Source organism: Cynocephalus volans, chromosome 4 (genome assembly GCF_027409185.1).
Source record: "Cynocephalus volans isolate mCynVol1 chromosome 4, mCynVol1.pri, whole genome shotgun sequence".
Lineage (NCBI taxonomy): Eukaryota > Metazoa > Chordata > Mammalia > Dermoptera > Cynocephalidae > Cynocephalus > Cynocephalus volans.
This window is the reverse complement of record NC_084463.1, coordinates 38,049,204-38,121,292: the sequence shown is the minus strand read 5'-3', so window position 1 is coordinate 38,121,292 and position 72,089 is coordinate 38,049,204. Positions and strand designations below refer to the sequence as shown.

Below are 72,089 nucleotides of genomic sequence, written 5' to 3'. Positions count from 1 at the left end.
TCCATCTGGTGGTGGCAACAGTGATCCACGGCTCTCACATTGCAAGACAGTAGAAGCAGAGAGAGCAGAGAGAGTGAAAGACAGATTCTCCTCTTCTTTAAAAGCCTCAGATCCATGACCCTGACCATCATTTTTACTCTATTCACTACTGCACAGTTCCACAATCCAATCACCTCTTCTGTTATACTTCTTGCTGTGTAACAGAGATGCAAAAATGGATTACTCAAAGAAATATGAATGCAATGCAAAGGCCAAAGGGACTGCACCTCAGCAACTCTTCTGTTAGAAGGAGAAAACTGGGTACAGCCCCAATTCAAAGTTAGCTTCTGTTTTTTATTGTAAAGACAAGCAAGTTTCACAAGAAAAATCAGTTGATTCAATCATTTCAAAAGGACATAAAGACACAAGCAATGTGACAAAAGTTATCTGTGGCTAAGTATAGCTTAAACAATGGAAACTAGTAAGATCATTTAAATCTAAGTATAATTGTCTCTAAAATTTCTATCAACAAACAGCTTGCCCATAGCAAATATTTTTTCACATTTTTCCCTACAACAATTCTTTAAAATCTCTTAACAGGATTGGTATGTTAACCATCTGTTAGCTCTAAAATCATTAAAATATACAATCCCATACCTAAACAGTGATTAGAGTTGATTAGATGGACTCTTGCCTGCTAGCTGTGGGCTTTTGCCCCCTGTCCAAGGACTTTTGTCCCATACATGCATCACTTAAAAACCGTATACTAAAAATCAAATGAGAATCAACATATACTTGACTGGAATTGATTAGATAGGCTTTTGGCCACTGGCTGTGAACTTTTATCCCTTAATTGAGGACTTTTGTCCCATACATGCATTACCAAAAATCCTATTCTAAAAATCAAATGAGAATCAAGATTTCTAAACTTCTACACTCTTCGAGGCTCCACCTTTCGATTACCAAAATAGTATTTCCCACCCTCTTAACAGTCACAGTGGGGGCTAAGTTGCTAATACATAAAACTTGGGGGACACAATTCAAGCTTCAATAAGTTTTAACAATTCAATCCACTACACATGGTGAAGAAAAAAAATATATATACATAATACCCAGTGTATTCCTCCCTGAGCAAGAATTGCAGTTATATAAGCACCTTTCTCCACCCTCTTTTCCCCATATCAACTAGAAGAGAAATGTCTAATTGGGATCCTCTCTTAGTCCCACTTATGCTGAATGTGAGCACATACTTACGAAGGCATATAAGCCAGCCCTTTATACCTTAATTTTCCCCTGTTTTAGACAACCAATGTTTTAATTACCTCTCTGTTTCTCTATTACACTGCTACTTTGAGGAGGATCTCTGTTATTGTTGAACATTATGGGCTGTATGGTGTGTTTTTTGGTCTGAAGAAAGGATGGTTGGCTGTCCAAATTCATGTAATATTTCCTTTTCTGTTTTCTTTTTTTTTTTATAGCACTCTGAGAATTTGCATGTTTCAACAGTTAAGCAAAGCTCAGTCAAGAATTAGTGTCTATTGCTGTCAAGGCCTATTTATAGCTACCCAGTGCTACCAGCATCAGTCTTACTTGCCAGCTATGTTCAGGGCTTTCCCACCAGGGAATCTGTCCCATTGCCATCCACAGTCTCTGTCTCATTTGCTGGCAGACAGAGCAGTTCCTATTGGCATTATGTGCCTCAGAGAGTGCAAAAGGAATGTGTGTAGATGCAGCCCATCTCTGCATTGCTGCAGTACCCCCATATTTACATATACTATGTGTAGAGCTAGGGCTGGGTCTGGAGCTCACAGACCCCTCGAACCCATTCAGAAACCCTTCACACACAGGTCTAGGAGCTAGGTAACAGGAAAAGGTCCTTGGAACCTTGGTTGAAGAAAGAATAGTCTTTATTCAGCACACACACATCTAAGAGCTAGGCAGTCCAAACAGAAACTGAACAGCTGCCAGCAAAGTCCAAAGAAAAAACTGAACAGCTGCCAGAAAAGTAAACATGCTCTATTTTTAGACGTGAGCTCTGCCCAGCAGCTGCTCCACACACTGAAGAACACACAAGAATAGCAACGAGCTAAAAGTATGCATGCATACTAAGCCCACCCCACACAACTTATTCACAAAGAATGTGCTGAACCACCCGCAACTGGACCTGAGGATAGGGGTCCTGACTAAACTATTCTATTTTCCTCAAACCGTGGGGCTCAGATAGTCACTTTAAGTAAGCACATGGGAATATCTGTCAATTCCAAACACCTTCCAGTCCTGGAAGGGGGATCTTCTGATGGGCATCGATGTGTTCTACTTTAATGCATCCTTCAAAGTTTCATAGGGCTGTGCTCCCCATGGGCATCCCTTTAACAGGCCAGATTTCCATTGCATATCTTCCTGACTGTGTTGCCAGGACATTGGCCAGTGTCTGTGAGTCAGTAATAATCTAAACATAGGGGCTTTTACCACTGTTCAATTCTTCAGCATGGCAGCATGCAACTTAGCCCACTGAGCTGATTTGGTTTTACCTTTTTTGATCAGAGTGGCATATTTCCAAATAGGATGTTGTCTATTCACTTTGGAACTGAGCTCACAAACCAAGCAGCTCCTTGTTGGTTGGTTGAGAGCTGTTTATAGGGCACAATAGAACCCAGCAACTTCTCACACAGTTCCAGAGTCAAGCCTAGGGAAAGAGATTTCCTGCTTGTGAGTGTCTTCTCCTTTCATTTTCCAGCTAGGATAATCCTTTATAGATAATTTCCATTTTGTTATGGAACTCTTTTGGGCTCTGACTTCCCCGTTAGAGTGTTTCTGGGGTATCACTCAAGACAAAATGAATATTTCAGGCTTCCAGATTAGTTTATGTTGTAGCTTTAATTAATGTCTCATAGCAAGTAAATGTCCCTCAAGTGGAGATTCTCTAGTCCAAAGTCCCAGCAGTTGTCATTGGGAGGCATTCACAAGCTTTTGCCACAAGCCCCAGTCTAGGCTCCACAAAGGGCTATCACTCAGAGAATTTATCCACACCAACACTCCAGCTTCTAGTTTACACTCTGTGGACTTGTGCAATCTCACTGGTTCTCATTTAGCATGTTCAATTAATATTGCTAGAAGGGCAAATTTACATGTCTTCTGTTTTATAGTACTAGGTAGGGGAAATATTCCCCAGTCAGATACAATGGCCATCCCCATAATACAATAATGTGAAAGAGTTGCAACCACTTCATATGAAGCCTGTTCAAACATACTAACTCTCCTATTCTAAGATCTGTGCACCGTGCACAAACCCCACACGTCGGGATGGCTCACCTCACAAAGACCATGAGACAGAGACTGATGCAATCAAGCAACAGGAGTTTATTTCCAGCATGCGAAATAAACAAAAGCGACCCTGAGCCTTTAACACAAGAGCTTTTTATACAGTTTTTTAGACAGACTTTCACAATAGGATGGGTTGTTTACTGTTTACAGGTTATCAGAGGTGACCTTTGGACTTATTGTTGGGCTTTAGCGGGCTGGCACACCGATAAGGAATAGTGTATTTCCCAATTGTTTATCTTCCAGGTGGCTTTTAGATAAGGAACTGGTCAATCAGTTCCTGGAACCAGGTGGTGTTTTACTCCCTTCCTGGAATTTAATGTGTCTGGGACTGCCTTACTTAAAATGGTGTTAGTTATGTTTTCCCATCTTTAGCAAGTATTAAATACAGAAGCAGATTAAGCATATTAAAGTTATATTTTTTTCTACACTATGAACCTTTCTCTTAATACTACTATCCCTTAATTTTCTAAATGTAGCCTCCACGAGGACTTTATCAACAGATTTTGCAATTACAGTGCTTTGGGCTTCTGTGTTAAGGAGCCCCAGAGAAATTTCTTCTCATCTCCTAACCCTCTTACCCATTCTGTTGTGAAAGGTTTTGGGTCTCCAACAAGGGGTGGAGCCAAGGGACCTTTGCCAGTTTGCCAATGTTGATCTTGATTAATCTGCTTGAACATTGTTACAGGCAATAGTTGGTCAGCTTTTGCATTGTAATCTCTGCTTTTCTGCCCTTCAAACTCCTTCAAAATGGGGTAAATACAGCCAACTTGTTTGGAACCTCTTAATATTGGGAGACCAACCCAAACTTTGCTAGTGTTGTATTAAGACCTTTGTTTTAACCCCATCAATAACCATCTAAAGATTTCCACCCTGCTGGGATGAGTCCTTGACTCCCTCCTTTCTTTTTCCTCTTATATTCATCCCTATTCATGTTTTTGTTATTGTTCTTATTTCTTAACAACCATTTAAACATTTCTACCTCGCTGGGATGAGTCCTCTAACTCTCACCTCTGACTTTCCTCATTTTCTTTTTGGTTAACCTAATGGATTTATTAGCATCTGTAAGACACATAAGGGGAAGCTGAGACAGCAAACTTGATAAGGCTTCTCTGAGTGTAGCTCTATTTTGCATCAGTAAAGTTACATGGGGTGACCATGCAAAAGGGGACCCTTTAACCACTATATGTACCATAACCTGGATAATGGACATATTGAGTGGGTGTAGAAACATGATTGGGAAAAAAGGGGTATGATCTAACACTAACAGACAGAGTGGGGAAGCCCAACAAGGCCTGTTTGTTCAGATTTTTCTTGGCCTGTCTGTGTAGCATTCCTTGCTCTCAGGTAGAGGGCAATACCCCTCCTGAAACTGGGTCTTATGAGCTACAATCAGCTAAGGTAAGTCAGAGAATTTCCTGTCTCAAGGTGAAAAAGGGGCAGGTAAAAGAAGGTCAGGAGAAGGCCAGAGAGTAGCCTAAGCCAGGAACCATGCACACAAACCAATATATAAATTTCATAATATCATAATTAATAATACATTTTTATTGAGAATTAGCCAAAAAGTCTCTGCATAACAAGTGAAATGCCTTTTTATTTTTCTTAGGAGCAAGAATTCAGGCAGAATAAATCCATTTAATTGCCAATAGTAAATACTCTTTGATAGCAGATCAAATACTGTCTGATAAAACAGGGAACACAGTGGAAGTTCTTAGGAAGACCTATAATCATGTTATTGAATCTCTGAATATCACTTGTTGCTACTTCTGTTACTTAACCAAAGTCCAGCTACTTGCCACAGAACATGCCAATAAGTCGAGGGACAAGGTGTTGAGGCAAGGAAGGAGACTTTTATTTGAGAAAGCTGGCTTACCAAGAAGATGGTGGTCTAATATCTTCAAAGGCCATCTTCTCAGCACAAACTGTAATATTTAAAGGAGAGGGAGCTGGATGTGAAAACAAATGCAGAGTAATGATTCAGTTATGTGTGCATGCAAGGGAGCTTGAGTCATCTTCTCAAGGAAAACCTATCATCTGCAACCAACATTCTGTTCTTCTTTTTATTAGCATTTTCAATCAGTTCCTCAGACTCAGCAACTCAGCCTTGAAGTTTCCTGCAAGTTCAAGCTTAAGCTAAGATTAAATATTCACTTACAGAAGAATGACATGTTTACTATATTGTATTGAGAGTTAGACGGCCAAGGCTCAAAATAATTCCAAAATGGAGTCACTGTTGTTCCCTTTCACTTTCTGAACAGATGAGCACCATGCCAATACCTATTTAAGGATTTTTCTTTTTGCTTTCTCATTTGTATTGTGTTTTACCAATGGGTTTTGTTCTTTCTTGTGTGCTCATTGCAGTGATTATTGATTTACAGATTCCAGATTCAGGACTCTTTGGGTAATTCATTACAGTGCTGACTATGTGGTGATGAACTCTACAGTTTTTGTTTGTCTGGGAAATGCACTACTTCTTCCGCATTTCTGAAGGATAATCTTGCTGGGTATAGTATTCTTGATTGGTAGTTTTTTTCTTCAGTATTTTGAATATGTTATCCCATTTTTTTCTTGCCTGTAGAGTTTCAAATGAGAAATCTGCTGTTAGTTTGATGGGGGCTCACTTATAAGTGATTGGATCCTTTTCTCTTGGTGCTTTTTGGATTCTCTCTTTGTCTTTGAGCTTTGCCAGTTTGATTATAATGTGTCTTGGAGAGGATCTTTTTTGAATTGAATCTGCTTTGAGATCTTTGAGCTTCCTGGATCTGAAGGCCAATTTATTTCCCTATACCTGGGAAGTTTTCTATTATTGTTTCATTTAGTACATTTTCAATGCCTTTACCTTTCTCCTTCTATTACTGGAACACTCATGATTCAGATTTGTGTGCTTAAGGTTGTCTGCTAGCTCTTTTAGACTTTCTTCATTTTTTAAAATTATTTTTTTTCCTTTTTTTTTGTCTGCCTGTGTTAGTTCATAAATACTATCTTCAAGATCAGAAATTCCTTCTTCTGCTTGCTGTAATCTGCTGCTTAAGCTCTCTGTTGCGTTTTTTATTTCATTGAATGAGTCTTTCAGTTCCAGGAGTTCAGCTACATTCTTTTTTAAGGGATTAATCTCTTTGTAAATTTCCTCCTTCATACTCTTGATTTTCTTTCTCATTTTATTGTGTTGTCTGAGTCTGCTCTTATCTCAGTGAGTTTCCTTAAGACAGTTATTTGGAGTTCTTTTTCAGTCATTTCAAGGGTTTCCTGTTCTGTACAGTCAGGTACTTGAGAGTTAATATATTCCTTTGATGGTGACATTTCCTTTTTTTTTCATATTTCTAGTATCTCTACATTGATTTCTTGTCATCTGGTAGATCAGATGCTTCTTCTATTACTTTGGAGTGGACTTAGAGGAGAAAGACTTCCTATTCAACATAGTGTTGTAAGTACTAGCCAGAGCAATCAGAGAAGAGAAGGAAATAAAGAGCATCCAGATTGGAAAAGATGAAGTCAAACGGTCCCTGTTTGCAGATGACATGATCCTATATATCGGACAGCCTAAAACCTCTACAAAAAAACTGCTGGAATTGATAAATAATTTCAGTACAGTAGCAGGATACAAAATCAACACACAAAAATCAGTAGCATTTCTTTTCTCCAATAGTGAACATGCAGAACGAGAAATCAAGAAAGCCTGCCCATTTACAATAGCCACCAAAGAAATAAAATACTAAGGAATTGAGTTAACCAGGGATGTGAAAAATTTCTCTAATGAGAACTACAAACCACTGCTGAGAGAAATTAGAGAGGATACAAGAAGATGGAAAGATATCCCATGCTCTTGGATTGGAAGAATCAACATAGTGAAAATGTCCATACTACCCAAAGTGATATACAAATTCAATGCAATCCTCATCAAAATTCCAAAGACATTTTTCTCAGAAATGGAAAGAACTATCCAGACATTTATATGGAATAATAAAAGACCACGCGTAGCCAAAGCAATGCTGAGTAAAAAAAAAAAATAAAGCTGGAGGCATAACACTACCTGACTTTAAGCTATACTACAAAGCTATAATAACCAAAACAGTATGGTACTGGCATAAAAACAGACACACTGACCAATGGAATAGAATAGAGAATCCAGAAATCAACCCACACACTTACTGCCAGCTGATCTTTGACAAAAGCACCAAGCCTATTCACTGGCGAAGGGACTGCCTCTTCAGCAAGTGGTGCTGGGATAACTGGATATCCATATGCAGGAGAATGAAACTAGACCCTTACCTCTCACCGTATACTAAAATCAACTCAAAATGGATTAAGGATTTAAATATACACCCTGAAACAATAAAACTTCTTAAAGAAAACATAGGAGAAAAACTTCAGGAAATAGGACTGGACACAGACTTCATGAATACGACCCCAAAAGCATGGGCAACCAAAGGAAAAATAAACAAATGGGATTATATCAAACTAAAAAGCTCTGCACAGCAAAAGAAACAATTAACACAGTTAAAAGACAGCCAGTAGAGTGGGAGAAAATATTTGCAAAATGTACATCTGACAAAGGATTAATATCCAGAATATACAAGGAACTCAAACAACTTTACAAGAAAAAAACAAGCAACTCAATTAAAAAATGGGCAAAAGAGCTAAGTAGGCATTTCTCTAAGGAAGATATACAAATGGCCAACAGACATATGAAAAAATACTAACATCACTCAGCATCCGGGAAATGCAAATGAAAACCACACTGAGATACCATCTCACCCCAGTTAGGATGGCTAATATCCAAAATACTCTGAACGATAAATGCTGGCGAGGTTGCGGAGAAAAAGGAACTCTCATACATTGTTGGTGGGACTGCAAAATGTTGCAGCCTCTATGGAAAATGGTATGGAGGTTCCTCAAACAATTGCAGATAGATCTACCATATGACCCAGCTATCCCACTGCTGGGAATATACCCAGAGGAATGGAAATCATCAAGTCGAAGGTATACCTGTTCCCCAATGTTCATCGCAGCACTCTTTACAATAGCCAAGAGTTGGAACCAGCCCAAATGTCCATCATCAGATGAGTTGATATGGAAAATGTGGTACATCTACACAATGGAATACTACTCAGCTATAAAAACGAATGAAATACTGCCATTTGCAACAACATGGATGGACCTTGAGAGGATTATATTAAGTGAAACAAGTCAGGCACAGAAAGAGAAATACCACATGTTCTCACTTATTGGTGGGAGCTAAAAATTAATATATAAATTCACACACACACACACACACACACACACACACACACACACACACACACAAAAAAAAAAACCCGGGGTGGGGAGAATAAATAACAACTACAATTCCTTGAAGTTGATACGACAAGCAAACAGAAAGGACATTTTTGGGGGGAGGGAGGAGAGGGAGGAGGGAGGGAGGTTTTTGGTAAGGGGCAAGAAAAATCAACCACAATGTATATCAACAAAATAAAATTTTAAAAAAATTTTTAAACATTTTGGGCAAAAAAAATAAATAAATAAAACTGTCCCTCAAAATGATAAAAAGAAAAAAAAAACTTCCTGCTCTTTTTCTGGCTCCTCTAATGACTCTCCTTGGGTCAATGCACTCTCATATGTGGTGGGCCACATGCAGGGTGGTCATGGCTGTTACTGTGGTGGCAAGCTGTTCTTGCAGCAGTAGAAGCTGTGGTAGTGGCTGTTGTGGGCCACTTCTGTGGGCAGAAGTGGTGTGGGGCCTCCCTTGTCACAGCAGCATGGGTTACTGCCTTCTGTGTGGGTGGGGTGGGGGAGTGGTGTTGCTCCCCAGGTTTTCTGCCTGCCTGGGCCTCCCCAGTCATGGTGGTGTGGGCTCCTCATGATTGACCACTTCTGTTACTTCCTGCAAGCAAATATATCTCTAAAGAAGAAAGTTAGTGCAAATAAGCATATTTCAAAAGAGAAAAGCCACAGCTATATTTACATAGTAAACAAAATATTCTAAATAGCTAAAACAATATTGAGCAAGAATAACAGAGAATTACTTGAGTATAACTCTTAGTATAAAGCCACGCAATCAATAGACTGTGCTGCTGGTGAGAGAATAGACAGGTAAATGGAAACAGAACGGAGAACTGGAGAGCCCTACTCAAATAAAGCCAACAGACCTTTGACAAAGAATCAATTGAGATTCAATGGAGAAAGAATGTCTTTCAACAAAAGTTAGAAGTCTGTGGTATAGCTCTTAGTACAAGGCCAAAGTCCTAAGAATTTGGGAGGCCACTGTTGCAAGTCATTGAGTCCAAAGGCCAGAGAATCTGAAGTTGTGATGTTCAATGTCCCAGTTCCATGAGGGTGGGTGGAGGAGAGAGAGAGAGAGAAAGAGAGAGAGAGAGAGAGAGAGAGAGAGAGAGAGAGAGAGAGAGAGTATTCACCTTTTCTCTGCCTTTTTGTTTTATCCAAGCCCTCAGCCAATTGAATGGTGCTTGCTCACATTCAGCGAGGACAGATCTCCCTTACTCAGTAAACTGTATCAAATGCCAGTCTGTTCTGAAAACACCCCCACATACATATCCAGAAATAATGCTTTGCCAGCTATGTGGATATCTCTTAATTCAGTCAGGTTGAGACCTGAAATTAACCATCATTTGTATATTTTGTTAGATTCATATGCAAACACTTAATATTTTGATGCTGATATAGATAATGTTGTATTTCTAATTTCTAATACCAGTTGTCATTGTTGGTATACAGGAAATCAAATTGATGTTGTGTGATAAATTTGTAACCTACAAGCTAGCTATATATGCTTATTAATCCAAAAGGTTTTAGGAATTAATTCTTAGCATTTTATAAGACATGAGAATTAGAATTTTTGTCCTAGACAAAAATATCGTCTATGAACAGAGACAGTTTTATTTCTTCTTTCCCAATCTGTGTAATATTTATTCTTTTCTTTTATTGTTTGTTAGCTAGAAAGTTCAGTAGGATGTTGAATAGAATAATTTTAGGGAAGTTTTTCTGACTTTTTCATGAGCTTAGGAGGGAAAAACCCTCTGTTTCTATGTTCTGGAAAAGATTGTAGAGAATTGGTATCATTTCCTTGTTGAAATTTAGTAGAAATCACAAGTAAAACCATCTAGACCTGGTGCTTCTTGTTTAGAAAAGTCATTAATTATTGATTATGTTTCCTTAATAGATACAGTTCTATTCATATGATTTATTTATCCTGGTATGAATTTTGGTAGATTGTGTCTTTCAAAGAATTGGTCCATTTCGTTCAAGTTATTAAATCTATGGGCATAGAATTTTTTACAATATTTGTATATTTTCTTTTAATGTATATGGAGTAAGTAGTGCTGGCTCTTCTTTTATGTCTGAGACTAGTAATATGTCTTCTCTATTTCTTCATTCACTTTGGCTACAGTTTTATAAATATTTTTAATACATATTTTTTATAAATTTTTTAATAAATATTTTTACGTTCAATTTCTTTGAATTATTTTTAACTTTTATATATTTTTTTCTGCTTAATTTGGATTTAATTTGCTCTTTTTTCTATGGTTTCCCAAGGTTGAAACTTAGACTATTAATTTTAGAATTTTTTTCTTTTTTTTCTAATTAATGTTGAAATCTCCAACTATAAGGAATTAACCTATTTTTTTCTTGTGGTTTGGTCAGTATTACCCTCAAGTATTTTCATGCAATATAGTTAGAAACATACAGATTAAAGATTGCATAATTTCTTGAAAAATTGATTCTTTTATCATACGTAATGTCCCTATTTATCCCTGCTGGTTTTCTTTTAAGTCAACTGCCTGAAATTAATATAATTACTCAAGATTTTATTTGATGAGGGTTAGCATAAAATCTTTTCCTTAAATAGCTATTGCAATATCATTGTCATAAAAATTGTATATATATATGGTGTATAACTTGATGTCTTGATATATGTATACCTTGTAAAATAATCACCACAATCCAGCCAATTAATTTATCTACCACCTGTACTATAAGCACATGTGTATGTGTGTGTGTGTATGTTGAGAGGATTTAACTTGGGATCTATCCTCTGCACAAATTTCAAGTATACCGAACATTATTGTTAACTGTTATGAGCATGGTATATGTTAGATCTTCAGATATTATTCATCTTGGTAAACCGACTCTTTAGCCAACATCACCCCATTTTCCCCTCCCCAGAGACCCTGGCAACTACCATTTTACTCTATGCCTCTTTAAGTTTACTATTTTAGATTCCACATGTAAACGAGAGTCTGTAGTATTTCTCTTTCTTTATTATTTTGCTTAGCACAATGTCCTCTAGAGGGTTAGTGCTATTAACTTTCCTGTTACTGTTGTTTTTGCTGTATCTCATGAGTTTTGGTAAGTTGCATTTTCATTTTCATTTGTCTTCAGGTATTTTTAAAATTCCTTTTCAATTTTCTCTTTAACCCAATGATTGTTTAAAAATGTGTTATTTACTTTCCAGGAGTTTGTAAATTTTCTTGTTTTATTTCTGTTGATTTCTAGTTTTATTGCACTGTGAACTGAGGAGATACTTGATGTGATGTCAGTCTTCTTAAATTTGTTAAACCTTGTTTTGTGACCTTTTCTGTAATATACTGGAAAGTGTTCTGGGTGCCTGTGAGAAGGTTATGTATTGTGCTGCATTTGGGCAGCATGTTCTGTGTATGTCTATTAGGTTAATTTGCACAGTATTGTCCATGTTGGCTGTTCCTTTATTGCTTTTTTGCTATATTATTCTATACATTATTAAAAAAGAGGTACTAAAGTTCTTATTTTTATTGTATTGTTGCCTGTTTCTTCCTTCACATCTCTCAGTATTTCCTTTCTATATTTAGGCATTTTTAATCATGAGGTTATACACACACTTGTACATATACACACACATATATATTCATGATTAGAGCATATATATGTATATGCATGCATATTCCTTTGTAATTGACAATTTTATCATTATACAGCTTCTTTGTCTCTAGCAAAAGTTTTTGACTTTAAGTCTATTTTTCCTATATATGGATGACCAAATTTGCTCTCTTTGGGTTTTCATTTGTATAGAATTTATTTTACCATCCTTTCACTTTCAGTTTACATGTTTCCTTATTTCTAAAGTGAGTCTCTTATAGATAGCAAATCATTAGATGATTGATTTTTTTTCATTCAGCCACTTTTGATTTGAGAGTTTAATCTGTTTACATTTAATGTGAGTAGTGACTAAATTGATGCTTCTGTGGGAGGATAACTACAGAAAGCTTGTCTTTCATCATCTTACTCACATCACTTAGCAATACTGTTATTTAGAAATAAAAAACAATCAGTAATGTTCACAAAATACAAAAGCTAAGGGAATTCATCACCACTATAGATTTCTCTTACAAGAAATACTAAAGGGATTTTTTTCAAGCTGAAATAAAAGAAATCTAATTAGTAACATAAAAACATATGAATGTAAAAACTCACTGGTAAAGAAGAGCATAATCAAATTTATAATGTTCTAATACCATAATGGTGGTGTACTCCAGTATACAGGTTAAAAGCCAATGATATTAAAAATAAGTACAACTACAGTGATTTGGTAAGAAATACACATTATAAAAGTATGTAAATTCTGACATCAAAAACACAAAATGTGGGGTTTAGAGTAAATGTGCAGGATTTTTGTATACAAAGTTGAGTTATCAGCTAAAATTGAGAATTATGTCTATAAGATGTTTTATGTAATCTTCACAATAACTGCAAAGCCAAAAACTGTAGTATACACCAAAAAAAGTTTATTCTTAAGTATTTTATTCTTTTCGATGCTATTGTAAATGCATTATTAATTTTTTATATGAATAGTTCATTTTCGTGTATAGTAATGCAACTGACTTTTGCATGTTGGTTTTGTATCCTAAAACTTTACTAAATTATTTCATTAGTTCTTACATTGTTTTGGTTGTGTCTTTAGGGTTTTCTAAATATAAGATCATGCCATCTTCAAACAAAGATCACTTTACTTCTTCATTCTGATGTGGGTGTCTCTTGTTTCTTTTATTTGCCTACTTGCTATAGTTAGTAAAAGTACTATTTTAAATAGAAGTGGCAAGAGTGGATATCCTTGTCTTGTTCCTGATCTTAGAGAAAGGGCATGCACAATCTTCTCTCACCAGCCAGTGCAAGGCTGCCCCAGCACGCTGCTGCATACAGGATAGATAAGTTGATGCTTCCGTGAGGAGAAAATAAAGAGGATTAATAGGAAAACCTTACAAGAAAACAGTATGCCTGAGGTGAGGAATGATACTTGCTCTCAAATTCAAAGGAACAATATAGGTACTGCACTGGGTGAAAAAAAAAATCACAAAATTTTAAAAACTTCAAAATATGAATATCAGTTTAACATTAATGAACACAAAAAGTACACTCCTAGGGAAGGAACACAAAATCTACCTATAAACAAACTAGACTGAAATCCAAAATTTTGTCAGGCACACTAGATTCTAAAGGATAGAGTATTAATTTTCTACATCCATTTAATGTGGCAGTAAGTAAAAAAGAAAGTATGTAAATTTGGAAGTATATATAAGATTACCACACAGATAATTCCTCTAAAATAATTACATAAAACAAATAGTACATTGTTTCATAAAGGTAATTTTCTGTATCAGAAACTATATCAATAAAACTTCTTAAAGAAAACATAGGAGAAACACTTCAGGAAATAGGACTGGACACAGACTTCATGGATACGACTCCAAACGCACGGGCAACCAAAGGAAAAATAAACAAATGGGATTATATCAAACTAAAAAGCTCTGCACAGCAAAAGAAACAATTAACACAGTTAAAAGACAGCCAGTAGAGTGGGAGAAAATATTTGCAAAATGTACATCTGACAAAGGATTAATATCCAGAATATACAAGGAACTCAAACAACTTTACAAGAAAAAAACAAGCAACTCAATTAAAAAATGGGCAAAAGAGCTAAGTAGGCATTTCTCTAAGGAAGATATACAAATGGCCAACAGACATATGAAAAAATACTAACATCACTCAGCATCCGGGAAATGCAAATGAAAACCACACTGAGATACCATCTCATCCCAGTTAGGATGGCTAAAATCCAAAAGACTCTGAACGATAAATGCTGGCGAGTTTGCAGAGGAAAAGGAACTCTCATACATTGTTGGTGGGACTGCAAAATGGTGCAGCCTCTATGGAAAATTGTATGGAGGTTCCTCAAACAATTGCAGATAGATCTACCATACGACCCAGCTATCCCACTGTTGGGAATATACCCAGAGGAATGGAAATCATCAAGGTGAAGGTATACCTGTTCCCCAATGTTCATCGCAGCACTCTTTACAATAGCCAAGAATTGGAACCAGCCCAAATGTCCATCATCAGATGAGTGGATGTGGAAGATGTGGTACATCTACACAATGGAATACTACTCAGCTATAAAAACGAATGAAATACTGCCATTTGCAACAACATGGATGGACCTACAGAGAATTGTATTAAGTGAAATAAGTCAGGCACAGAAAGAGAAATACCACATGTTCTCACTTATTTGTGGGAGCTAAAAATAAATAAATAAATACACATACACACAAAAAAAACGAGGGTGGGAGAAGACACAACAATTACAATTCCTTGAAATTGATATGACAAGCAAACAGGACATTGTTGGGAGGGAGGGAGGAGAGGGAGGAGGGAGGGAGGTTTCGGTAATTGGCCACAATAATCAACCACATTGTATATCAACAAAATAAAATAAAATAAAATAAAATATTTTAAAAAAACAAACTTAGTTACCAAACATAAAACAAAAAAAAAGGAAACTATATCAAACAAACCAATGAGTAAAACTACTGGTCACATCTAAACAACATCTGATATAAATTTTGATATGTAGTATTTTTGTACAATCTGGGGCTGAAATTTCCATAATCAACATAAAAAAGTGGATGAAGGATAGAAAACAAAAGTAAAGTGTATTTACTTTTGGGGAAAAGAAGTGTGTGTGTGTATATACCAAAACTATGTTTACAGAAAGCATAGGTTTAATACACATGTTTTTATTACTGTCATGTCAAAAAAAATGATAAGTAATGTGGGCATATCCAAACTACTAAAAAAAATAGATGGTAGGCAATAAAAACTCAATCACAAAAACAAGAAGAATCTTGAATAGAAAAAAGAGCAAACGAACAAGGACACAGACTAAATGAAAATAAAAAAGCAAAAGCTTCTATAAGTAAGTTAAAATATTTCTGCATCCATGATAAAAGTAACTGGATTAAATTTGGTTATTTGTCACCTCCCACAGTGTCACAGAAATGCAAAAGATTACTCAGAGCCCATGTTTCAGAGCAATGAGGACCGAGGAAAACTCTGTCAAGAGAGGTGAGCCCAGGCACAGCTCCGAGTCAGTTTTTGCTTCAGTTGTTATTGTAAAGACAAGAAAGGTACAGAAGAAAAACAGATGGTTAATCAATCATAGTGGAAACATAAACAAACTGGCTATGTGACAATCTTCATTAAAGCATGTGTAACCTAAAATAGTTCAAGCAATTTACCATCAAAAGGAGTCATAAAATTAAGCTATGTGACATACAAAAGGAAACGATGAAATAAATAATCACCAAAGCGCCTAACTCCCTGAGAAACTCAAAGAAACAGCTTAGGGCAAGATGTGGAACATCCCCCAAGCACTAATTAATTTAACAGCATATCCCTGAAGATTTTAACTTATATATTTTCCCATCATTTAGGTTTAGCTGAACTAAGGGCAACTGCCCCCAAAACAATCCCTTTTCCTTGTGCTTCAATTCTCTTATCTACATCAAAGCTTTAGTCCTGTGAAAGTTTTCCGGTCTTTCTCAAATCTTAGTATTCCTATGTGTTTTCCTAAAGGTTGGGCTTTGGCCTCCTAAACTACAGGCTTTGGGCTTCTATACTAAGGACTTTGGTCCTCTAAACTACATGTGTTTTATTTCTATCTTATTAATAACTTCTTAGTCAATACCTCTACAGTTATTAAAAGATATCAGCAGTTATACTGAGAAAATAAATATACAAATCTAAATATAGTCGGCCCTTTGCATCTGAGGATGTAGAACCTGTGGATATGGATAGCTGACTGTACTAAGCCATTTTATACAAGGGACTTAAGCACCCATGGATTTTGGTATCCATGGGGGTCCTGGAACCAATCCCCAGGGAATACCTAGGGACAATTGTATGTGTTATTTATTTATAGAAGACACACTTAATACTAAATATCCGAGAAAATGTGGAAATAAAAGAATGAAACATGTAGCTTTTAATTGAATATAAAACAAAATAATGGAATAGAAATATGTTGGAAGGTAAGTTGGCTTGAGAAGTCTTCTCTGAGAAGGTATTATTTTTGTGGAGATACAAAGAGTAGACTTGTAAATATTGGTGAGGAAAGGTATCCCAGAAGAAAAAGTGACATTTGCTAGGATTCTAAATAATAATTATAATAATAGTAATAATGTTAGAATGGTCCCCCAAAAGGAGGAGATCCAATATGCCTGGAAGTCTAGAGAGTGAGATGGAGAAAGTCAAAGATGTTTGGAGAAACAGGCTAGGGCAGACCCTAGAGGGGTCAGTAGGGACAATAATCATTTTCACTACACAGGGTTTTTAAGAGGACTAAATGAGAAATTTGTAAAACATCACAGCAGGAGCCATGTGTAATAATATATCGATAAAAAAGCAACCCAGTAAAATGTAAGTGAGGAGGCTACTGATTAAAGTAGATCAGTAGGTTCCCTCTAAGTCAAGAACAACCAACTACAAAATAGAGTGAAAAGAAACCCATTCTAAAAAGCAAACATCACAAAAGAAATAGAAATAAATGTCCATACCGTGTGCAATATCTATGTTGAAGCATTATCACACTCCAGGAATGGGCATAAAAGAAGACACAGGGCTGTCCCGACATAGTACACATGTGGATTTCACTTAAAATAATTGTCAGGTTTAAAGCAATCTCAGTAAGCCTTTTGTTGATTTATTGCTCTTGTTATGATGATTTTATTGTTCCTGTCATTCAATTCTATGAAAAATGAAATTTTGCTATAGGAAAAAATAAAATGTTTCTATACTAACAGAAAAAAAAAAGCCAAGAAACAAGGTGGCCTCCACCACACTTCTAAATCTCCTCACATGCACCTCAATAACAGGACCTAAATTACAGGTGAAATCTCAGATACAGTAGTGTTCATATGTGTACCTATTTAGATTTTAGCCTTAAGAGTGAAAAAAGAGCATAGTAAAAGGAGGTAGAAATGATGACAGACAAGCTAACCTCAATATCCGCTAGAAATGCATTTATTATCACAATATTAATTTAGGTTTTGCTTTTAATTCTATTTAATATCATTTCTCTCTTAATAGGTGTGTCTATTCCATTTCATAAATAGGTGTGGTTTCTTTTCTTTTTTTTTTTCTTTTTTAAATCTGTTTTTCATTTATTTTTTAAATTTTTATTATTTATTATTGGAATATTCATTATTAAAATTGTGATTTTTCTTCATGACTTTTACCTAACCTATCACTCCCCAAACCCCATCCTTCCCTTCCCCCGTCTTTAGTATCCTTGGGTTTGTTCTCTTCTTCTGAAAGTTTAACGTAGTGTTGTGGTCTTTTCCTTCCTTCCTTCCTTCCTTCCTTCCTAGCACCCAGTTATGAGTGAGAATATGCAGTATTTTTCTTTCCTTGTCTGGCTTATTTCACTTAATGTAATTTTCTCCAGACTCATCCATGTTGCTGCAAATGGCAGAATTGCATTATTTTTTTATGGAAGAGTAATATTCCATTGTGTGTATATATCACATTTTCCTTATCTAGTCATCTGTCAATAGATACTTAGGTTGGTTCCATGTTTTGGCTACTGTAAATAGAGCTTTGATGAATGTGGGAGTGCAGGTGTCACTTTAACATGGTGATTCCCATTCCTTTGGATATGTACCCAGTAGTGGGATTGCTGGATCATAGGGAAGTTATCTGTAGTTGTTTGAGGAACCTCCATACTGTTTTTTTATAATGGCTGTGCTAATTTACAGTCCCACCAGCAGTGTAGAAGAGTTCCCATTTCCCTGCATCCTCACCAGCACTTGTTATTCTCAGTCTTTTTAATAATGACCAGTCTAACTGGGATGAGATGATATCTCAGTGTGGTTTTGATTTGCATTTCTCTGACGATTAGTGATGCTGAGCATTTTTTCATTTATCTGTTTGGTTTCTTTTCTGACATGCTATTTTTGTTATGCTTCTATTTAAAATAACCTCCTTTTTTTCACTTCTCTCTCTATAGTTAATTATGTTTGTGTGTTTATGTGTTCAAGTGCTCATAGTGTTTCAGATCTTTGATTGTCTACTCTATTTAGTATCTTTTTAAAAAAAGGTACATATACACATTCTATCACCCTCCCCACAATGCTCCCAATTTTAGTTATGTTCTTCATCTTAAAAACTTATAGAATTTTCTCATACATAATTACTTTAGTGATATACTGATAATTTTATCTCTATAAAATAATTTATTGGCTTTAAATTAAGAATGGTTTCTCTCAAAATAGGTATTAATTTTGTGAATATATAATAGAAATAAATAAATAAATATTTGTGGGAAGAATTGTCTTTATTAATTCTATCAACATTCATCTCACCAATATGTGGTTCTTGCTTTCCAAATTATTTCCACATTGTGCTAGTTTGTGACATTTCTATTTTATTTTGGTCATACCTTCATTTAGTCTTACATAGTCATATTTTCTCATGTGTTTTTACTAAATATTTCTAAGTCTCATTAGAAACCTTTTATACATAGTTTTTGTAAGGGACTTTGCATAGTTTCTCCATGCATCACTTGGTGGGCTATGGTTTGTCCTGAACGTGCTTTATTGTGAAGTATGTATGGGTATGAAGCAGGGAACCCTGAGCATTTTCTGATTGTTAAACCTGCCCCCTTCTGCTGGAGAAACTGTTTTAAAAATTTTATGGTTGGCTGTCTTAATCACAAACTCTGGCTTCTGTAACCAAGCTTGCTTCCTGCACCAGCGTGCTAATGAAAGGTAACAGCGGTTTTGTGCCGCCCTAAGGGTCAAGTGCAAATTTGGCTCCAGAACTGACCAATGAGCTATGTCTCTTAGCCAACCAATCTGAATTAACAGACTTGCAGACCTCATTTGCATGAGAGGACCTAAATGGGAACTTGGGCAGGAATTTTTTGGCTATATAAGGCTACCCCTTTCCTTCATTTAGGGAGACACTAGCCTGATGCTTGTGCTCTCCTTGCTTGCAAGCAATACAGCACTGTAACACCAAAAAGAGCTGTAAACTGATAAGGATCTATAATACCAACATTGGTCTTGGATTCCTCTGTGCGAGCACTTCCCAACAGGTACACTTGTTTCTTATAGCTTCAGAGTTTGAATGCCTTTCCTTTTTCTTAAATCCTAAAGAATGGTTTCAGTTTTATAAAAGATATTTCACTAAAATGTTGATAAATATTGCTCTATTTTTTTCTATTATTTAATATTATAAAGAAAATCCAAGGATTAACCTGCCATTTGCCTTTATAAAGGTGGTGATATTTTAGCCTAGATTTCCTAGGAATTCTCAATTTAGGTATAGACCCCATATTTTTGCCAGATATAGGAAATGCAATATACACATTATCACATTTTGAAAAAATGTATCTGCACATATATTTTTATTGTTTGTTGAGATATATTTTTCAACCACAGTAATTATATTTTATGTTTGACACATTTTTTGTTGGTTTTCAAATCTATCATTGGTTTTATAATCTTCTAACTTTTTAAATTTTATTTTCATCAGGATTTTTAAGCCTATTTTTCAGGTCCTTAATCATTTTTAATTGTTTCTTTTCTTTTGTTCTTAACATGATTTTCTTTTTAATTTTATTATTCTCCTCTATTTATTACCTGAGATTTGTCAGCTCAGTGTTGGCCTCTATGTCTGCCTTAAACTTAGTCCTTTTACAGCTTTTGTGTAGTATTTGAAGTCCACTGCAAAGAATATGATATTTTATTTCAAGAGAAACAACTTTTTATAATTTTTGTAGATATCACGTTGTAACTTGTTTATTGTGCTTCGTCTTCCTTTTTACTTTTGATACACGATGTTGCTTAAAGTGAAATATGTTATCCTTTAAAGAAATATGTTTCTATTCCTGGTTATCCATGTATTTTATTCAGATATTGGTTTTGAAATGTTTTGTGCCCTTTTAGATCTTTTATATATGTGACACAGCTTTCATAGGACAGGTAATGAAATGTTTTACAGTCTCGTATGTTCTTGTCTTATCCATCATTGCATGTCTGTCATAAAATTTGGTTGTTTTTATCTTCTTTTTATATTTAAGCATCAAAAATTATTTTTCATAATTTCTTTCTCTTTTGTAAATATTACTTTAAATTCTTCATGTCCTCTGACAATATATACTTAGTTTTATAATAACACATGCGATTTAATTCAGACCGATTTAGAATATTGTCTTAATTCTCTCTTTCTTCTCTGTTGTGTCTCCAGTGACCTATCACAGAGACGGGCACAAAACAAGCACTCAATCAACATGTGTGGAGTGAATAAATACACCAATGACTGGTGAAACTTATAACATATGTAATCAATCAATCAATCGCTTAATTATGTTAATAGGGGATCAACTTAAAACAGCCAACTGAAAACAGTTATAGTGTCAGCTCAGTTTATTTACTAAAAATAAGTGAAGCATTTTTCATTCTTTAGGCCTTTGCAATCTTTTGGGACTGGCAGCTAATTACCTGCAAGGATAGAAGACCCCAGGGACTTTCTGAGAAGCCCAGTTTCCTCTGTGCTCCTGTGTTCCTTCCCTCATGGTGGGGGGTGCGGTGAATGGGTTGCACTATTTCTTCCCATCTCCTAATAGCTACACAATGTTGTATATTTAACTGGAGAGTGATTCAGAGTGGGGAAACCTGAGATAAGACCTCAAGAGAAGGAAAGTCTGCAGGTAGCTCTTGGCAGGCAGGCTTGTGTTTGTTTACTCCAGCCACTGGGCTGCTTTTCTATCAGGTAAGCTACTTACATTTCTGAGATGGAACTGTTAGAAAATGAAGAAAGAAAAGACCAGGCTTGCATGAATTTAGTAGGTGTAATATTTTCCTCGACTTGAACAGAACTTATACTAAGTTCTGTGGAACTTTGTGGAACAAGATGTACGTTAAGATTCACAAATGATCGTTGTGTTGTATTCAGCCTCAAGGATCCTACACTACAAATTGATTGTAGAATTTGCATGTTAAAATATGCATACACACGAAAAAAATTCATAATTGTTTTTGTGACTTTTGCTGAAGATATTTTACTGCATACTATTTCATTTCTCATTTCACGGCTGTGAATTTAAAACACCCCTCATATTGAAAGGCATGAAGAGTTAAGTAGTGGATTGTTTACATGTACTAAAGTACTGTTTTAAAATTCACTCAAGAGTTTAATTCTTTCACAAGTTTGGATATTTTATATATACTAATCAAAAGTTTTGACCTATTTAGAACTAAAATCTACACATGAAGCTCTTTATTTAATACTACTTAATGACATTGCTGACAATTTCTAGTGCCATAATCTGATGAAAACGAGAGAGAGAGAGAGAGAGAGAGAGAGAGAGAGAGAGAGAGAGAGAGAGAGAGAGAGATGTTTTCCATCAATAGATTGGTTAATCTTTGGCCATAACCATGAGAATGCAATGTGTGGCTCCCTGGCATGATTGTAGCAGAATTCTGAGAAAATTCAAGCATCAAAATTTTTATTATGATTCAGTGAATTGAGGTAAGATTCTTCAGTAAAATATTCTAACAATTTAGCAAAATGTTAAGTGAAATCAGATCCTGTTTTCACTTTTCAAATATCAAATTGATTAAAGGTTTACATGTACAAAATGATATAAAATAACTAGACAAAATGTACGAGTAAAGATTTGCCTCAACTATGAAAAAAGTCAATGAAGAAAACAACTTGGTAAATAAGATTAGGATTTGAAAAATTTTTGAAAAACCCTCAGAATAAAAAGTGATAAACCATATTAAAATATTTTTTAATTAGGAAATTTATGTGGCTCATATGACAAATCAAAGGCTAAAAATCAGTAATGTATAACAATCTCACATATTAGAAGAAGATAGACACACCGATTTAAAAATTGGCACAAACAAACATTTTAATGCAGAAGAATTTGTAAAATAACACATTAACAGTAAAATGCACAGTAGTACTCCACTCTTTTACTTATTGAACTAGAGAGGGAAAACATATGATTTTCAGTGAATAAAATAAAATAACCAGATACTGCCCTCTGTGGTATGTCAAGGTAGATGTTTCATGGGAAGCAACCTAAATATATGAATATAAATGAACCACTATTTTTTAAATAAAAATGCAGTCACAGATAAAATAAAATGTTTTTTACATAGGTATGCATTTCAATTTTGTTTTAGATTAGCAAAAATTTGGAATAAGTCTACATTTAAAATAAGGGGAAAATTGTTATACAAATCCTGTTAATAAAATAAAATATTATGAAGCTATAAGTTATATATTTTTTTCAAGACAGTGAAATTTCTAAAAATATATATAGACATGAAAATATGTACACATTTATAAGATTTACACAAATATAGAGATATACATAGATAGCATGATTCTATTCTAAATCTGGTATTCCTTATATATCTGTATGTATGCATCTATCTACATTATTTATTAAAACTATAACGTCACCACAAAGAGCTGGTAAGTATTTGAGACGACGGAGAAATTAATTAGCATGATTTGGTCATTCCACAATGTATACGTGTATTGACACATCACATTGTACCATATAAATATATACAATTATTATTCATGAATTAAAAATAAAATTTTTTTATATAAACTAAAATTTTATGGTAGATATTATATTTGATGGTGAGATTAGAGATGTCTTTATTTCTTTTAGTTTTATCTGTTTTAAATTATCTATAGTGCTCACAAAACGCATTTGTAGAGTAAAAAAGATAAACTTTGAAAAAGATAATTGTATGTAATTTTAATCCCCCAACAACACATAATACCACTGATTTCAATTTATTTTCTTCTTTATGTAAGGAGAAAGGGAACACATGTTATTATTTCAAAAACAAGGGCCAGCAGGACAATTTGAACATTCTTGTCCAAATGCCATAATCTCATGCAGTGTTGCATTCTGAGCCAGAGCAAGGTAAGTACATAATATAAAATGTGAAAACTGAGAGAGAGAAATAAATGATACAGTCTGTTGGGACAGTGAATATTCTGCAGCTAATTCATGGTACTTTTCAGAGAATAAAATGAATCCAGTTCAGGAGTGTACTCAGGAAAATTAAGAACAGGGAAGCTGAGTTCAACTAAAGTGTCTGACCACTTCATCATCATAAGACTGGTTTTTTTTCTTCTGTTTTCTCTGCATGAAATGGTCTTCCCCGATTCTTGCATCCTTCATTGTTATTCTAAAGTATTATTTTTGTTGTTGTTGTTTATAGAACTTATCACCTGAAAGAGTTGGAACTTTATGATTTATTTTCTCATTTCTTTAGTTTCTGTCTCTTTCTCCCATCGATCTGTGAGCACATTAAAAGCTGGGGTTTTTCTCTCTCTTCTTCACAGTATATCCCAACGTCATAACACATGCCAGACACGTGGCAGGCAGTAAATAAAGACCTATAACGTCGTTATTAAATTCAAGCTCCTCAAATTTTTGCATTTTACCTACTTTTAAAATCTAATTTTCACAGTCAACATCTCAGTTTCCTTCCACCTAACAGCACTTAGTGTGTTCTGTGCCTCTTTCTTTTTTTTTTTCTTTTGATAGTTTTTTTTATTGAAACATAAGTGATTATATATATTTGTAGGGTACAGAATTGAATGTCAATACATGTGTACAATGTGTGATGATCAAATTAGGATAATTAGTATACTTAAGTTTACAAACCATAATCAATCTTTGTGACCATTAACTAGTTCCTTTCCAATCCCTCTCCCTCTCCCCCTTTCCCAACTCTAATAACCACAGTTCTGTTCTTTTTTGGCAAGTTCAATGTATTATTGTAATATTTTCTCTTTCTTCTTTCTTTCTTTTCTTTTCTTTCTTTCTTTTCTTTCTTTCTTTCTTTCTTTCTTTCTTTCTTTCTTTCTTTCTTTCTTTCTTTCTTTCTTTCTTTTTCTTTCTTTCTTTCTTTCTTTCTCCCTTTCTTTCTTTCTCTCTTTCTCTCTTTCTTTCTCTCTTTCTTTCTTTCTTTCTTTTTCTTTCTTTCTTTTTCTTTCTTTCTTTCAGCTCCCACTTATAAGTGAGGACATGTGGTATTTCTCTTTCTGTGCCCGGTTTATTTCACTTAATGTAATTTTCTCTAAGTTCATCCATGTTGCTGTGAATGGCAGAATTTCATTCTTTTTTATGGCAGAGTAGTATTCCATGGAGTATATATACTACATTTTCCTTATTCAGTCATCTGTTGATGGACATTTAAGTTGATTCTGACTCTTGGCTACTATAAACAGAACTGCAGTAAACATGGGAATGCAGGTGTCCCATTGACATGATGATTTCCATTCCTTTGGGTACATATCCAGCAGTGAGTTTGCTGGATCCTGTGGCACTTTTACCTGTAATTGTTTGAGGAATCTCCATACTGTTTTCCACAATCACTGCACTAATTCACAGTGGAGGAGGATTCTCCTTTCTCAATATCCTCGCCAGCATTTGTTGTTCTCTGTCTTTTTTATAATAGTCTGGCTGACTGAGACAATATCTCAATATGGCTTTGATTTGCATTTTCCTGATGCTGAGTGGTGTTGAGAATTTTTTTAAATCTGTGTTTTGGCCATTTGTATATCTTCAGATGAGAAATATCTATTCAGCTCCTATGCCAACTTTTTAATTGGGTTGCTTGCTTTCTTATTGTTGAGTTATTTGAGTTCTTCGTATATTCTGGATATTAATCCCTTATTGGATGCATAATCCACAGATATTTTCTCCCATTCTGTAGGTTTTCTTTTCACTCTGTTATACTCCCTTATTTCAAACTATACTACAAAGCTATAGTAACCAAAACAGCATAATATTGACATAAAAACAGACACTTGGACCAATGGGACAGAATAGAAAACTAAGAAATCAACCCACTTACTTACAGCCTACTGATCTTTGACAAAGGCAACAAAAAACATACATTGGGGAAAAGATTTCCTCTTCCATAAATGGTGCTGGAAAAATTGAACATCCATAATGCAGGAGAATGAAACTAGACCCATTCCTCTTACCATATATCAAGATCAACTCAAAATGGATTAAAGACTTAAATATAAGACCTGAAACTATCAAACTCCTAAAAGAAAACATAGTGGAGACACTTCAGGATACAAGACTGGGCAAAGACTTTATAAATAAGACCCCAAAACATAGGTAACAAAAAAATAAATAAATAAACAAACGGGATTATATCAAACTGAAAATCTTGTGCCTCTTTTATTCTTGATATCTTCTTAAATATTGTGCAATTCCTGAAAATCAATATTCAAGGAAAAAGTTCCCCAAATCCATTGCCACAGGTTAATATTATTTAGCCAGTGCTTCTGTGTATTCTCTTCTTCCCATTCATGAAGAAAAGTTTTAAAATAATCACGTAATTCATAATTTTGTCACTTTAAATAATTTCTATTTTTAATTATGGCTTTTGTTAAAATTTATTATAACTAATTGATTACTGAGGATTACAATACTGGATATTCACTGGGTGAAAATTAGACAGTAATTATAGTACTTTCTTTTCAGTATTTTTATTATACTTAGTGATTTTTGACAAAAGATAGCAGGAATTATTGTAGTTATTCCTTAAATTTGGACCTAAATCTTCTGTGGTGGGAGTTACTATAGCCATTTTGCAGATAAGAATGATAACTCATTATTTTTCAGTTATATACTTATAGGAATTTAATTTACTTTTCTTAAGGAAAAAGAACCAAGTATCCATTCTGTGTTACCCTTATTCAAAAACTGGAATGTCCCCTATGCAAAAATACTTCTTCAGATAACTCAGAAACTAATACTATGTTCACTGTTTGGAATCTACACTGAGAGCAGAAGGGTCTATTTTCTGGGATAGTCTCCATTTCATGTGTTCCTATTAATATCACCAAACAATAGAAAATAATACCTTGCTACTTTGGTAGACAAAAAAATGCAATAAATGAAATATAAAGCTTTTTGTTCAGTATTTCACTCCAAATAATTTAGAGAGCTACTGCATACATCACTGAAAGAACAATCTCGGAGAAACATGCAAAAATGACCTAAGGTGATTGTATGAGGTTAACCACTGAAGATGTTGTGATTACAGATTTTAGAAGTGAATTACAATGGGCAGTACCTTACAAATACCCTTTGGCCTAAACAACCCAGCCATATGGAAGAGAGATTGTATCTTATTGGCCCAATGTAACTGAAAACCCCCACATGTTCCACACCAAGAACACTTGGAAAACTAATAATTATTCTTGCCTTCTCTATATAAATGGCAGGAGAACCTTTGTACAACATCTGTTTACACAATTTTACTTACCATTAGTTCCAAACTCCAGTGCAAAAGCAACAGGAATGAACAAGAGCTTCCCAGTAGGCTTCATCCTTCTTGGCTTTTCCAAGTGTCCCCAGATGGAAAAGGCTCTCTTTTGGATCGTGGTCATCTTCTACACTATGACCATCCTCAGTAACTTGACCATCATCCTGCTTTCTTGCACGGACTCTCGTCTCTACACACCCATGTACTTTTTCCTTAGCCATCTTTCCTTCATGGATCTCTGCTTCACTACAACCGCTGTGCCCCAGATGTTGTCAAACTTGTGGGGGCCAGACAAGAGCATCAGCTATGCAGGCTGTGTCACCCAACTCTATGTGTCTCTTTGTATCGGTGCTACAGAAGGCATCTTGCTGGTGGTGATGGCCTTTGACCGCTACATTGCTGTCTGCCAGCCACTGCGCTACACCATCACCATGCACCGTCCACTCTGTTGGAAGCTGATACTCACAGCCTGGGTGGCTGGCCTGATAGAATCTTTGACGGAAACTCTTACCACATTCCAGCTTCCCTTCTGCAGCCACCACCACCTGAATGACTTTTTGTGTGAGGTTCCTTCCCTCATACGCCTGGTCTGTGCAGACACTTCTGCCAATGAGTGGCAGATGACCATTTCTGCTGTCATCTTCACCATGGTGCCTGTGGGGTTGATTCTGACTTCTTATGGCTACATTGCTCAAGCTGTGGGGAAAATTAAATCAGAGGAGGGGAGGAAGAAAGCCATGGCCACCTGCTCCTCCCACCTTCTCGTGGTCTTCATGTTTTATGGGACAGTGGCAGTGGTGCATATAGACCCTAAGAACAACTTATCTTCAAAACATGGAAAGTCTTTCACCTTCTTCTACACTGTGGTTACACCTTTGTTGAACCCTCTCATTTATACAGTGAGGAACAAAGAGGTAAAGGATGCTCTGCAAAGACTGCTGAGAAAGGGTATCAGCATACAAAAAAAGTAAATAACTGACTGTTTGAACCAGAAAGGAAGTTGAAAATCATGACATCCATCCACTCCCTGTAAAAAAGCCTTTCAAAAATTTCTAAATAAAGGGTGGTTTTAGTATAGATGCAATTTATGACTTTTTTATTCATGTGATTTTATATGTTATTTATTTACAACAACAACAACAAAAAAGCAAAGTACAAATGTAATACCAGTTTTTGGAAAACATATTTTCAAAGTATGTTGCACTAGAGAAGAATTCTAGTCACGGAGTTAACTTTTGATGAGCATAATTTATTATTCCTTAAATAACATAACCTAAATGGGCTGAGCATTCAAGAATTAGCAAATATATACCTAATAAATTATCATTTGAGTTTTAAAATAAAGAACTGAAGAGAACTGTACTTCACAGATTCTTTTATACAAACCTGAAGGAAGGGGAAATTCCCTGGAGTTTCCTTAAGTGCTTACTACATCTTCACTCATTCTACTTAATTTGCTTATGAGTACGAAAACTTAGATACCAAAAAGAAATTCTACTTGTGTTTGTTGTGTGATAATTTTCTTTTGCTTGTGATTTTCAGGAGATGAGTCCACCACACTGAGGTGCCTCTGAGGGATTAGAATGCAGAAGAGATGTTGGTCCTCTTATTCCATGAGACAGACAGAATTCTAAATTTAAACTAAATTTAATTTAATCTCCTTGTGATTATAAATATGTTAAATATTTAGTCAAGTCTATTTGTCTATCTACATAAAATAAAAGACATTTTAAATTTAGTACAACATATGTATATAAAAACTAGGTGCCTCATGGGTTTTCTGTATTATTTCCTTTGTCATAAAATTGTTAAATCACAACTATGCTCAAATTTAAGTCAGTTTTTGCAAATGGGGCTCTGATATTAAAGGGTGCTCCCAGAAATTTAGTACAGTAAACTGAGTTGGAAGTTTCCAGTAAGATTTAGTTAACTGGTGAATAGTGGAATGCATATCACAGGAACAAAAGATAAAAGGACTCAGATTAACTTATTTCCAGAAGATGGAAAGAAAGAATTATGTGGGGTTTTTTGTGTATTAAGCTGAGGATCAAGTAGGAATTCCTTTGTCAAAGTAGATGCATGGAAAAGATATTTTTTGTAGGAGACTAAGAAAACTTCACAGAAGAAAGAGTTGCAAGAAACACTGCTTGTTGTACTATCAGCTGACCCACTGTAGAGGCAGAAATATGTTCATTTTTGTTTGGTTTTTTCTCTTCATCCCTTTACCGTTTTCACTCTCTTTGTGTTCTTACTACATACAGTTAATTCTGCTTTAATTAAGTTGTATTTATTTTATCTTTAAAGCATATTTTTCTCCAATAATTGGTCAATTCTTGCCAGTACTGTTTATTATGTTAATTGATACATTCAATTACATTCCCATAATTGTCCACATATGAGTTAATACTAATAAACTTAAGAAGCATATTACAGATCAGAGTTGCTTAACATATAGATTTTTTAAATTTACATTTAAAAAATTTATTTGTTTTTAGACACAGACCCAGTTTGCAGTGTGCACCAGGGGAACTTCTACTAATTGATATTGGTCTTTTATTACAGAAAGACTCAAAAGAGTGAAAATCAGGTCTGACTGGAAAAAAACAAAGTGGTCTTGCCATTATTAAGGCTGGGAAATGGGTACAGATAGAACATTCCACCCACAACAAAAAAAAAAAAGCTTTTTTTTTAAAGCAGCCATAAGCATTTATCAAGATAGACCGTATCCTGGGTCATAAAGCAAACACTAACAAATTTTTTTTTTTTTTTTTTTGTCTTTTTCATGACCAGCACTCAGCCAGTGAGTGCACTGGCCATTCCTATATAGGATCCGAACCCGTGGCGGGAGCGTTGCTGCGCTCCCAGCGCCGCACTCTCCTGAGTGCTCCACGGGCTCGGCCCAAACACTAACAAATTTAAAGAAATGAAACCATACAGAGTATGTTCTCTGGCAATGATGGAATCAAACTGGAATTTCAAAACATAGAAACGTAAACTTCTTTGGAAAAATCCCTAAATACGTTGAAATTAAGCAATATAGTTGTTAAATAATGAACTAGTCAAAGAGGAGGTCTTAAAAATGCTGAGAGAATAAATCTATAAATCTTGAATTCTAAGCCCAGCTATACTATCATTCAAAAGTAAAGGCTCTTACACAGGAAGAATAAATACAAGCGATCTATTGAATAACATGACAATGATGATTATAGTTAATAACAATGTATTGTATAATTGAAAATTGCTGAGAGAAAAATTTAAATTGTTACCACACAAAAATTTTTTTAGAAGTATGTGAAGCACTTGATATGTTAATTACCTTTATTCAGGCTTTTCAGAATGTGTACATATATCAAAAGATCATGTTGGACACCATAAATATATACAATTTTTATGTGTTAATAAAAACAATAAAAAATTATTAAAAATAACAAAAGTAAGAGAAAATTTTAAAAAAGAAATTTTCTTATTTTTTCAGAAATGAATGAAGTAACTATTATGTTTAAAGCCTAAATATACAAACTCCAAGATGTTGGGAGAGAAAACAACAGCCATAAAGTTTTGGAAACTGGAAAGAAAAAGAATAAGCTGTATTTGATTTATTAGATCTCAAAAAGCAGAAAACTAAGCTGGCATTGGGGGAAGTTCAGAAGCAATTCAAATCATGCCGGAAGAACCCCTATATTAGCTTGAAGTTGGAGTAATCAGGTATTTCTAAAGGCTACAGGTAGCTCTAAAACAGGAGGCTTGGATAAGAACATGTAGGAAAAAGAACCCTGTTATCCACCAGATTCTCCCACCTACTTCAGTTCCATGGACAACTGTTCCTCCCCTACCTGAAACAACACCATATCTTTATTTAATGGAGGTGTTGAACTCAAGGGCGTCTCGATCTGGAAAACAGGAATTGCATGGTTACATGAGTGGAAAGTCTGTGCCCTGAATTGTGAAGCAACCCAGCACCTTTCCCCAACTTGGGTTTTCAGAACGCTGGCAGGCCCCAGTCAAACTGCTTTCAGAGCAAACAGACCACACCCCAAAATACTTAGAAATATTGATATTTGGAGTTTGGGAAATGAATGAATAATTGAATCAGTTCAATGAAGTTCATCAGTTATTGAGATTTGTTCGTATCCAGAGAACTTGCAATTAACAGAGAGAAAGGGATCACAAGACTTTTGAGAAAAACTACTAAAATAAAAGGCAGAGATCATATAGATAATTAGGAAAAAAGAATAAATAGAGTATAAAAGAAACAAAGAGACTCTTCGTTAAAAGAGAACTATGATTCATCTTCTCAGAGAGATAACAATACAAGAACAGACATTACACTAGAACAGGATATTTTAAAAAGAACATTAGAGAAATTAAACTTAAGAAAGTGTTCTTGAACATTTAAATTATGACAACGGAGACCGTGAAGTAGAAGAAGAAAGATGAGAAAGAGGGTGGATAATATAATAAAATTAGAAGTTCAGTTTGTGACAGTCAGAATACAAATAATATAAATTCCAGAAGATAGAATAGAAAACAATGCAAGGGAGGGAAATATTAAAGTCATGTCTCTAGGAAACATTCTGGAATAGAAAGACTTGCATTTCAAGAGTGAAAATCCCCTCAATCACCCAACACAATCACCAAGAAGAGTCTCAATCAAATTAGGTATAGAAGGAAAGTGTCTCAATACAATAAAAGCCATATATGGCAATCCCATTACCAATATCATCCTGAATGGGGAAAACCTGAAAGCTTTTCCCTCAAGAATGGGAACAAGACAAGTCCTATTCTCACCATTCCTATTTAACATAGTAATGGAAGTACTACCTAAAGCAAACAGGCAAGAGAAAGAAATAAAGGGCATCCAGGTCAGAAAAGACAAAGTCAAACTGTCCCTGTTTGCAGATGACATGATCCTATATATAGAAAAACCTAAAGACTATCAAAAAACTTTTAGAGCTGACTGATAATTTCAGTAATGTTGCAGAATACACAACCGGTGTAAGAAAATCATTTTCATTTACATTCTCCAATAATGAAGTAACAGAAAGACAATTCAAGAAAGCCAGCCCATTTACAATAGTCACCAGAAAAATGAAATACCTAGGAATCAATTTAACCAAGGAGGTGAAAGAAAGATCTCTACAATGAGAACTACAAATCACTGCTGAAAGAAATTAAAGAGGACACAAAAAGATGAAAAGACATTCCATGCTTTTGGAATAGAATAATTAACATTGTGAAAATGTACATATTACCCAAAGCGATCTACAGATTCAACACAATCCCCATAAAAATACCAATGATATTTTTCACAGATATGGAAAAAAAACAATTCCAACATTGATATGGAACAACAAAAGACCACTAATACCCAAAGCAGTCCTAAGCCAAACATAAATAAATAAATAAATAAACCTGGAGGCATAATACTACCTGACTTCAAACTATACTACAAAGCTATAGTAATCAAAAACAACATGGTACTGGCATAAAAATAGATTCTCAGACCAATGGAACAGAATAGAGAGCCCAGAAATCAACCCACTAAACTTACAGCCAACTGATCTTTGACAAAGCTGCCAAGAACATACATTGGGAAAAAGAATACCTCTTCAATAAATGGTGCTTGGAAAACTGGACATCCACATGTATTAGAATGAAACCAAGCCATTAACTTATGCCATATACCAAAATCAGCTCATAATGGGATTAAAGACTTAAATATAGGAACTGAAAATAAACAAGTGGGATTATGACAAACTAAAATTCTTCACACCAAAAGAATTAACAGAGTGAAAAGACCACTCACAGAGTGGGAGAAAATATTTGGAATCTATGCATCCAACAAAAGAACCGAAATAACAGCAATAAATAAATAAATAAATAAAAAGGAAAAGTAAAAAAAGAAAAGAAAATTGAGTAAAAAATGGGCAATAAAGCTGAATTAGGCATTTCAAAGGATGATATATAATGGCCAACAGACACATGAAAAAATGCTCAGTATCACTCAGCATCAGGGAAATGCAAATCAAAACCACACTGAGATATCATCTCACCCCAGCTAGACTGCCTATTATCACAAAGACAGAGAATAACAAATGCTGGCAAGGATGTGGAGAAAAAGCAACCCTCCTACACTGTTCGTGGGACTGTAAATTGGTGCAGCTGTTATGGAAAATAGTATGAAGATTCTTCAAACAACTACTCATAGAACTGCCATAAGATCCAGAAATTCTAGCACTGGGTATACACCTAAATGAATGGAAATCATCAGGTTGAAGGGATGCCTGCACTCCTATGTTTATTGCAGCTCTATTTGCAAAAGCCAAGAGCTGGAACAAACCTTAATGCCCATTGTTGGATGACTGGATAAAAAACATGTTTACACAATGGAATACTGCTCTGCCATAAAAATGAATGATATTCTGTCTTTCACAGGAACATGGATGAACATGGAAAAAATTATAAGTGAAGTAAGCTAGGCACAGAAAGAGAAATACCATGTCTTCACTCATAAGTGGGAGATAAAAATAAAATAAACTTATAAATAATAAAAGAAAGATACAACAATCACAATAATACATTGAACTTCCAAGAGGAGAGAATAAAATTGAGGTTACCAGAGGTGGAAAAGGGGGAGAGGGAGTGGGTAAAGGGAGGAATTGGTAAAGGACCATGAAAAACAATTACATTGTATAATGTTGAATATACTAATTATCTTTATTTGAGCATTGCATGTTGCACACAGGTATTGGTATTAAGCTCTGTACCCCATAGATATGTACAATCAACTATGTAAAAATGAAAAAAATGAGAAATAATAACATTTTATATACATTCTTCTAACGAAGAGAATAAAAGGAAACACCCCCTCCCAAAATAAAATAAAATAAAATACTATTTAAGACAGGGCTTCAAGCCATTGCCTGGACACAGAGAAATATATGTGAACTGAGGCCTCTCCTGCATGATAGGCACAACACGTGTTAAAAACGGAAATGTTTCTTTTTCTCTTGTTAATTTGCTTTTGCTACAGAGATGTTCTATCTAAGAACTTATAAGGGAAATAAAAGAATTTGCTTTTTTTCTTTTCTCCCCTTCAATATCCTTCTTTTCTTTTATTATGAATATTCATGAGATACAAAGCTAATTTTCACCCCTTGTGCCCACGATGTGAGGGCCAGATTCATACTGGTGGCATACCCATTACCAGAAATTGCATTTGTACCCTGTGTCCTCTACTCAATTATCCCCAACTTCCCTCCCCCTCCCCTTTTCCCCTCACTCCACTTTGTAGCCAAGCATTTGTTATTCACCATCTTTTTGACCATAGCCCGTCTAACTGGGCTGAGGTGGTATCTCAATGCAATTTTAATTTGCATTTCCCCGATGACTAGTGATGTTGAGCATTTTTTTTCATGTATTTGCTGGCCATTTGTATGTCTTTCTTTGAAAAATGTCTATTCAGCTCCTTTGCCCATTTTTTGATTGTGTTATTTGTTTTTTTACTGTATAATTGCTTGAGTTCTATGTATATTCTGTTTTTTTTTTTTAAATTTTATTTTGTCGATATACATTGTAGCTGATTATTGCTCCCCATCACCAAAACCTCCCTCCCTTCTCCCTCCCCCCTCCCCCCCAACAATGTCCTTTCTGTTTGCTTGTTGTATCAACTTCAAATAATTGTGGTTGTTATATCTTCTTCCCCCCCCCCCCCGGTTTGTGTGTGTGTGTGTGTGTGTGTGTGTGTGAATTTATATATTAATTTTTAGCTCCCTCCAATAAGTGAGAACATGTGGTATTTCTCTTTCTGTGCCTGACTTGTTTCACTTAATATAATTCTCTCAAGGTCCATCCATGTTGTTGCAAATGGCAGTATTTCATTCGTTTTTATAGCTGAGTAGTATTCCATTGTGTAGATGTACCACATTTTCCGTATCCACTCATCTGATGATGGGCATTTGGGCTGGTTCCAACTCTTGGCTATTGTAAAGAGTGCTGTGATGAACATTGGGGAACAGGTATACCTTCGACTTGATGATTTCCATTCCTCTGGGTATATTCCCAACAGTGGGATGGCTGGGTTGTATGGTAGATCTATTTGCAATTGTTTAAGGAACCTCCATACCATTTTCCATAGAGGCTGCACCATTTTGCAGTCCAACCAACAATGTATGAGAGTTCCTTTTTCTCCGCAGCCTCGCCAGCATTTATCGTTCATAGTCTTGGATTTTAGCCATCCTAACTGGGGTTAGATGGCATCTCAATGTGGTTTTGATTTGCATTTCCTGGATGCTGAGTGATGTTGAGCATTTTTTCATATGTCTGTTGGCCATTTGGATATCTTCCTTAGAGAAATGCCTACTTAGCTCTTTTGCCCATTTTTTAATTGGGTTGCTTGTTTTCTTCTTGTAAAGTTGTTTGAGTTCCTTATATATTCTGGATATTAATCCTTTGTCAGATGTATATTTTGCAAATATTTTCTCCCACTCCGTTGGTTGTCTTTTAACTCTTTTAATTGTTTCTTTTGCTGTGCAGAAGCTTTTTAGTTTGATATAATCCCATTTGTTTATTTTTCCTTTGGTTGCCCGTGCTTTTGGGGTCGTATTCATGAAGTCTGTGCCCAGTCCTATTTCCTGAAGTGTTTCTCCTATGTTTTCTTTAAGAAGTTTTATTGTCTCAGGGTGTATATTTTAATCCTTAATCCATTTTGAGTTGATTTTAGTATATGGTGAGAGGTATGGATCTAGTTTCATTCTCCTGCATATCGATATCCAGTTATCCCAGCACCACTTGCTGAAGAGGCAGTCCCTTCCCCAGTGAATAGGCTTGGTGCCTTTGTCAAAGATCAGATGGCAGTAAGTGCGTGGGTTGATTTCTGGATTCTATATTCTATTCCATTGGTCAGTGTGTCTGTTTTTATGCCAGTACCATACTGTTTTGGTTATTATAGCTTTGTAGTATAGCTTAAAATCAGGTAGTGTTATGCCTCCAGCTTTATTTTTTTTGCTGAGCATTGCTTTGGCTATTCGTGGTCTTTTATTGTTCCATATAAATGTCTGAATAGATTTTTCCATTTCTGAGAAAAATGTCTTTGGAATTTTGATGGGGATTGCATTGAATTTGTATATCACTTTGGGTAGTATGGACATTTTCACTATGTTGATTCTTCCAATCGAAGAGCATGGAATATCTTTCCATCTTCTTGTATCCTCTCTAATTTCTCTCAGCAGTGGTTTGTAGTTCTCATTATAGAGATTTTTCACCTCCTTGGTTAACTCAATTCCTAAATATTTTATTTTTTTGGTGGCTATTGTAAATGGGCAGGCTTTCTTGATTTCTCGTTCTGCATGTTCACTATTGGAGAAAAGAAATGCTACTGATTTTTGTGTGTTGATTTTGTATCCTGCTACTGTGCTGAAATCATTTATCAATTCCAAGAGTGTTTTTGTAGAGGTTTTAGGCTGTTCGATATATAGGATCATGTCATCTGCAAACAGGGACAGTTTGACTTCATCTTTTCCAATCTGGGTGCCCTTTATTTCCTTCTCTTCTCTGATTGCTCTGGCTAGTACTTCCAACACTATGTTGAATAGGAGTGGTGAGAGTGGGCATCCTTGTCTAGTGCCTGTTCTTAAAGGAAAAGCTTTCAGCTTTTCCCCATTCAGGATGATATTGGCAGTGGGTTTGTCATATATGGCTTTAATTATGTTGAGATACTTTCCCTCTATACCTAACTTATAGAGGGTATTTGTCATGAATGAGTGCTGAACTTTATCAAATGCTTTTTCAGCATCTATAGAGATGATCATATGGTCCTTGTGTTTGAGTTTATTAATATGGTGTATCACATTTATTGATTTGCGTATGTTGAACCAACCTTGCATCCCTGGGATGAATCCCACTTGATCGTGATGAATAATTTTTCGTATGTGTTGCTGTATTCTGTTTGCTAGTATTTTAGTGAGGATTTTTGCATCTATATTCATCAAGGATATCGGCCTGTAGTTTTCTTTTTTGGTTATATCTTTACCTGGTTTTGGTATCAGGATGATGTTTGCTTCATAGAATGAGTTTGGGAGATTTGCGTCCGTTTCAATCTTTTGGAATAGTTTGTAAAGAATCGGTGTCAATTCCTCTTTGAATGTTTGGTAAAATTCTGCTGTGAATCCATCTGGTCCTGGGCTTTTCTTTGTTGGGAGCCTTCTGATAACAGCTTCAATCTCCTTTATTGTTATTGGTCTGTTCAAATTTTCTACGTCTTCACGGTTCAGTTTTGGGAGCTTGTGTGTGTCCAGAAATTTATCCATTTCCTCCAGATTTTCAAATTTGTTGGCATATAGTTGTTTATAGTAGTCTCGAATGATTCCTTGTATTTCAGATGAATCAGTTGTAATATCGCCTTTTTCATTTCTAATTTTTGTTATTTGAGTCTTCTCTCTTCTTTTTTTTGTTAGCCATGCTAATGGTTTGTCAATTTTATTTATCTTTTCAAAAAACCAACTTTTTGATTCGTTGATCTTTTGAATTGTTTTTTGGTTTTCAATTTCATTCAGTTCTGCTCTGATCTTAATGATTTCTTTCCGTCTGCTAACTTTAGGATTGGATTGTTCTTGTTTTTCTAGTTCTTTAAGGTGAAGTGTTAGGTTGTTCACTTGCCATCTTTCCATTCTTCTGAAGTGAGCGTTTAATGCAATAAATTTTCCCCTCAATACTGCTTTTGCAGTATCCCACAGGTTTTGGTATGATGTATCATTGTTTTCATTAGTTTCAATAAACTTTTTGATTTCCTGCTTGATTTCTTCTTGGACCCATATGTCATTAAGTAGAATGCTGTTTAATTTCCATGTGTTTGTATAGTTTCCAGAGTTTTGTTTGTTATTAATTTCTAGTTTTAATCCATTGTGGTCTGAGAAGATACATGGGATAATTCCAATTTTTTTGAATTTATTGAGACTTGATTTGTGACCTAATATGTGATCTATCCTGGAGAATGATCCATGTGCTGATGAGAAGAATGAATATTCTGAGGTTGTTGGGTGGAATGTTCTGTAGATATCTGCCAATTCCAATTGGTCTAGAGTCTTGTTTAGATCTTGTGTTTCTCTACTGATTCTTTGCCTAGATGATCTGTCTAATATTGACAGTGGAGTGTTCAGGTCCCCTGCTATTATGGTATTAGTGTCTATTTCCTTCTTTAGGTCTAATAGAGTTTGTTTTATAAATCTGGCTGCTCCAACATTGGGTGCGTACATATTTATGATTGTTATGTCTTCTTGATGGATCAGTCCTTTTATCATTAAGTAGTGTCCCTCATTGTCTCTTTTTATGGTTTTTAGTTTAAAGTCTATTTTGTCAGATATAAGAATAGCCACTCCAGCTTGTTTTTCTTTTCTGTTTGCATGGTAAATCTTTTTCCATCCTTTCACTCTTAGTCTGTGTGAATCTTTATGGGTGAGGTGGGTCTCTTGTAGGCAGCATATAGTTGGGTCCTGCTTTTTGATCCAGTCAGCCAGTCTGTGTCTTTTAATTGGGGAATTTAAGCCTTTAACATTAAGAGTTGTTATTGAAAGGTGTTGATTTATTCCTAGCATTTTATTGGTTGTTTGGTTGTCTTAGGTGTCTTTTGTTCCTTGCTTTCTGATTTACTGTTTGGTTTCTTTGTTTGTTGGTTCCTTAGGTTGTAGATAGTGTTTTTGTTAGCTTGTTTTCTCTTCATGAATGCCATTTTTATTGTACTAGCGGGTTTAGATTTTTCTTAGGTTTTTATGGCAGTGGTAGTTATTTTTCAGGAACCAAACCCAGTACTCCCTTGAGGATTTCTTGTAAGGGTGGTCGTGTGGTAGTGAACTCCCGCAGTTTTTGTTTGTCTGAGAAATATACTATTTGCCCCTCATTTCGGAAGGATAGCCTTGCAGGGTAGAGTATTCTTGGCTGGCAATCTTTGTCTTTTAGTATTTTGAAAATATCATCCCATTCCTTTCTAGCTTTTAGGGTTTGTGATGAAAAGTCTGATGTTAACCTGATTGGGGCTCCCTTATAGGTGATTTGACGCTTCTCTCTTGCAGCTTTTAAGATTCTCTCTTTGTCTCTGAGTTTTGCCAATTTGACTATGACATGTCTTGGAGAAGGTCTTTTTGGGTTGAATACATTTGGAGATCGTTGAGCTTCCTGGATCTGAAGATCTGTGATTTTTCCTATACCTGGGAAGTTTTCTGCCACTATTTTGTTGAATATGTTTTCAATGGAATCTCCATTTTCCTCCCCTTCTGGAATACCCATGACTCGGATATTTGAGCGCTTGAGGTTGTCTGATATCTCTCTCAGATTTTCTTCAATGTCCTTGATTCTTTTTTCTTTCTTTTTGTCTGCTTGTGTTATTTCAAACAGCCCATCTTCAAGTTCAGAGGTTCTCTCTTCAACTTCGACAAGCCTGCTGGTTAAACTCTCCGTTGTGTTTTTTATTTCGCTGAATAACTTCTTCAGCTCAGCAAATTCTGCTACATTTTTTTTCAGGACATTGATTTCCTTGTACATTTCCTCTTTCAGATCCTGTATACTTTTCCTCATTTCATCATGATGTCTAGCTGAGTTTTCTTGTATCTCATTCAGTTTCCTTAGAATTATCACTCGAAATTCCTTGTCAGTTATTTCAAGGGCTTCTTGTTCTATAGGATCTAGAGTTTGAGATTTATTAACTTTTGGTGGTGTACTTTCTTGATTTTTTGTATTTCTGGTGTCTTTTTTTTGGTGTTTATTCATTGTGGCAGGGGGTTTCACAGTCCACCGGTTTGAGACTAATGACTAACTAGGATGTTGCTGTGGTTGCCAATTTGGTATGGCTCCTGCCGTGACTGCTCAGTTGGCCTCTAGTGTCTTGTGTGTGTGGTTGCCTCGGGTCTTGGGCTTCTCCGGGGATCCACCTTTCTGGTCAGCTTGGACTCTGCTGGGCTGGTGGATCACGTACCACAGGGTGTGTGATCTCTGTTGAGCTTTCACTTCCTGTGCAGGACTTCTCCCTGTTCCGTGTGCTCTGGCCCAGGCTGTTAGATCGTGCAGTGGCGACCCCACCGGGTGTGTGGTTTCTGTCGAGTCTCCGCCTCCCTGGCCGCACGTCTCCCCCCTCTGTGCACACTGTGCTGGGCTGGGGTGTGTCTTCTGCACCCCTCGTCTATCAGCTGGGCCTTCAAGACCCTGCTCGGCACCGCCTCGCCCAGGAAGTCTACCAGGTTTCTGCTAGGCACAGACGACCGGTCTCTCTGGGTGCCTTTGTAGCACTGTGTAGATCTTTCTCGGGTCTTGTTCACCTTTGTATCCCCCCGGTATAAACCGAGTCTAGTGCCCGCCTGCAGCCTGCTCTCCGGCAGGTTCAAGCGGACCTGGGAACTCTCCTACCACACTATTCCCAACCAGAAATTCGTTAGGCTTTTTTCCAAACTGGTGGCCACAGAGATGGTATCTGCCTCCCAGTAACAGAAGTTTACCGGGGCCGGAGTCCAGGGTGTGGTGGAGTGACAGTCGGCCCGCCCATACTTCCTAGCCCTCCCAACACTGGTCGGGACGCCCCACACCCCCAGCCCCGCCAGAGAACCGCGGAGGGAGTGGGAGAGGAGGCCGGCCCGCAGGGTCCGGAAAGCCCCGCGCCAGGCCAAGCAAATGGGCTCAGTGATGGCCGAGCAGGGCGGAGCTGCCCGCACCTGGGAAAATGGAGGCAGCACCGGGGCAGTGAGTGGCCTGGTGGTGCAGGCGGGAGCCGCGTGGGCATCCACCCCCCGAACAGAGCTGTGCCAGGGATCACTCACAGTGCTGTGCCAGGTCGGGCGCTCGCTCTGTCTCTGGTTTGTTGCCTTCCGTGTTCTCGGCGCTGCCGCCTCGGGCTGTTCAGTCGCGGCGCCGCTCGGGCGCTCCCAGGAATCTTCTTTAATGCCGGCCTGAAACCTCGAATCCTGAATAGGGCAGCTGGCCGCCTTCAGTGCGGCCCCAGCCTCCGGGATCCTGGCTGCATCCACAGCAGCCCTGGCGCCGTGTTCCCTGTTTCAAGACTCGCTTTTGCAGCTAAGAATCAGTTCTTTTCCTGCTCCACACTTCAAAGCTGTTGCCTGTAAATGAGGCAGCCTCTCCTGCCGGGGGCAATGTGGCGTTGAGCCCCCACGACCGGCCAGCAGCCGCAGTCCTCCCTTAAGAGATGGCCAGAGGAAGGTCCACAAGTTTCCCGGCTGCCTGAGGCCCAGTGGCCACCTTTTCCACCTCAGCTACTCCGCGCCAGCCTCCGCAGCCGCCGCCATCTTGAAACTCCCTCTATATTCTGGATATTAATTCAATATCCTTCTATCTTCTTCCTTCACCATTTGTAAAACAATCGTTCCTCTTTTTAATCATAGACATTTGCTTGAACTCTTGCCTTCATGTCTATATTCCAGCCAGCTGGAATTATAAAATGGTAAACATAAATGTCAGAAAGCCATTTTTCAGTGTACTCAAATATATATATATATATAAATATATAAACATATATATATATATAAAGGGTACTTCAAAAAGTTCATGGAAATGTAGAATTGAAAGATAATACAAATCTTTTCATGAACTTCTTGAAGTTTCCTTGTGTATGTGTATGTATGCATAAATGCTATCTGTAAATACTAGGCAATTTTTGAGGAAGAGGGAGAGGGTAACTAATAGGGAATAGGTAGTATTATTTCTCCATTCTGCTACTGCTTGTCTTACACCTCCCTCGCATGCATTGAACTTGTTTTCACCCAATAGAGCCAGGCAAAACTACCTTTTATTGATGCACACACTCATGCACACACTCACACACGTGCACACTTCAATTATGCAAGAGTATTAGTAAGCTATCAAAAATACATTGCAATAAATATTCATTCCTTTCATACAAAATTTTAACTGAAATATAAAATACATACTGGAATTTCCACAAATGTTTGTCACACATCAATTAACACATAGTAGACACACATTTATTCACCACATGGGTCAACAAAGAGAATGTTACCAACACTCAGAAATTCCTGCCATGTCCTCATTCTGTCACAAAAAGTAACCATAACCCTCAATTCCAACACAGCATTCTATCCATGGCATTCTTCAGTATACGTTTTTGATACCTATCTGCCCGTCTGAGTATCTGCTCATAGGGTCTGAGCCCCACAGCCTGCATGTACCTCAAAGTCTTCTTGTACCCTTCATTGCCCTCTGCCGCTGCTCTTGTGAGGGGCAGACCAGCTTTTTGGACCTTGTTTGCCAAGTCTGGTTCTCAGATAGGTCAAGTCAAGCTTTGTTCATGGCCCACTCCATTAATGGCAGAAACTTTGGAGATCAGCTAGTTTCAATGGAGAGGCAGATAACAAAATGTTTTCTTTTATTTAAATTTTTAAAATACTTCCACTTTACAGATTTTGTCTTGAGAAATCTGACATATTTGGAACACACATATTTTCAACCAGGTAACAAACTGGTTTTACTTAGATTGTTCACTGGCCTCATCTTTACGGTTCAGAAGTGTCTTTCTACCTTATTAATTTTCTTTTCATCTGTTGTTGAATTGCTTGTGTAGGTGTTTGTGTGTGTGTGTGTGGGTGTGTGTATGTACTAATATAGGTTCTTCTCACTGCAAAAATCAGAGTCCTCCTCCTAAAATTCCAGCTAAACACTAAAGAGTTAAGGTTGCAGTTTTATTTATATAATTTTAATAAACAGTCAAAACAAAACTGTTGCACTTAGGAATACATATTTATCTGGTAATGTAAATAAAAAATCCAGGAATGATTACTATGAAATTAGTTTGGCAAAATAACAAATCACAAAGAAACGACAAATATTTAGACCATGGATATGCTATGTTATTTACCTTGTTCACTGCACATTTTATACATATATCCAAATATCACATTGTACCTCATATATATGTGTAACTACTATATGTCAATTAAAAATAAAAAATAAATTCAAAAAAGTTCTTCAATTGTTTCAAGGTTTGACTTAGGAAATCTAGAGACTGCAGGGGGCTAAGTAAAAATAGCAATTAATTACGGTGGGGATTCTGAATGAGATCCGGGAAAAAAGAATCGTCATGAGTAGAAAAAACCAGTGACATGTGAATTGCCTTGTTATGCTCATTATTTTATGACTATATAAAATGTCAAAATTAGCAGAAGCTGGGTGAAAGGAGGGCTACCTGGAAACTCACTGTACTATTTTTGCAACTTTTCAGTGTGTCATGTTGAGAAGTAGCTCAAAATAGGAGTTAAAAATATGTAAAATAATGTTTGTCTTGCCCTGGTGTTTGTGGGCTCTGGAGTACTGGTCATGTTGCATTTCTTGATGCAGGGAGTAGGGGTCACTTCATAAATGGTTTCATAAATGTTTTCTTTGCTGCGATCATTAATCAGTAAGTACTGTTTTGGTACTTCTATGTGTTATGTTATACTTTCTAATATGAATAGAGATTAGCAACCAATTATCACGTGATTGTCTTTCTCAGTAGCTCTGCTCTTGCCTCTGTCATTAGGTGATAAGTCAATTAGCTCCCTAAAAAACAGAAAATAGCTGCAAATAAATGTCCCCAAGCAAAAAATTCCTTCCCCTGTACTGTGGCACTTGGAGTAACTTATTTTCTTTTAAGTTTTACAGAATAAAATGAAGGAAACTGTTAAGAAAGATAGGTAAAGATATAAACTTCTGGTAATTAGAGAAATATGTCTGGAGAAAAGACAGAAAACACTTTTAGGCAAATTATTATTTGGGTTTTCATATGATTTACTGTATTTTTTCCAATTGTTTCTGAAGCAATTGCAGAGTAAAAACGAGGCACAGCATGTAAAGCACCATGTCTGATGGGGGACCAGCTGCACATGTAACTATGGTGAGCTAATGACAGTTCACATGTAAGGAATCTTAGCACGGCCAAGTAAGATGTCAATGTCCCACTAATCCACCTCCCACGCAATGAGGTGGATATCATGACCAGTCAATTGTACATATGAGGAACCAGGCACCTGACGATGGTAACTGCCCATGCCCCATAGGACTAACACTCAGGTGTTGTGTCTCTCAAGCCAGAGCCCTTAATCCAGAATATACAGGGTACGGGGGAAAATAGTACTGATGATGGTCATAATGATGATAACTAACAATTACCAAGAATAGTGATCCAGGATAGAGCTCTCCTTATGGTACATATTTCTTTCTTTCTTTCTTTTTTTTTTTTAACAAGATGACTGGTAAGGGGATCTTAATCCTTGACTTGGTGTTGTCAGCACCACACTCTCCCATGTGAGCCCGGGGCTGGCCCTGCTTATGTTCACATATTTAATGCTCACTCAAAGGAAGAAACTGAGTGCCAAGAGGTGAAGTGACTTGCCCAAGGCCAGAAGCAGTGGTGCTGGTGTGAGATCCTGTTGGGCTGTGCTCTTCAACACAGAACGATTGTGCTTCTGGTAGTGATGGCAAAGACGACTAAATGCCTGCTGAGTACAGAAAACACTTAATTTCTTAAACAAAAAGAAAAGCGAAGTCACCGTCAAGTCCTTTAAAGGTACACGTATTACTATTCCATTGTCATTCATGGTTTTTTTTCTTTTTTCATGCTTCTAATGATACCTGCTCTTTTAGAGGATACAACAAGAGTATACAGTGTTTGTTTAGGATAATATTATGTTGCTAATTAGCCACAAGGAAGTAGAAGCGTGAAACCGACATAGCTCCATAGTAACACCCACTGGATGTCTACATGAAATCTGAAAATAATTACTTGGGGATTTTTATTCATTTATCGATCTCTCCTCCTGGTGGTGACAGATCAGCAAGCCAAGAAACAAAGGGGGAGAAATATAAATGTTTCAGATACAATTGCAAATGTCTATGAGTTCAGTGCCTGAGCTATAAACTATTCAGTGCATTAAGGAAGACTCTTGGTGAGAGCTGTGCCCAGAGAGAACCCACTGAAGAGTGTTACATGGCTAGATGACAAGGGCAGAGACCCCAGTGCCTAAAGAAGCAACAGATACAGGCTTAACATCAGTTCCAAGAATCCCCTCCACATTCTTGACATTAGATTAACTCTTAGCAAGACAGGTACCTGGTGCAGAGAGGTTAGGTAACATGCCTGGAAATAAAAAGACCAACATTCATGCTCTAGTGAGTTTAACTTGAAGCATATGGCCTTAACACTACTAAATTGCCTCTGAAATTGGGGAATGAGGTGGAAATAATTGAAAACCTACTATTACTAGGAAAAATACCTTGTACAAAGCAATTCATTCAAGAGCTGAATAGTCAGTTATTGGGCATACACAAAGGTAGGGGACAGAGCATTTTATTGGATTCTCTTAGACATAGAGGAAATTCACGGAGTACAACTAGGAACGCTCAGGGCAGGGACCTTTTTCCACACTAAATGGGAACCCAACCATCACCGGCAAAGCTCAGAATACACAGATAATATTTTGGGGGTAGAGCTATATTTAACTGTCTTCCACAAGCATAAATAATTGGTATTTTGAAGTGACAATGTCGCCTTATGATACCAAATTATGGTGCATTATACAAGAAGCTCCACATTGGCAGGAATGCTGGTTGCACTGCTTTTACTTAGCCAAAAAGACCAATTTATTGAACCAAACAGCTATGAAACATATATTACATGATGGAAATTATAGGCATTGGAAAAGCATGAATGGAAACGACTTTTATTTTTACGTAAGGAATGATAAGTCTGTAGTACTAATGACAGTAATGGCTGTTGCCGTTATCTTGTCATTGTTGTTACCTTACGTAATCATAGTTAACACACTGAGTGCTTACCATCTGCCGGGCACCACGCTGAGTACACATCATGGATTATCTGACAAACATGCTTTGTTGAATTAATAAATTCAATCCCAAGGGGGGTTTTAAGGAAGCCTTGTAATCTGCCTAGTTCACTAACTTGTCTGATCTCCAAAATGATTCTCTTCTCTCAAACTTTTAACAGGACCTCTCTGTTCTTCACTCACAGAAGCTCTTCTTGATTCTAATGGCACTGAGAAGATAGAAGCCATCAAAGAGAGCATGCTTGCCTCATATGTGCTCTGCCTTTCCTCCTGCTGCAGTCTATGAACTCACATGAGCATGCAGTCATGCTCACATGAAAGGTCAACACTGGTTTCTACGCTCTCTGCCACTCTCAAAGGCCGCCCCTCAAAGCGTCTTCCATTTCTCATCCAGCATCGATTTTCTCTTTGTACTAATTCGTTCACACAACAACAACAAACACATTGACTGGCCTTACGTGCCCTTCTAGCTGTGCTGAATTTCCTCACACTTCTTTCCAAAAAAAATAAAACCTCTAAAACTTCATAGTCCCCTCATCTTGTCCACTTCATCTCCCTTTATTTTACCCTGAATCCTCTCCACTATAGAGATAATGATCCTTTAAAAAATGTATAACATATCATGTCACATGTCTATGGACAGTTCTTCAAAGGCTTCTCTTATTACTCAGACCTAAATGTAAGGTGCCTCCAAGTGCTGTTGTTGAATCACACAAAGCTGAGAAATTTGAAATTTCTGGCCATGGACATTACTGAGCTATTATACTCTCATGGAAGGTGGCATGGCAGTGTTCTACGATGTTAAATATTAGAGTCTATTCCATTTGGATAGGTGTGTAATGCTTACACATTCATGTATTCGTTGTCAGTTTTGTTTAATTCATTCACCATTCATTGTGACCTAGCATTTGACAGTTGCTATACTCAGCAAAGACACTGAGCATAATGCTTATAGCATACGAGAACAGTGTTTATAGTCCATTAGTGTTTATTCCATACTGGAAAACATGATTAAATTGTGTGATCGCTCTTCTTTGTCACTTGTGGTTTGGTATTCTTTTACTCTAGTGTTAGAAAAAAAATCACAGAATTTTTGACACCAACAACACAAATTTTGTAACTTTATAAGTAGGTTTGTTTTGTTTTGGTTTTGGTTTTTTGGTTTTTTTGTTTGGTTTAACAGTGAATAAATTGCAAAGAAGACCTAGTTCAGAGTGAAAGGGTTGCTATGAACTCCAACATTTGCTTTTTTTTCTCTACAGACATGAATCAAGACCAGGCAGATTCTTTAACTTACTTAGTAATAAATTGCTTTTGATACTTCACCAAAAGGTCTGTACATAACAGTGAAACATCTTCCCTTCCCTCCCTTGGGGGCAAGAATCCAGACAGGGTGAATCTTCTTAATTGTCAAAAGTATACTTTGATAGTTGACCAAATAATCTTTAGTGAAAACAGAGTACATGAAGGAAGTTCTTAGAAGGATCTATCCTCATGTTAATTAATCTCTAAGCATCACTTGTTGCAACTTTCTGAGCAGATGAACAATGTGCAAATATCTTTTTAAATGCCCCCATGACATCCTTGTTTCTGAGGCTGTAGATCAGAGGATTGAGCATGGGTGTGACAATGGTATAGAAGGCTGACACCACCTTGTCCTGCTCAGGGGTGTGGAGTGACTGGGGCAGCACATACGTATAGAAGGCAGCACCATAGAAAATGCTGACTACAGTCAAGTGGGATGAACATGTGGTAAAGGCCTTTTTGCGGCCTTCAGCAGAGCGCATGCGGTGCACGGTTAGCAAGATGAGAGAGTAGGAGGTGGAGATGATGGAGATGGGGATGAGCAGCATGAGCACACAGCAGATGTACATCAGGGTTTCATACAAGGACGTGTCAGCACAAGCCAGTTTGAGAACCGCAGGGATCTCACAGAAAAAATGGTTGATTCTGCGGGAGCCACAGTAGGAGACATTCATGGTGATGGGGGTGAGCAGAAAGCCATCAAGGGAGCCACCAAACCAGGCACCAGCAGCCAGCAAAAGACACACCTTGCGGTTCATCAGGACTGGATACCGCAGAGGGTTACAGACAGCCACGTAGCGGTCGTAGGCCATGAGGCCCAGCAGGAAGAACTCTGAGCCAATCATGGTCAAGTAGAGAAATATCTGGATGCCACAGGCCACAAAGGAAATAGTCTTTTCTTTGGAAACCATGTCCACCAGGAGCTTTGGGACCGTGGTGCAAATGAAAAGGGTGTCCATGATGGATAGTTGGCTGAGCAGAAAGTACATGGGGGTATGGAGGCGGAAGTCCACCTGGATCAAGAATATCATGACCAAGTTTGCAGTTACGGCTACCACAAAAATAGCGAAGATAACTGTAAACACAATCCCTGTAGCCTCACTGTTCACCAGAAGCCCCACAAGGATAAAGTCAGAGGATGATGTTCTGTTCTTCATTAGTATTGCCTACGACAGCTCCAGAGGAGCAGGAAGACACAAAGACCAGGAAGACAAGCAAGACAGCACCTTCACTATGGGAGAAAACTGCAGTGGAGAAGACATCTCAGAACGTACTAGTCAGGGTGAAACTTTCTAGAATAGAATGCTAGAGAAAGACAAACCCAAAAATGCATCATAAAGCAGTAACTTGGCTCTATTTCTGTTTTTTATATTGTGTCTAGGTCATTCTGCTATAGGTTATGGTACTTGCATAATAAAATCGGTGTATGCTATACCGGAGTAGAGTTTTGACCATATCTGCTGTGTTCATTCTGTATTTCTAGCATCCAGAAAGTTGTCCAATTCATAGAAGGGCTGAATATATACTGGTTGGAGAAAAGGATGATTGATTCATTTATTGACTGAATGGCTAAACGAGAATGAAGTGAATAACTCAGTAAATAAATGGTTAGGACAATTATAGGGGTTTCATGAATAAAGTGTTCCTTATTTTTTTGTTCTTCTTTTTTGCTGCTGGTTCCTAAAATTGGACCTTGTCACTGTTGCTGGCACTGCTTTGTTATCCTCCTCGCAGATGTTTCTTCAAATATTTTCTTTGCTCTATAATTTATCTCCAAACAGATTCCAGAATTTTTTTTTTAAAAAGTAGTTTGTGCCACTAAGCTATTTCCCTGAATTTCTTCCCAGTGCTACTGTGGGTTTGGAAAATGGCTGAGGGAGGTTAAAAATAAAACGTTGGCAGCTTGAAGCTATGTCACCAACAGACATGCAGGAACAAGGAGTTAACCAAGGTAGATGTCTGCCAATATTTACCTACATTGAGGCCAGAGCTAAACCCAGAACTGAAAAGCTATGGGGCAGATATATGAGAATGGAATTAAAGATTTAAATGTTTAAAAAAAGAGAGAGAAGGAGAGAGAAACCACACATGCAGTAAATTGATCCCCAACCCCCATCATTAATAGTAAGCCTGTGGCTTGAGAATCAATCATTTTTGTATGTGAAAGTGAGAGTCCAATGAAGAGGGAAGCCCAGATGCACATTACAATTTAATCGTTTTATTCCATTCATAGGATGACGGCCAGATAATCTTGGGCTCACTATCTAGGCTTCCCAGATTTAGCAAATTAAAATACAGGATGTTCAACTATATTTTACTTTCAGATAAACAGCAAAAAAAAAAAAAAAAAAAAAATGTTGTAGTACAAGTTTGTGATCTACTTACACTAAAAGAATTTTGATGTTTACTTGAAATTTAAATTTAGCTGATCGTTCCTTACCATGCTGGAGTCATATCTGGTTTCACAAAGGGGCGAAAATTATGACAGTGAAAAGTGACCAATGGAATCAGTAAAACCTAACCAACAGAATACTGAAAAAAAAATACTTATTTTGATGATAAGATCAAAATTAAATTGGCTCACTCTAAATTTCCCCTGATTTATAATTTCAAATTACTCTGAAAGGAGCCCAAGACTATTGCCTCATTTATCAGTCCTTCCAAAAATACCCTGTAGCTAAAACTCTAGATGTTTATGTCAGTGTGGGTCTTCATCTCCTGATTCATTCGTTTAATTGTATTCCATTTCCCAAGGACAATTGAAAATAAATGTTCTCTCAAAATATATTTTTGTTAAAGTTTATTAAGAGACATTCTATTTTAGATTCCAAAAACTTCTTTAAAAAGCTGACCCACACTAAAGGGGAGAGAGTGGGTCTTCTCTTTGTCATATTACGGGAATTCAAGTGTTCCACCCAAAAAGTAAAAAATAGTTAAAACAAAATCTGTATATTTTTACCGTGTCCACGGCTAGTGGCCTAACTTAATCCATCATCATATTTCACCCAGGTTGTTCCAGGAGCTTTCCCACAATTTTTCAGCTCTCAGGCGTAAAAGTGGTCTTGGGAACCTACATCACACCATGTCACTCTCTGCTGAAAACCCTGCAATGGTGCTTCATATCCCACCTTAAGGCCCATGATGTTATGAAACTTTTACCCTCTGAGGTTATCTCCTGCCTCCTCCATGTGTTTGCCCCTGTGCTACAGCTCTGTGCTGACCTCCCTGCTGATCTGTTGTCCCCACTCTGGGGGGAGCCCCCAACCCCAGGCCTTTGTCTCCCACATGCTCTTGCCTGGGGCTCCTTCCCACATCTGTACAAAGTCATCCCCTCATCTCTTTCAGGACTTTGCTCTAAAGCCACCTTCTCAGAAATGATTATTCTTCTGTTTCAACTAGATGATTTCATGCTTTTTCCTATTTTTTAATGCCTTCTGACATATTATATATTCATTTTGTTGCATTTATCTCTTTTCTTTTTTTTTTTGCTATATTTTAACAGCTTTATTAGGGTTAGGGTATAATTTGGCATTCAATAAACAGCACACGTTTAAATTGTGTAATTTGATGAGTTTTGACATATGTTGTAAGCTCCATGTGAGTGAAGAGCTTTGCCTGTTTTGCTACCTGTGTGCTCCCACCATCAAAAAGAATGCCTGGCATATTATAAACATTTTTTGAATAGTTAAATGAATAATTCTCAATCACATGTGGTCAGTATTGAAATGGTACACTTCCAGTAGAATTCCTCTAGAATATTTTTGGTTTTGTTTTATAAAATGTACTAAAGAGAAATAAATTTGTTAAAATCCCAGGTCTTTATGTTTATCTTCAATTTTAAAAAAATTGCTATAAAATAGTATCCAGTCATATTTTCTAAAAAGAAACTTAGTTCTAAGAAACAAAAGTGAATTACAAGTTGCTAAGCTCAAACAGCAATACAAATTTTATTTCTAAATCATTCAGGTTCATATATATAAATTTGAGACAATTACTCCCAATGGCTTAAACTCAATATACTTAGTTATAGAGTAACTAAGATGTCAGCATAATTTATAACCAAGGAGAGACTCACCACTTCTTCATGTATTCTGAATCTGTCCTTGCTATGATTATTATGTAAAAGATAACTGTAGCTTCAAATGTTTTTATACATGCAGAGATTGTAATGAAGGCTTTAACGATATAGCTTGATTCCACCCTATATTAAACAGATGAGAAGACAGGAAATAATTATGCATCATTTGTCTTAGCACCAAGTTTCAATCTGCCTCCTATTATCAGAAAGACTGTGTCTTAAAAATGCCACGAGGTTTATTGTTAGTTGTTATCTTATTAAATTTAATAAAGCTGTAATAAACTTAGCTTAGTATTAAATAAAATCACTGGTGGGCAAAATAATTCCCCCACCTCCCTCAAAGACCTCTACATCCTAATTCCTGGAACCTATGAATATGCTCCTTTACATGGCAAAAAATACTTTGCAGACGTGATTAATATAAGGATTCTGAAATAAGGAGATTATCCTTGACTATCCTATCGGTCTCAATGTAATCACAAAGGCCTTATGAGAAGAGGGATGGAGCAGACTCACAGAAGATGCGATTTTGGAAACAGGTCAGTGTGATTCAACCTTGGCTTTGGAGATAAAGGAAACCACGAGCCAAGGAACATAGGTGGAAGACACTGAGAGATGGATTCTTTCCTCAAGCCTCCAGGAAGGAATGCAGCTGTGTCAACACTGTGATTTTAGTCCTGTGAGACCTATTTTGGACTTCTGATCTAAAGGATTATAATATAATAAACTGATTTTGTAGTAATTTGATACAACAGCCATAGGAAATTGATATGCCAATGAATAATTTTAATAATTTTCTTAGTTTTAAACACAATGAAGACAAGTTGCTAGTAACAAATCGGCCAGCACTCATGTAGTGCTGACTGTGTGCCAAACGCTGTTGTATATGTGACCTAGTCACTCTTCACAGCAACCTCTGTGAAGTCCTTTACTGCAATTATCACCATCTTACAGCTGGAGAAACTGAAGCTCAGAGAAGCCAAATGGGAGAGCTGGGCTCAGGCTCAAGGACTCTGCTATTGTTTTCCATGTTCTGTGCCACTACATTTAGCTGCTCCTGAAAGACACAATACCTTTTTCAGCATCAGTTTACAACTAGCTAAGAGAAGTTAAATGAATACAGGGTATGAAGGTATAATCACACTCAACAAAGATTTTAATTTCTGATCAAAAATTGGCAACAAAATAATATAGTAACAAAATGAAGTTAATTTTTTTTTCCGGAAACTCAAAATTCTTCCTAACTTCTGGGCCAAATCCAGTTATCACATGCCTGCATAAAGGTTCCTCATTTCACATTGAGGGTTCATGGAAAAAAAAAAAAAAATCCTCAGCAAACATAACCTGAGAAAGATTCTGCAAACACCAGGCTCACAGATCTCATTGTTGAACATTCACCATTGAGCAGACATGGTGATTCCCCATCCACAAGGCATGCTCCCAGTCCTCTACCAGTGTCACCACAGTGACAACCTGCAGCACTGTAGAGACCCCTAACCCTTTTGGAGGATCTGAGATTTAAAGGAGATCCTCTGTAATGTGTGTCAGGAGAAAGTGGCAGAGTTCACTCAAAAATGACTCTTGAGGACAACACTATTACTGACAGTTGTGTGAGGAAGAAACAACAAAGACATTTCAAAAAATTAAACATGTGAACCCAATTTAAATAATTAAAATAAAGTGAAACGTTACTGGAGCAATCCTGTCAATGACAAAACAAAAACCATGAGTTAAATTATCACATTTTTTTCAACATCATTCCTCTTTTCTACTATTTCTTCAGGTACAGGTGCTCCCAAATGGGGAGGAGAGGGATATTTTTCTTTAAAATAGCATTTTCAAAAAGACTTAAAGTAAAACGCTAGCTCTGTAATCAGACTTCAGTATTCTTATGGTCTGTTCAATGTTGTTGTGACACACTGTGCCTCTGTTTTGAATGAAAGCTTCCATAAAGGTGGGGATTCTCTGTGAGTTACAGGCATGTCTCTCTACTATGGATTTAGGAAGGCGGTTATGTGGGACCAGACATTTTCAGAATGATCATTTACAATTTGAGCTCGATCAGATTCTCTAGAGTTAGTTATTAAACTAAACATCTTTGGAAAATTAAAGGTGTTCTTGACCTCTACTGCCGACCAGGTGGACTCCTCAGGCCTCTCCTGGGTGAAGTCATAAAAAACTCCCACCACTTCCTCCCTTTAATATGTATTTATAACTACACACTTGGTGCCACATTCCTCGTATTGTATGCTTGGTGAGGCGATGAAATGAAATGTGAAGTCCTTGGTCTGACTCCACTCAGCTGGACACTGGAGGACCAAAGGCACAGGGTTAGAATTTAGGTTGATTCTTCCCTGCAAAGTAAGCACCATGAACCTTCCTCCACAGGATAGGTGCTGGAGAGCACTGGCCAATTTTTCTTTTGCCACAAAGGCCAATGTACAGGGCAGAAAGTCCATAGTGAAGAAATGGGTTTCACCCGGTCTTATGCAACTTGAACCTCTAGTTAAGATCTGGGGTGTATAAACATTGAAGAAAAAGGAAAGATTCTCAAAAATTGCTGATGGAAATGGAAATGGCTATTTTTATTTTCTATGAGAGAGCACCAAGGAGTCTGTCAAGAATCTGAAAAATAATGTATGTAAACTTCAACTCATAGGAAATTTTAGTATGAAAATAATCAGATGAATGGGCAACTTACTCTATGAAAACATATTCATATTCGTGTTATTTGCAATAAGAAAGCAGAAGACACCTAGGCATCTGCTAATCGGACACACACTAAATAATTTAGTACATGGTAGAAATCTAAGAGATCATTGGGATATGAGATGGATCTACATTCATTATCATGGTATGATAGTGTCATTGCATTGTTAATTGAAAAAGGTGCACATATATATATGAGGGTATGTTAAAAAGTTTATGGAAAGAGTCTTGTTGTCTTTTAATACACTTTTCAATTCTTTGAAGAACATGAGCATTCTTCAAAAATTTGGTGAAAAAATTGAATAAAAGGGATAATAAGAATCTTTTCATGAACTTTTTGAAGACCCTTTGAGTATCCTGGGAACCTCTTAACACACACACAGTATATATTGTAATCTTGGTCTTAACAATACTCAAAAGGTAAAGATTTTTACAATTTTTCAAGTTACAAAGGACTCTTATTTGCAAGCAGCCCTCACGTGGGTCAAAATCCTGTTACCCTTTCTCCCTTTAAAGGAGTTTCCCACAGTTTATCCAGGGAGGAAGAAAAGCAGCTTTCTTTATTGAACCTTCATCAGCTGTTCTGAAGCTGAGACCCAAAGACATGGTTTTAACTATGTTCAAACACATTATCTGATTTCACTTTTCCAAGTTTATAAGACACTTCATTAACATCATTTCTCATGGCAGTTAAATACTTTGGAAATTAAGAAAAAGAACGATTTTGATAATGTCAACTACGTATGTCATCCTAAGACTTGCTCTCACATGTAAATTTTCAGACAGTGTTGAAGAAAATATCTTTCTGTTTTCACACTAAGCAAATGTGTCTCGATGGGACTTACCTCCTGTGTGCTCCAGTGGAGAAAGAATATCTACGAAGAATCCAGCAAAAGCCAATGCTGTTTCTTTACATGTGACACAATTTTAAAATACTTAAGAGAAATCACTTAATAATCAGTGAAGTTGGAAGGAATTTTTGTCCAGTTCTCTTCTGTTCAGCTTTACCCTAACAAGCAATTTTATGTGAGCTTGTAAACACCAACTTTTAACTTTTAACTGAAGTTTTCACTGCAACTCTTCAAACCTGAGATACCCAAGAAAAAAAAAAAAGAGAAAAAATAAAATAAAATTTGTGTTTCAAAGTGCTAAGCCTTCTAAAATTAAATGGTTTTCATTCACTTAATACAACAATATTCAATAATATTTACTGAGAACGTATTGTATAGCAGGAAAATTTCTAGGTGCTTGGGATGCATCAGTGAACAAAATAAATATCCCTGTGTTTGCTTATGTGATGAGTAAAATTTAAAGAAGTAAAATAGGCTTAACAAGATGATCAAAGAAAAAAAATAAAGCAATATGGGAGTTAATGCTACAGGTATTAATTTATCACTTTTATATTTTTAGCTAGTTGTACAAACCAAAGGAATATAGTCAAAACAGAAACAGTAAATATTTTCCTGACCTTTGAGTCTCTGGGATTTTGAAGGAAGCACACTCAGGAATGTTTGGTAAATGTGAGACATGACCATGGTAGTCACTCAGGTTTAAGAAGATCTACCCTCAACACAATTAAAGCTAAAAAAAGTAAATAAAAATTCATCTGGTTTTAGCTTATTGTTTACGTGCGAATCAGTCTGTTGTTTTGGCTAAATAACCTATCGATGCCATAAAATCATCTATTACTACAATTGTCCTTCTCGTATACACAACTTCTTTGTAGAGTCAAGATCTAATGTTGCAAGCATTTTGTTTCCACAATGTCGTCAGCTCTCTTAGCAGAATTTCACTTTATTCAAAGGCAGTTTTCTAACCTGGCAGAGATGTACTGTCGTTTTCTAGACAGCAGAAATCTGAACCCTTTTCACCATGCTAAATAATTGCCTAAATATTTTCAGTTTTTCTAATCATTCCCTCTTGTATAAAATCTTACTGAGTATTTAATAAGGCAGCTAAAGTATTTAAATCTCATCTTATGCTTTCCAGTATTATGATTTTATACTGCATAAATATATTTTTTTACTGTACAAATAAAGCAAATTTGTAGGAACAATGGTTAAGTTAATTTTATGTCCATATCCCTCACCTGTAGAAAGACCCCACGGGGGTCTTACTAGCCCTCGGCACAGGTCTTCAGTTCTTTGGTAGACCAGCCTAGCCAGCATCCAACAGAAAATGAACAAGGGTTTTATCAACATATTGCTCATGGGGGACCTTTGTCCCCAGGTGATTCTTAGGGCTAACAAGCTGGCAGCCGCACATTATGATGTGCTTCTGTACTTTGGAAATGGTCTATCAATTAATAACAAGGTTTGGAACCAAAACACCAGACCAGAAGTCAGAAGACATATTCTGAGGTCCCACCTGTCTCTTGCTTGAGAGAGGCAATAATTTGCTGTTAACATCAGCTTTATCTCCCATGGGACTAATTCTTTCTCTAAATATTTCATAGGACTTGTTAGGATCAGAATCAAAATCAGATAATGCAACTGAATGCTTTGAAAAATGGAGACAGTTTTCTCTTCATCTTTTCTCCATCATCTGGAAAAGTGCATGGTCCTGTTGTGGGTATACAGCTGATAATATTAAAGTTATTTTTAAGTTAGTATAATTTATATTTTTTATTTCTATTAATATATTATTTTTAATAAAGAGGAAAATTAGGTAACTGCAATCACCATATGAGATGACTGGGGAAAAAACCTTGGCCACTCCCTTTTAGGGTGGAACTCGTTTCATGTGTGAGGGGAGTGGGCACCTGCCATGTGGATGATGAGATTCAAAAAAAATTTTTTAATAGTATTAAAATAGAGCATAGAACAGAAAAGCTCGCATATCAGAAGTAGCAGGATTGGTGAATCATCACAAAGTGAACACGTCCATGTAACCGTCACTGAGTTTGTTGAATAGACTCTAAAAAACATTGCAGAAGTCCCCACTATCCATGCTCCAGTCACTAACCCCGGTGATATTTCTAGGAACTCACCTAAATGCATTTCTCTTACTTGGTTTTCAGGTACTTTTGAAATATCTATCAATGTATGAGTTGAATGCCCTTGTTAAATGTGAAGAGGATTAATCTTGGAAATGTAAGAACAAAAGTTCTATTAGACTTTAATAAATAGCAACACAGGTCCAGGGCACTCCCTGAGGAAATGAGAAATAAAGCACAAATGTCCTGGGCAAAGGAGAAATGTGAAGTTTGAAGTTATGTGCTTTTATGAAGAGAAAGATCAAGAAGGTGTTAGCTAAGGCAGGAGGAGGGAGAAGGGAGAAGGCATTACTGCAGAGACACAAAGGAATTAAAAGGGAATGGAACCAAATTGAAATAACATTGAGGGTATTTCATAAATGAATCCTGGTCTGTTTCTCTACTTGAAAAAATTCATCCCTCCATGGCATTCTTCCATCTCATTTCTATTTGTTTGTATGTCTGATGTCAGGGTAAACATCAACGCATTAGGAAATGTCAGAGACAAAAACAACCTTGTGATTAGCATATTAAAGAGAATATTTTTTTCACCTACGTTAGCATCAATGGAGAAAACATTTTCACTCTATCCCTATGTTGACACCAGAATAACCTAAGATTGAATAATCTTTGCTTAGTCTTTTTCAACTATGTAACCTCTCAAAGCCTTCTACTGATAGAGAAAGTAAGCAACAGGGAAATCCATACTTTTTCATTTCTTTTATTTCAGGACCTTACAGAAAGGAGGAAGTTAATGTTAAATAAATGGATGGCAGAAGCCTCAGTGTGATTTTGTTTAGTTAATGTTTATCAAAGTTGCACACCTACCAAAATATCACACCTGATCTCAACCAATTAAAAAAGGAAACATTTATCCACCAGCATACCAATGGAGAAATTGAGAATAAGAAAGCTGAGTAACTTAACCCAAGGGAGTTAATTCTTCATTTATCTATTACCATTTTATTAAAGCGTAAATGGAAGTTTTTGTAGGTTTGTAGAAACATTGCAATCTCAATGGCACAGTTAATTTTCAGTCAATCAATCAATAAGCCAATAAATGTTTATTAATTTCCAGGCCTGTATTAGACTCTATGTGAATAATAACATGGAAAGTATCCTCATTGTAATTTCAGAAATAAGACATTCCAAAAACGTGACTAAGAACACAGAATCCAGAATACAATCATATCATTTTCAAAAGCTTTCTAAATAAAATTTCTATACTCTTAGCACTAGAAAATATTTTACTTGTATTGAACGTTTGAAATTAAATTATCAAGGACATGGCAAAACGCTCCTTGCAATTTCCATTCAAAGGGTGGTTGGCAATACAGACACAAAGGACACATGACCACATGTCACATAAAATTATCTGCTCAGGGCTCTGCAAAGGATATCTGGCCTGCCCGTGGTGATTTCTAGTGCTACTTGACTGAGAATGTTATCTGGATTCCAGACAAGCAGGTTGGCTAACGCTGAGATGCTTGTTACCTTTGGCTATCGTTCTTAATTAATGCTTAGAAAAGGGTGATCTTGCCTGTTGAAAATTTGGGATTGTTAAAATGACAACGAGCATTTTTCAGAACCGTAAAAATATTTTCTGGAAAGACTGTGTGTCACTGGCCACAGCACCAGGGATGTTTGCAATTGGTCTCCCCTGTTATTTCCCGGACACTTCCCATGCTCTGATTCTCTGGGAGGAAGCGCACCTCCCCAGCGCTTTTCTTAGAGCTGTGGCCACTTCTTTATTCCTCAAGCTGTATAGAAGTGGGTTGATCATGGGGGTGAGGATGGTGTAAAAGGCAGACACAATCTTATCTTTCTCTGGTGTGTGGTAGGAATGAGGCAGCACATTGGTGTAGAAGGCTGCCCCGTAGAAAATGCTCACCACCATAACATGGGAGGAACAGGTAGCAAAGGCTTTGTGCCGGCCCTCGGGACAGTTCATTCGATGGACAGTGATGAGAATGAGCGTGTAGGAGACAGAGATGATGGATACAGGGATAAGCAGCATTAGCACGCAGCAGGCGTACATCAGGGTCTCATAGAGTGATGTGTCGGTGCACGACAGTTTCAGCACAGCTGGGATCTCACAGAAAAAGTGATTGATCTCTCGGGACCCGCAGTAGGGGAAACTCATGGTAACGGGAGTCAGCATGAATCCATCCAAGGAGCCACCAACCCAGGAGCCCGCCACCATGAACAAGCAAATCCTGTGGTTCATGAGGAGAGGATACCGGAGGGGCTTGCACACAGCCACATACCGGTCATAGGCCATGAGGCCCAGCAGGAAGAACTCTCCTCCAATCAGGGTCAGGTAGAAGAAGATCTGAAGTGAGCAGCCCAGGAAGGAAATGGTCTTTTCCTTGGATAGGAGGTCATGGAGCATCTTGGGGACGGTGATACAGATGTAAACAGTGTCCATGACGGAGAGCTGGCTGAGCAAGAAGTACATGGGTGTGTGGAGGTGGGAATCCACATGGATTAGCAGAATCATGATCACATTGGCTGTTACAGCCACCACAAAGATGGCAAAGACCACTGCAAAGATGAACCCAGGGAATTTGAGATGGGTGATGAGGCCCAAGAGGATGAAGTCAGTAGAGTTCTGCAGAACAGGCTCCATATCCATGTCACGTGGTAGCTCCCTGGGCTTTAGAAGCAGAAAGTTGGTAGGTTAATTATCAACCTGATATTTATCCACGGAACCTACAGTGGATAGTATGTCAGAAGCGATGTGGAATAAAAGAGAGAACATCAACTCAGTATTATTTTGAATTCTGGTTTCAATATTAATAATCTGTATGACATTGCACACACAAATTAATCTCTAAGCTAACTGAATTTCATCATCTGTGGAAAGTCATATAGGTGTGTAATCTGTAGTCTGAATGTGAAATGTAAATGTGATCATTCATATAGAACCTCTTCTAGCATATGCTTTATTTTTATTTTGAGCATTCTTCTGCATACATTTTATAATCTTGTCACCTTCAATTGAAAGTTTCCTGAGATTGGTAACTGTGCCTTATCCCACATATTTCCTTGCAATAAATATGAGGGTGATTCAAAAAGTTCATGGAGAAATGGAATTAAAGGATAATGCAAATCTTTCCATGAACTTTTTGGGTACCCCTCATATGTATGAGTTGATTTAATTTAAATTGCTTTCTGCCATTAAGATGATTACATGGTTATGATCATACACAGATATCCATTTGTGACTTAGGAAATTAACAGAAAATAACCATGGATCCAATAGATCTAGATAACTTTAATTTTTTGACTATTGCTAAACAGCTTTGTGAAAGTTTTGATGCCAAGGCAGTACTGCTAACCAGTTGAGGATCAAGACCCACACTGTCAGATGTTGTGCTGTAAAGGAAGTTCATGTTTTAGGCACAGATCAATTTAAGCACTTGTTTGTTTTCACAGGATAATTTGGGAGTTATTTTTTGTATTGGTTTTGTATACAAAGCCGATTGTCACCAGTCATGCCCAAGATCCATACTGGAAGCATGCCCATTAGCACAAATTGCGATTTGAATGAGGACTACCATGAATTCTGCTTCACAAGCAAGCCTTTGGGTTCATCACCATGGCGGTCTTTCTGGTTGACATAATAGAGTCTGCTGAAATTTTGTAACTTAGTACTGCATCATACTAATGATGACTTAAACTTCCCTTAAATTATTGTTGGGCCAAAATGATAACAGAGTTTCACTGACAGGATGCCATTTTGAATCTATTAAAATGCTATATTATCCTGGGAATCTGTTGTTAGCTGGGTTTTCTCTCCTTACAGTTATTTCTCTACCATGTTACCAATCCTTCATGTTTGTGAGTAAAAACTACAGATGGTAAAGAAATTTCTGAATTTAGAAGGAAAAAGACACAGCAGTATTAAATCCCTCTTGAATTAAATGGAATGAATTCTCATGTTTTTATTCTTTAGTAAGGTAAATGCGCATCTTTTTGATATGTTCAGGGATATTGAGGGATAAATTGTCAATTGTTATTATTATATCATAGAGTGCCTGTCCCTATTTTTGTGACAGAATTACTGAAGGAGCATATTTCTGTAAAATGTTTTTGCCACTAATATTATAGATATACCTGAATATATCACAATAGTCAGATATATATTAGGGTACTTTAAAAAGTTAACAGAAGAAGTCACATTACATTTTAATTCCAGTTTTCCATGAACTTTTTGAAGTAACATCATAATCTCTATAGCATCAAGAAGGAATAAACTCCTCTTATGCCAAAGTAAAAATAATAGGAGCAGTAAAGAGACCCTTTTCCATCTTATGTTCATCAAAGAAGAAGACATATTATGAGTAATATTCCAGATAAAAGAGTAAAATTTCAAAGGGAGAAAATTAAAAGAAAGTTTTTGTATTTGTCTGTGCTGGAACTTAAATTTGTCACACATTATCAGTTGAGGAGGAGAAAAACAAATACCTAAGCATCCAAATATTAACTTTTGACAAGCTTGATAATTTTCATCTACTTTTGACTTTTTAAATATGTGAACAATTTTCTTTCAATAACTACCACTCTGAATCATAGATCAAGAAACAGTATTGAAAGATATTGTAACTAAAATTCCATTTACAGGTCTTCTGCAACAACTGGTTGGAAATTAAAATATTCATGAAGGCAAACCATAACTTTATCTTGACCAACCATCTTTTCTTTTCACTTGGATATATTATAGATTTTATATATTAATTACTGATAGTATCAAATCAGCTTACAATCATTCCTTTAAAAATATACTTTGAAGAACTGAAATAACCAAAAATGTGACAAATAGAATTATCTACAAAAATTACTTTTGAATCAAAACATGGGCCAGGGTTTTGTTTCATATAACTAATCAGATTGCACTTCATGCTATATTCAAAAGGGCAGGCAAATCTGTGTGTTGCTCAAATCTTTTTGGTAAGGGAATAAAAACTTTTCTAACTCTTAGATTCTGTCTTAGAGTAGATTCTAGAAGTACAAAAGCTGAAAAAGAAGAAAGATATGACTTCAGCCTCATTCTTTATTTTCATACAACAGGAGACTCAGTAATAGAACTATAAATTAGATTCTTGGTTGCTTGTGAGTGTGAATGCAAGTGTGTGTTATTTGTATATGTGTGTATTGTGTGCATGTGTGTGTGTGGTGTGTGCATATGTGTGTGTAAGTGTTTATGTAGTGTTTGTATCTCATGTGTTGTTTTTGTGGTGTTTGCATAGGTAAGTGTGTGTACATGTGTAGGGAACAGATCTTGCTAAGGAGACTGTGAGGCTTACCACAGAAGAACAATTTACTTATTTCAATGAATGAAATATTTAGAAGCAGATGTGGTACATATTCAAATGTATAATTAGTATTATTCCATCAGATACTGGGCATTACAAGTAAGTGGTGACATTGATATCTTCGTTATGAACAAAATGATATTTTATGAATTACTTCTGTTTATATCAATTCCCAGCATCTATTTTAACCATAGGGTTGACACTAGTGCTTAACATAATGTGTGATTTGGTTTATTTACGTACAAGATTCTGGACTCCATTCCCATCAGGTAAGCTTTCCTCCACTGTCATCATCTCTACTGCTTAGGCCTCTCATCTTTTCTCCTATTTCTCTCAACAATTAGAGTCTTTCCAAAACAAAAGGAAGAAGAAGGAAGAAAGTAAAAGAAGAAAACCATTCATCTGCATGATCTCAGCTTCAGGCCATTCTGCCGTTGAAGGCAGAGAATGCCCTATCCCCAGTACTGGTTAGATCATAGCCCAGAGTACCCTGAACCCAGGACCAGTTATAATATCACCCAGTGTTACCAAATAATCACTTGGTAGGGAAGAGCATGAGAAGGCAGGGAGATCAAACCAAGGAAGGCAGAACACCGTGAATAGGGACCACAGGGGAGGAAATGGGTACTTGTGGTCTGCCACATGCAGAAAAGATGTGAGGGGAATGAGGAAGGTCTCTGTGCAGGTTGGCAGGTGGTAGAAGCTCTATGCTACCAGACAAGCTTGGGGTTGATCTGGGAGAAGCCATAGAAATCCCATCATTTAGTGACCTTCATAGCAGCTTGTAAGAAAACCCATACATAAGGTCAGATGATAGTCTACCATGAAGAAGAGCTTGGACCAATCCCATCTAACATACTTTCCCAGAAATCCAGCATGATTAGAGCCATGAGAAGTAAGCTGCCAGTGTCTTTCTATGGCAGTAAGACTACTAACCAGAAGTGATCTCCTCTCCTGATACAATATGTCTACACTACTTTTAAAGGGAATGATTTTCTACTCTATTCTTAGAGACAGAATGCTTCAAGTGCAAACACATTGTGTGTTCAAGGCACTGTACCTGGTGATTCATGAGCTACGAAGATTAACACCAACTGACAAGTACTCCTAAGGAGTGTACTATACAGTTTGAGAAATGCAACACATACCAAGAATCCTTACAAAGGCAGATCATCATATATCAAAAATGGGAATTTCTATGGAAGACAAAAATATGCTATTTTGAGGACTTTTGAAAGTGTTTAGGAGCAGAAATAATATAACAGCAGCAGCCCCTACAGTTGTGCTATGTGGAGCTGCCAAACTGACCTGGGGATGATATGCACAGAGGTACTTCTGTGAACTTCCATTCTCTTTCAGTCAAAAGATGCAATTTTATCACTAATCAAAAGTACCATATAGCTGTAAAAGTCATCAATTATGTGTTTCTGAATGAGGAAAAGGGAGCCAGGGATAGTATATCGGGATATGTCTGTTTTGAATAAATTTGTAAAAAGAAGACAACTAAAGATGTGAAAATTACCAACAGATATAGGAAAAGACACAGAAAGTTGCAGTGTTCCCAAACTGGAAAGAACAGACGAGCCTGTCATGTGCCAGGTACTTTAGAAGCTTTACAGACATTGTCATAGCAAACCAGAAGATCCTGAGTCAATCTGAGTAAAGTGTGTCAGAGTAGTTACCTCAAGAGTTCACTTTAGAGCTAGAGACAGATAACCTTACAGCATAAAACATTTAAAGAGCACTCAAATGATAACTGCTTTGAAAATATTAGTATACTATAGGAACCAAGAGAAGACTGGAGTCAGTTCAGTTAAACAGTGCAATAGGAGAGATGGAAATTGGCTTAATTTAAAAATTTGAGGCTTAAGAAGGAGAGAAGACGGAAACACAGATAGTGTAAATAATGTCAGGAAAGGCTTGCAAGCAGGAATCAGCCGGAAGCATGGGGTAAAGGAAATAAGGGCGGGTCCAGTTAAACTGCACCTGAAGTGCATCTTGGAGAGCTAAGGGGTGTGGAGTAGGGTGTGGCTGGAAAGTGAAGGCTAAGAGAACTTGACTCAGAGTATCTGGAAATAAGGTGGAAATGTAAGTTGGTTCAGTAAGGATATTACATGATGTAATAGTTATTTAAGAAAGATATACATGGTAGTTTTATAGTCTTGAAAGCAAGATGATTATTAATTATTATTAATAATTTTTTGAAGCCATATTCAGCTATGACCACTGAACTTTTGTTCTCCCTCTTTTACGTCTCCACCCACCATACCTGTACTTTTTGTCTACTTAGATAAATTAAGAAACCATTGGACATTATTTCAGGTATCGAATAATTAAATCTCCCTCATTGTCCCTGTAACAACTTAGTATCCAATGATGTGAATTTCTCTCTTTCCCTTCACCCTTATCTTTAATTTTCATGATCATATATTTCTGCAGGTATCACCTTCACCTGCTCTTTTCATGCAAATGGTAAATGATTTCACCAGTGGAATGGGAAGCAATCCTCTACTTTCCCTCACCACTACCACGGTGAATTTGGGAATATTCAAAGTAGAACATTAAACATAAAAAAGATAGAAGAGTCTTTCCTAACTTTAAAAAAATTGCACTATAATGGTGTGTAGGTAACATTTATTGAACACCTACTGTGCCAGGAACTAGTTAGTTCATCAGGAAGGTTATGGGTTCTAATGCCAGATGCCAACTTATCTAAAAAAAGTATTGCCAGGGATACCATCAATGGACAAGAAAAAAGAAGTACATCTATATTCCTGAAGTATTGGGTAAAGGGTCTAAATTCCAAGATGCCAGCTGTGAGAAGGAGGGCTGCTATTTGGATCTGCATAGATATGCATCTGAGCAGAGACATCAGTTTGTGTGGCAGCTTACAGAGTAAGAAGAGGAGAAGGGTTAGAATGCAATAAAAAAGAGAAAAGAAAACATTCAACATTTTAATCTCCTCCAAAGCATGCAGAAAACCTTCATCCACATGTAAGTACATACAAAGAGGGCAAGCTTTGCCTTAAAAATATTCAGAGGGCAACCCGTACTGCTCCATTAATAATATATAATCTTGCCACCTACCTATTAATGTCTGAAAATTCTTTATAATGAGTACCAACCCCACTCTTTCACTCATCAGCAATTACATACCCTTTTTCCCTTCAGTAAATCTTTTCATGTCTTTCTAAACTATTACTAACTATCCCTTAGCTTCCCACGTTTCACGCTAAAGTATACCTTTTCCAATAGTCTGGTTGCTGAAAAGTAATTGTATGTATTTGTTCATCCTTCTCAAACTTGAAAAGACCACTGCCCCAGTTGTTAGCAGATAAAGTCACAACAGAATGTCCTTCTAATAGTCACAAAGTGTGGCCTAAAGAAAACATACCAGTACTATATCTGAGCAATGTTCTTTCTGTGTTCTATGACAGTCAAAGATCCTACCTCAGAGCAGCTGAGTGCAGTCCTTAATACGGCAACAGAGGGATGGCAGACTTCTTATATATGTGGGTATGGAGGTGAGGCTAGGTCAATAGAATTTCATTAATGGTACATTTCCACATCCCCCAGGAGGGATCCCTAGGTCAGAAATTAATACAAGTTTACTTGGTTTATTTTGTTCATTAGAGGAAGCCTATCGTCTCTTACCAAATGGTATATTAATTTCCTAAGTGAAAGGTTGGAATTGTTTCTTGAGATTTTACCATAGAACTAATTAACTAATCCTGGCATCTCTTTGGAGATAATAATAATAATAACAACAATAATGTGGTCTGGAGGTGAGGGACAGACTCACTCAAATTTAAAAATTAAAATTTAAAATTTTTCAAAGGTGCTATGACAAAGTGCAAAAAAAAAAAAAAAACACTTTCTTCTGATCCAAATCATTTGCCTATTTGGGGGGGGCGGATTATATTTTAAAATATGTACTTGACACTCACAGAGGTTAAATGTTTTTCAGAATTTTCATCTCATGGGTAATGTGAAAGGATATCAAATTCAATTAGAATAAGAGGAGACATAAGAAACATAGAAGAGAAAGAATGAAGGAAAGGATGCAAGGGGGAGGGGAAATGGGACAGAAATAAAAAGAAACAAGTGATGGAGTGAAACAGAAGTCATACATTTTCTAAAACTTCTTCATATGAATGTATTAAGAATTTTAAACATTAGGGAAAATGACCTTTCTAACACTTCATTTTATTTCTCTAGAGAGGAAAATAAAGAAGATGGTCTTGCTTAGAAAATATAAGAACTTCAGTGGTTATTTAATAATTGTAATAATAATTATAAGAACAATAACATGATTGAATGCTTTTCATATACTAATGGGTACACTATTTTTATGATTTCTGTCATAGCAAATCTATTAGACACAGACCTTCTACCTTCTACCTCCTATGTTACTTACAGATAAAAATACAAACAAAAAACTACACACTTCTAACCATTTAAAATGCTATTCAATAACTAATTATTCCCAAACACTATTTTATATGCTACTTATAAATATAAAACTTCCCCAGTTAGCTATTGGATTGATTCCAATAGACTCTTTCTTCCAGTATGATGTGTCTCCACACAGAGCCAAAATGGGTGACAAGTAGATATTGACCCCCCCAACACTGGATTGGTGTAGTAGTGCCTGAGCTGGCTACAGCCACCAGGGAGGAAGCTGAGCTGTCGATGGCCACCTTAGTTTATCCCAGTGTGCCATATGACTGTGAACATTTGATTGATGAAATAGCACAAGCCTGTGAACATTTGATTGATGTATGTTTCTAACTCACATGTCACAATTTTTTGTCTAGTGTTGAGCTTAGTAATCTTGCGAAAATAGAAAAGAGTCCAAGTTATTTGTATAGGACAGATGCTTTGTGACTTCTCAATCTTTCTATGTTTCTTGTTCACCTTTCTCCTCTTGCTCTTCTCCTCCTCCTTACTTTTCAGCCCCGTTAGCACTTCTCCAGAAGTAACTCTTGTATGGAGGTAGAAATAGACACTACAGTCTTAGACAGTAATTTCCATTCTTTGGAGTTTAGATTCTGAGTGTTTGGTTTGATTTCAAGTAACTGTCTCCCCACCCTATTTATAAGTGCCACTTGACATTTAGAGTAAATTCTTATTTGACAAAACTCTGCTATTTATCATAATAAGACCTAAATTAATTTTTTTTAGAGAAAGTCCTCTCTAAAGTTTTAATGATTTTAGCTCTCTGCTTATGTCTCTGAAAGACAGACACACATGCCACTGGGTCTTAACTGGAGATTCAGACATGAATAGAATAAAGCATGAAGCCAGAGACCTGGAAGAAGGAAATAACATAGATGACACAATATTGGATCTAGACAATGCCTAAGAAATCATATAGTTCAACTATCTCCTTTGACAAATGATTGGAATATTTCAGAGGAAATGTTAAAGATCCCTGAACTTGGAATGAGGGTACTTTGGTTGCAGCCACAGTTCTGCCATTTCCAGTGTGTCTCTGGACATGGGATTTTATTCTTAGAGGTTGTTTTTCTATCTGTTAAATAAGAAGCTTTAATACAATTCAATCATCTCTGAGATTACATCAAACTCCAATATTCTTTGATGCTGAGTTTAAATGATGTGATTTTATTTTCTGTTTTAATCCTATTGTTTTATCATGTTTTCCTCATTTGTGCAAATCCCACCACTATTACCAATGTGTACTTAACATTTGCTACAAATAAGCAAGTGAAGAAAATCAAGGTTAGTGAATTTCTCTTGAGATTATTGAATGTGCTATGAATACCACGAAACAAAGGCTGGGAATCACAGAACTAGAAGTCTACATTCAAAAGTAAAAGGTATTGGTGTAAACAGCAAAGGAACAGGCATAAACATTACTCTAAAGGGTAGAGAATGAACTGGTATTGGGGGAAAAACCCCTATGCTACATTACATGTGATTTTTATTTTGCTCATTCAATTTATATTATTTGAGTTCCAAGTGTGTATCAAAAACTAAGCTAAAAAAATAGCAAAAATGCACGAGAAGATTTGCTTGGTGGCATGTGGCCTTTTTTGTCTCACTGTTGGGAAAGGAGAGAATCAAGCATTAAAAACTTGGTTGAGTAAATTCCTTCCAAGAAAAAGCTTTCTTCATGTTAGGGTTTTTTGTTTATAATCTTTAGTTTCTGAAGTTACGGAGAAATTAGTGTTTCAAGGGACCTCATGATATCCTAACTTCTCATGATACACCAGAGACAAAATGACTATTATTTTGTCACAAGGATGTATGATGGCCAGTCAGACCAACATTAGTCCTTGAAATGTATTCTGTTTTATTAAAGGTCTTATGTGGAATTAAAAGGCATTGATCACTCTGTAACCTCCTCTCCAGAAGAAAGAAATCTGAATGAGGGCACTGTCACACAAGACCACCCCTGGAATAAAAGTGGGTGAGAGAGGCATGTTTTACTCATTTTCTCTGAAAACTATCCCTCTAAGGGTAGGAATTGAGTTAGAATATCATAATTTAATACATTAAGAAACAAGAGTTCAAGAAGCTAAGTTAATTTGTTCAACTTAACACAGTGAACATCTATAATAATAGTTTAAGAGGATCTATAATGTGAAGCTTCTCTATCATGAGAATGTAATTTCCTGAATATTATCATTTCTTTCTTATCCAGAATCCACTTATAAGACATACTCACTATTTTTAAAATATTAAATAGCTAAAATTTCTAACTGTAATCTAAGTCATTCTCTCTGTGTTACAAGTGGAGAAAATAAAGTTCCTAGAGAGAGAGACACTGGGTTGAGGGATCCTAGGAGATCAGGACAAGGTAGAGTCTAAAGTCAACTCCAACTTCTGGTTCTAATATGGTTGTTACTGAGGAAAACAGGATGTTCAGGGATAAGAATCCATGTCATTTCTCACACACCTGTGCTCCTTGGGAATGCAAAATGGAAAAATAATGTCCTTTGAAAGCTCTGTAACGAAATGTTTTTTTTCCCCAGTGTGTAGAAGCATTAGATTTTCTGAAATATACATCAATATATGAAATGTGTGACAAAATATGAAATATATGTATTTGTTTACTTGTCTACACACAATTCCCAAATATTTACAGATTTAAAAATGAGTGTATACATAAGTACATTTTGTTCTCTGCAATGCAAATCATTTCCTTCTTGGATAATAGGATATAAGTAAGTCCCAAAACATAAAAGTAGAAAAATGGAAAGACTGAGGACTTAAAGTAGAATGAGTTCAATCAAGTGGGGAAAGTCAAAGAAAAGGAACGTAATTTTCTCCACTTCATCAAAAGAATGTTGATTAATATAAAAAATATTAAAATAAATACAATAAGCTCAATTAAAATATAAAACATGGAAAAAAATAAGTGAATAATATACATGAATTTCTCAAAGAAAAAAATCAACATTTAGTTTTCAAAAGAGTTGCCCATTACTTTGCATGAGGGTCTTTGGAAATGAAATTTATTTGGCCATCAGAAAATTTAAATATGGTGAAAAAGATGTGATTTAAAATTACCCTACTTGTTCCTATCAAATTATATCAATAGGAAGTCAGGGCAATGAGGCACAGAAAATGTAGGAGGCATCTGTGTTTACTAACACGTAACAACCACATTTATTTATTTATTTTTTGCTTTGAATCCATTATTCTGGGATAATTCTAACAAAATATTATGGGGAAAAAAGAAAGATAGATATCAAGACACTGGTCTCTTCTAGAATTTCATGTGTACTTTTGTGTGTACAAGCTGCATTGACAGAATTTAATGGAGCAAACGACATAGTTTCAAACCATTTTTTTCCCCAGCAAATAACCTGACTTAATTAAGTTAAACATGTCTATGGAAGACCAAAAAAGTCACTTGTAGCAAAATCAGTTAGACATTGAAATAATATTTGAAGTATAATAAAAATAATATTTGATAAATAAATTCTTAGTAATGGTCAATTGGTAGAGTGTCTAAAGAGAGACAGTGATGGGAAGTCATAGGAGTAGATAAAGATGCGCATTTTCTTTGTCATGACTGAGCATAGTCAGAAACGGGCTACCCCATGATTTTCGGTGGAATGCGTGCTTTGTGACAAGCAGATGACCGAGTACTGGAACCCCAACTTTACTCCTACTCCATCCAAAACTCCATCCAGAACCCTAATACCTTTCAAAAATATGATCAAATTCTCAAAATTCTAGCTTTCTAAATCCCAAGAATGCCCCAGAGTTGCTGGCATGTGGGAGACTTGTTAACTTTCCAGACAGAGAATATTTAAATTCAAAGGTGATGATGAAGAGTCCTATATCCTTATTTTCAAACCTCCAGCAGTAAATGCAATTTCTTTAAAAAGCGGTTACTTTTTCTGAAGACAGACACCTCCCCAGAGCCTTCTGCATGGCCCCTGTGACATCCTTGTTCCTGAGGCTGTAGATGAGTGGGTTGAGCATGGGAGTGAGGATGGTGTAGAAGACAGAAACAGCTTTGTCCTGCTCAGGGGTGTGGTAGGAGTGAGGCAGCACGTATGTGTACATGGCAGCCCCATAGAAGAGGCTGACGACCACCATGTGTGAGGAGCAGGTGGCCACAGACTTTCTCCTCCCCTCTCCCTCATTCATCCTATAAACAGTAATAAGAATCCTTGTGTAAGAGGCTGAGATGACAGAGAAAGGGATGAGAAGCATCATGATGCAGCAGACATACATGGCTGTCTCATAGGTTGATGTGTCTGTACAGGAGAGCTTCAGAAGTGCAGGCACCTCACAGAAGAAGTGGTTGATTTCCCGAGAGGCACAGAAAGGAAACTGCATGGTGACTGGGGTAAGCAAGAAGCCATCTACAGACCCTCCCAGCCAGGCTGCCGCCACAATCAACAAACAGACCTTGCGACTCATAAGGACAGGATAGCGCAGAGGATTGCAGATGGCTACGTAGCGGTCATAGGACATGAGTCCTAGGAGGAAGAACTCAGCCCCTGCCAAGGTCAAATAGAGGAAGTGCTGGGCAGTGCATCCTGCAAAGGAAATGGTCTTCCGGCTCATCACCTGGTCGACCAGCATTTTGGGCACAATGGTGGAAATGTACAGAATGTCCATGATGGAGAGTTGGCTTAGCAGGAAGTACATGGGAGTGTGCAGGTGGGAGTCCGTGTGGATGAGAACGATCATGATAATATTGCTGGTTATGGAGATCACAAAGACCAGGAGAATGAGGCTGAAGAGAAGCCAGGGGAAACGGGTGCTGCTGAACAACCCCAGGAGGATGAAGTCGGCATACATGGAATAATTGCCCCACTCCATAGCTCTGCAGATTACACAAATGAGAGATGTAGGCACAATAGGTAAACCTGGAAAAATATCTGGTTTGGTTAAAACATTGTGACATGGTCGTGGGCCAATCAAGAGAAGTTAATTTCATCAAATGAAGCTCAAAACTTGATTCCTTGAAAGAAAAGGCTGAGCAGGATTGTGTCATGTCACACCACACAATTATTAATTCAAGGGTATGTTTGACTTACTGACTATTGCTCATTAATTTAGAGATCATGATGAAGAAATTTTATGTCGTTTTGTTTCTGAATATTTATTTTTTGTCTCTCTCAAGCACAATCTTACATTTGAGGAGAAGACACATAAAACAGATACAACTGGAACCAACCTGATCCACTAGGGTTAGGGTAGTAGAGGAGGAAGGGAAGGTGGCCCCACCTTGTACCCCTACACTAGGCTGTAGTTCTCACACTTAGAATCCAGTTTGGAAATCACAAGTCAAGAGCTTATATTTTGCCTATGGAAGGACAACACATTGATTTCACCTAATTTACATCATTCATGACACATCTGTACATTGTAAAATTTGAATACTTAAGTTATAAATATTAGGTGTTGCATATTTGAAAGTAATGA

The 72,089-nt window shown here is 36.6% G+C and overlaps 4 protein-coding genes across 4 annotated transcripts; 1 reads left to right on the top strand and 3 right to left on the bottom strand.

Annotated features, from left to right (window-relative positions):
- The first annotated feature begins 26,995 nt into the window (after positions 1-26,995).
- On the top strand, positions 26,996-27,931 carry LOC134376024 (olfactory receptor 2H1). The gene has a single exon (XM_063094722.1). The coding sequence runs from the start codon at positions 26,996-26,998 to the stop codon at positions 27,929-27,931; it is 936 nt and encodes a 311-aa protein (XP_062950792.1).
- Positions 27,932-47,298: 19,367 nt separating this feature from the next.
- LOC134376023 (olfactory receptor 2T11) lies at positions 47,299-50,235 on the bottom strand. Its single transcript, XM_063094721.1, has 2 exons — positions 50,170-50,235; positions 47,299-48,261 (listed from the first exon to the last, which is right to left on the bottom strand). Exons 1-2 carry the CDS (start codon positions 50,233-50,235, stop codon positions 47,299-47,301), a joined length of 1,029 nt encoding a protein of 342 aa, XP_062950791.1.
- Positions 50,236-58,519: 8,284 nt separating this feature from the next.
- On the bottom strand, positions 58,520-59,491 carry LOC134376022 (olfactory receptor 2T2). The gene has a single exon (XM_063094720.1). The coding sequence runs from the start codon at positions 59,489-59,491 to the stop codon at positions 58,520-58,522; it is 972 nt and encodes a 323-aa protein (XP_062950790.1).
- Positions 59,492-70,529: 11,038 nt separating this feature from the next.
- LOC134375724 (olfactory receptor 2T27) lies at positions 70,530-71,483 on the bottom strand. The gene has a single exon (XM_063094394.1). The coding sequence runs from the start codon at positions 71,481-71,483 to the stop codon at positions 70,530-70,532; it is 954 nt and encodes a 317-aa protein (XP_062950464.1).
- Positions 71,484-72,089: the final 606 nt, after the last annotated feature.

Bases quoted from the DNA above. Each gene is read 5' to 3' on its own strand.
- LOC134375724 (XM_063094394.1), bottom strand. From the start codon at position 71,483: ATGGAGTGGGGCAATTATTCCATGTATGCCGACTTCATCCTCCTGGGG.
- LOC134376022 (XM_063094720.1), bottom strand. From the start codon at position 59,491: ATGGATATGGAGCCTGTTCTGCAGAACTCTACTGACTTCATCCTCTTG.
- LOC134376024 (XM_063094722.1), top strand. From the start codon at position 26,996: ATGAACAAGAGCTTCCCAGTAGGCTTCATCCTTCTTGGCTTTTCCAAG.
- LOC134376023 (XM_063094721.1), bottom strand. From the start codon at position 50,235: ATGGGCCTTAAGGTGGGATATGAAGCACCATTGCAGGGTTTTCAGCAG. The intron at 48,262-50,169 runs GTAGGTTCCCAA...GAGCTGTCGTAG, and splicing joins AGAGAGTGACATGGTGTGAT to GCAATACTAATGAAGAACAG.